Genomic DNA, 72,089 nt, shown 5'->3' on the forward strand with positions numbered 1-72,089 from the left:
GAGAGAGAGAGAGAGATAAATGGGGTCGGTAAAGGTTAGGCAGGTTAGCTAATGGTGTGTCCCACACTGTCTGCGTCTCTCCTCCCTTTGAAAAAGTCCCTTTGTCCCTTTTCATTCTAAGCTCCCATTGGTTAAGTCATTAGCTCCAAGAAAATTAGCCACATGCCCAAATTCTGCCAAAATATATTAAAAGAATTTAGCTTTTATAAGAAAATTACAAACAATAGAAGAAACATGCAGGGAATTAAAGGAGCAGGTTTTTTTTTTTTTGAACGAGGAACCCTAGAACTTGTCCGGTTTTACAGTTCAAGTCTAAGGGTAATCTCCGATTACACGCAGCCACACATGACATACATATAAAAGAAACATAAGTTAACTGGCAAACTATAACTAACCGGTATCTTTGTTGACAAAATAGAAAGTCGTGTCGAATCTAAAGTATCATCATACATGATTTCTAAACTCATTTGATCTATCAACCATCCTCTGGCTGGTTTGATAAACCCCTTGTCTTTAATCTTATAAGGAGTACAAACAGAGTACAAATTGGCCTACTTTAGCCACTCGCAAAAATTCCTCAAAAATTGATAGTCCCTTCATTGGCTTAAAAATAATATACTCCACTCCTTTCTCTTGGTGAAGTCAATTCCAGTGACCTTAAAACTCCAGCAATTGTGAAGTATATATATTCCATTTTCTAGTTACCATTCATGGTGGGTTTAATCACCAGTGACCATTTACGATTGGAAATATTCATTTTCTAGTTACCATCTAGCCGTGGTAATTTGGTTGGGGCTGAAATTTTGTAGACAAGTTATTCATATATCAAGTTTCATCCTTAATGAAATAGGTAAAGTGATATACACAAACCTGACTCACCAATAAGAAAAGGACACGTATATTGATCCTCGACTAACCTGGTTGTCTCTTTTTTAGCATCGACTAACTCTGGTCAACTGTACCACGCAGACTCCCAACTGAGGAGGGTCATCTTAACTGACCACATGTCCAAATTAAGAAGGGTTATCCTAGCCGACCACATGTCCTCCATACTTTCTCTCTAGAAAGCCCGCTGTAGAAATGACTGCTTAGTGACCTAAACATTGAACGGATCAGGTTCACATACGAGAACATTCTCATATGTCCCTCGTCCGTGGATTTAGAATCTATTAAATGAAGAGAGAGAAAATTAATTCTAAATCCACGGACCAGGTTGTTCTCGTACGTGAACCAGATCCGTTCTTACCTAAACATTGTACTCCACCATAATCATGGTTAGGTTAACAGTAATGGATACCTTTGTTTAACCTTTGTCTAGTTAATCGTTACAATATTGTCCATGTCAAAGGAGGGGGGACCAACCCCCAACAACGTCGAGACCAGCCACTATAAAAGTGGAAGGAGACCCAGATCTCAGGCATTAGTTAACTTAATTAAACAATCCTACTCTATCCATCAATTTCATTTCTTCTCAATTCACCTACTGACTTAGGCATCGGAGTGTCCTCCATTGGAGTCTGCTCCGGTCATCATTTACTATCGATTGTGTGTAGGGCCGTCTGAGCAGAAATCTATAGCACTAGTGGCAAAATAAGCTTCGTGAATTTAGTAGAGAATTCTTTTTAAAAATAATTAAATAGAAATAATTGGTGAAAATTACAAGATAAAGTGCCAATACATGAAATGATATATGATTGAATTTAGATATGTGATCAATTTATGCCATTTCTTAATTATCCGTTAGAATGACCTATCATTCTACTATGTGTTGGGATGTCAATTGGTACGGTTTTCAGTATTTGGTTTGGTTTCGGTACGATACCAAAACTTAATACTAGATACCGATACCGTACCATGCCATTAACATTTTCATGTTTGCAATACTAATACCAAACCAATTGGTAAGGTTTTGGTATGGCTCTGTTTCAATATACAAACGGTTTTAATTTAACTCACTCTAAATGGATTCCATCTCCCAAAAAAAAATTAAAAGAAAAAAAACTTTGGGTTTCTCCGTTTTTGAATTCTGGTTTTGAGTTTTTGAAATTTTGTACCTTCTGGCTTCTACCCAGAAAAAAATCGTTTTGACATTTTGGCAGTTTCTCAAGAAGTGCTGGTATTCGGTTCGATTTGGTATACCGAATGGTCAATACCGATATCAAATTGAACCGAAAAAGATTCTATTTTTCCATACCAAAATCATATCGAAATTCCTTCGGTTCGATTTGGTACGATTTTAAATGATCGATTTCGATATCAATTTTCAGTATCAGTATCAAGTTGACACCCTTAACCATGTGAGACAATTAGGTGAACCATCAAGTAGAATCTTTCTTAGTTAACTGTACGGTAGAGCTCTTTTCGGGAGTGCAATATGAACTCAGAATGGTTCCAACATACATTACATATGAAACTTTGAGGAGGAAACACTTCGTTTGTTGAATCTGGATTAATGAGTCCCACTACAAATATATAACATGTACAGCTTAGTCACATGTTTTAATAAGTTTATTGTGGGAGTGGGACCCTAGCTTTTTTTTTTTTTAGATAGAAAATAAAATTCATTAACTAAAATCGGCAAGAGAAAACCTCCTGTAGAGGAAGTACATATTTACAAGGAAAGGGGGGATTAATCCACCAAGTTTTTTAAAGCAAAAAATTTAAAGCCCTTCCAACAAGGAAATAAGCTTCCCTATTCATAGACCTAGGGATGAAACCAAAATTAACTGTGGAAAAGTTCGAAGAAAAAGCTATAGCTATTTACCAATTTTATAAACTTTCCCTAGCTTTTTACCAACTTTATACATTTTTTTTTTTTTTTTTTTGGGTAGAATATAAGCATGTGAATTTTTATTTTTTTTAGAATAATTATATTGAAAGATCAATCATGTTTGATAAAGTGAGATACTTCACGAAAACCATTTAGGACACTTTGGTTTGACAGATCTATATGGTACGTCAAGTAGACAGTCGATATCTTATTATAGTTTGTCATTAGAAGTCTGTGATTAATTTGTAATAATTTGTTAAGTTAACAATCGGCACTTATTATAATTTGTCATAATCTGTCAATCTTTTTGCATAGATCCTCGCACTTGTCCTTGCTTAAGATCTCCATGTAACCGACCCCATTAAATTGGGATAAGGTTTGAACGTTGTTTTTGTTGTACTTCACGAAACCATATAAGGGTCCAATCTAAAAACTTAATCGCCACATTTATCTCCCTCATCTTCCCTTCTCTCCCACCACCATCATCCACCTATCCTTTCTTTCTCAGCAATTGATGATTTGACACCGTCTCCTCTTTCCCTTTCCTCTGTTTTTATCTTCACCACTCTCATCTCTCTCATCTTCCAATGTTGACATTTCCATCCATCTTCATTGCATTACTCGTCTCAGTCAATATCCTTCTCACCTTCTAAGACTGTCATTGTAACATTTTCTTTTTCTTCTTCTTCCTTCTTCTCCATCTACGGCCTCTTACTTATCATCTCTCTTATTCTGTATTCTTTCTTCACATCGTGCTTGTTTGTCCAATATTTCTATTCATTCTCAATTATGTACCTTTGCTGAGGCCTCTTAAATCAGTGATGTGATGCTATGAATTCCAAAATCAAGGCCCTTCAACCTGGTCAAACTAACCACTTCCTCTTAGCGAGGAGGTTGTTTTAGTATTAGTGGGCATGCATAATTAAATTCAATGCGGGTGGAACAGATCAGGTTCACGTAGGAGAATATTGTTGTACGTCCCTAGTCCATGGATATGGAATTCATTTTCTCTCTCTTCATTTAATAGATGTCATATCCTCGGTCCAGGGACATATGAGAACATTCTCGTACGTAAACCTGATCCGTTTCCTTCCGTTGAATAATATGAAGCTTGGTTAGTTGCTAAAGCCTTCACTCAAGTTGAAGGTGTTACTTACAAAGAAACATTTTCCCCTATTGCCAAATTAGTTAGTGTGATGGCTCCTCGCAAATGCTTCCATAAAAGTTTTGACATCTTTTTCGAATGAATGTCCCTTGGTTCTTCGCTGTTGTTTCCCTCCTGGGCCTTGGGTTTGTCTAGCCCAGCTATTAGGGCCTGGTCCTGTCCTGGTGGGTTGGCTTTCTTTGGTTAGGGTGCTGTCTCTTATTTAGTTGAATGGGCTTTGTCTGTTGCATCTGTATTCCTCTTCTTTCTTTTTTTTTTTTTTTTTTTTTTTTTTTGTCTTTAATATTTTTTCCATTAGCCTAAAAAAACAATACTTTTTTAGGGTGGTCTTAATAAAAATAAATAAAAAATTACATGTCTTGACAACTTTGTTTTCCCTTCAGGGGCAGCAGAATCATGCTTTCCATCTTTGCAAATCTATATATAATTTCAAACAAGCTTCTTACAACTTGATTTTTCATATTTAAATCTACTTTACAACATGCTAGATTCAAACAATCCTCTCAGCCAATCACTTCTTGTTTGTATCTTCTAGCGGATCTAACATTACGATTTTTTTTTTTTTAATTTATGTTGATAATATATAGTCATTAATGGAAACAATCTAGTAACTATTAGCGCTCTAAAATGGCTTTTCTTTTGGTAAACATATGATAATGAGGAGAATGAGTGTGGGCTCTGAATACCACTTTCTGTAGTTTCCGGTATATATTGAGAGCTTCCTGCAAATCACCAGTATTTAAGATGCTCTAAAGAGATTGCCAGAACAGAACAACAAAATAGAACACAACTGTAATCTTGCTCTAATGCTATATCATATAAAGTGGTATACAAACCCTACTGAGTTGAGTAGGTTCAACACAATCCTTATCCCCAAACTTAAAAGAAAAAAGGTGAAAGCTTTTCATCACTTTGGGTTAAAAAGAGAGAATCTCTTCACCAACGTGATTAGAGGTTATGATTGGACTCCTAGAACAATGGGGTTTTATGATAAACTCTCATCTCATTTAATAGAGGTCCGAAATACCTTTTTGGGCTCAATCAAAGGATCAGATCCCATGGATTAAGAGATTCTCTCATCTCCATTGATGAAAAAAAACTGAATTAAAAAAAAAAAAATACATGAAGACAACTTAAAATGACATCTATAAACCATTGATTCTCTATCCAGCTTTTTGTCTTGGGAAATATGAATATCCTTAATCACTCCCAAAGTATCTAAGGAGTAAGCAAACAATGATATCATCTCGTCTATGGGAATTAGTTGCAAAGCAAATTGAGAGGTTTCAAATAATTACTATCCAAAACCGATGAAATATGGACCCATCCAAGTTTAGTATAACAACTGATAAAAATTTTATTTATCATAAAAGATGGGGGAGAGTATTATGTACTAGAGCGAAGAAGCTTATTGTTGATCTCGTTTTTGTTTTAAGATGGTTTAATACCTCAGGTTTCTTAATAGTTTAAACATAATTTTCCTTTATTCTTCGGAGTTTTGATAATTATTATTTTTTTTTTCTCAGGTGAGGGATGAGGGACCAGATTTTCTCTAATTCTCCTATCGTGCAATTCGATGCAAATCCACCCTTAGCATGTGACAGGTGTCGCTTATGATGTAAACAGCAAGATAGAGAGAGAAAAAGTGTAGCTTTTGACGGATTTGCAGCTGCCAAACCTGACCTAATTCAATGCATGAGTCTGGACTCTTCAAATTGTCCGCACTTAGAGGTGAGGTGCAATAATTAATGGTTATGAAGACTTGACAATGCACCCCGACTATTGGATGCCCAATACATCTCACCCCCTCGGCGATTTTGAATACCCATTTCAACATTGAAATCGCTGAGTTAGTAAATTCTGTTGTCCCTCTTTGGCAGTTCCTCCCTACTTTAGTTCTTATAAATATCCTAAAAGCTCCCCTCCTCTTCTTCAACTTCCTCTTTTCTATCTCAAAACTGTAACATAACTGCAGGTCTCCTACACCAAAGTCCCCCCACCACCCCCCATGAATCAGTTATTGATATGGCCAAATTGATTGCCCAGTAGGATGAGAACATGTGGTATCTAAGGAGAGGACACATGTCGCTCACCAGTTAGAGGCTACAAAGAGTCTGACCGCGTCAACCGCGTGAAGAGAATATTCTCCACGAAAGGAGGTAAGACGTATCCGAGTAAGACTCAAAGAGGAAAAGAGGCGGACCCGAGGAGGACTCTTCCAAGGGAAAGAGAAACCCTAAACCCTAAGGACTATAAGAGAGGGCCCGGGCGGAGGAAAAAAGGTATGCAGAAAAACCCTCACCATTACCCTTGTGCAAAGCTGTGTGGCCGATCTCTAACTTGGACATCGGAGGACTAACCCCGGATAAACATCCGGGCCTCTGCCTTCTGTATTTGTGCAGGATCAGCTCATACGGATTTTCGACAGCAACAGATTGGTGCCGTCTGTGGGAACGACAGTAATAGTGGAGAGAACCTACAATCATAGGAACACTAGAGCAGCGTCGAATATAAACATGGGGGAGGAGAAACCTTCAAGAGGGCTCCCTCCGTCGACGAAAATGGGAGGAGCAAGGGGAAACGATGATCGGGAAGGTTCCGTGAGGTACCGACATTCAGCCGTATATTCGGTGCGCGGAGATTGTAATCCTCCGCCCCCTCCTGGAGCGCAGGAATATGCGACAATGGAGCAGTTCGAAGCCCTCCAGGATAAATATGACCGAATGACTGAGGCAATGAAGGAGGTCTCCAAAACTATCTCCCAGAAGATCGGAGGAGCACCGCGAGGCCCCTATATCCAGCCCGAGAGAGCTCGAGAAGAGGACCGGAGCAGTACAAGATCGATAAGGTCCGGTCATTATCTTCAAAACTGAGCAATGAGGGAAAGTCCCGCACCCAGGGGAAGGACGCGGCTTATCGCCGGGGACCGACAGGGGGAACCGCGCCAAGGAGACTAACAGAGACACAAGGACTCGGGGTTGAAGCAGATGATCTTAGACCTGAAAGATGAGATCAAGAAGGTGACAGAAAATCAGATGGGAGCTCACGAGCCAGACCTCACTAATGACACGGCTCTAGCTGATGAGGTCATGAGGGACCCACTCCCGATTGGCTTTCGCCTACCAAAGTATGACACCTACGATGGGTCTGGGGACCCCTTCGTCATCTGGAAGGCTTCAAGGTCGCTATGCAGTTCCATCGAGTCTCGAAAAACATCATGTGTCACGCCCTTCCATTGACGTTCAGAGGAGCAGTAAGGCTATGGTACAACCATTTGCCGACAAAGTCTATCCACAGCTTTAGCGATCTAAGTTACTTTTTCGTGAAGGGATTCTCCAGTAGCCAAGCCCTTCAGAAGACCACGTTGAACTTGACCAACATCAAGCAACATGAAGGAGAATCACTACGAAACTACATGAAGCGCTTCCAATAAGAGAAGACCACGATCAGAGGTCTGGACCCGAAAGAAGAGTTCACAACCCTGTTGGGAGGAGTCAAGGATAAGGAGCTAAAAAGGTCTTTGGCGAAGCATACACCGAGGAACCTGGCCAAGTTGAGAGCTCGATGCGATAAGTACATCCAGATGGAAGAAACCCTTCAAGCCGATGAAGAAGCTAAAAGGAAGACGGGAAGGAAAAGGATCTCAAGAGGCGACGACAAACCTTCCAAAGAAAGCAAGAGACAAAAGCCCGAGTGTGGTCGGGCACTCAGTCCACCAAGGAAGTTCGAGAAGTACGCGCCCCTGAACAGGAGACGAATGGATGTACTGATGTAGATAAAGGATTCCCCGGATGCCAGAGCCATGAAGTGGCCAGAGAAGATGGGACGACACCCCGAGAGATGCAATATGGATAGATATTGCCACTTCCACAGGGACCATAGCCACGACACCGAAGATTGTTGGCACCTCAAGGGGGAAATAGAAGGAATGATCCAAAGAGGATATCTAGGCCGATTTATGGACTGCGAAAAGGAGGATGCCCAAGACGGTAATGACCGCAGGGACAATCGTCGTAAAGATGGCAGAGGCCGCTATGAAAGAAGGGGGCCAGTTTGCAGAGGCAATTAGGAGCGCAAAGGGACCGGACACCCAACGAAGCTGACCATCACCTCCGAGATGAGAATAAAAGCCCAACTAGGGTTATAGCGACAATCTGTGGAGGCCTAGCCGCTGCAGAAAGTTCAGTCTCGGCCAGGAAAGCAAAGCTTATGCGAGAAGCGTACATGTGGCTGAATGGTCGAACAAAAAGGCGAGGACGGGGATGGTAATTTCCTTCTCAGACGAAGATTTGGAGGGGGTACACACTCCACACGATGACACCCTAGTAGTCACTATGACCATAGCTGATTCCAGAGTGAAGAGGATCTTGGTGGATAACGGCAGTTCAGCTGATATCTTGTTCCTTGAGGCTTTCCAGAAGATGGGCCTGGACGAGGGAAAGCTGAAGAAAGTTGAACACCCATTGCAGGGATTCTCTGGTGTCCCAATAAAAGTGGAGGGATCAATTGAGTTGCCGGTACGAGCCAGCACCGGAGATCACCAAGTAACAGTCATGATCAACTTCCTGGTAGTAGGCATTACTTCGGCATACAATGCCATACTAGGGAGAGTTGGTTTAAACTTGCTAAAGGCTGTCGTCTCCACACCACATCTCATGATGAAATTCCCAACCAAGAACAGTGTCAATAAATGTCGAGGCGATCAGGAGGCATCCCAGAGATGCTACTCCACTACCTTATGGGGAAGAGAGAAGGCGGGCGAGGCACTCCTGCTAGAAGATCTGCGCAATGACACCAGTTATCAAAGGGGGGAACCGGATGAGGATCTGATACAAGTTGAGGTCGAAGAGGGGGATAACACTCATCAATTCCAGGTTGGGGCTATAATGCCAAGGTAACAACGAGAAAAACTCATCTCGTTCCTCCGAAACAACTCTGACGTCTTCGCCTGGTCGGCCTTAGACATGCCTGGAATAGACCGAGAGGTAATAGAGCATCATCTGAGTACCAACCCAGCAAAGAAGCCGGTGCAACAGAAGAAGAGGACCTTCGCCCCCGAAAGGTAGCAAAAAATAGATGAAGAAGTAGAGAAGTTGCTGAAGGCCCAGTTCATCTGCGAGATCCAATATCCGGAGTGGATATCCAACATGGTGATAGTCCTGAAGCCAAACAGAAAGTGGAGGATCTGCATCGACTTCACCGATCTAAACAAGGCCTACCCAAAGGACGGATACCCCCTGCCGAAAATAGACCTCCTCATCGATGCCACGGCAGGATATGAGACGCTGAGCTTCATGGATGCGTACTCGGGGTACAATCATATCAAGATGTCTAAGGGTGATGTCCCGAAGACATCCTTCGTGATCGAGGGGGCTTGTACTGCTATAAAGTCTGCCCTTCGGGCTAAAAAATGTAGGGGCCACCTATCAAAGGTTGGTGAATAAAATATTCAAGGGGATGATCGGTAAAACCATGGAGGTATACATGGACGATATGCTTGTAAAAATCCTAAAGGCGAAACAACACATTCAAGACTTAGAAAAGGCGTTCCAGGTGCTGAGGCAGTACGGTATGAAGCTGACTCGGTAAAGTGCGCATTCGGAGTAGCCTCGGGAAAGTTCCACGGCTTTATTGTCTCAGAGAGGGGAATTGAAGCCAATCCGGTGAAAATACAAGCCATTCAAGATATGAGGTCACCCCAGAATGTGAAGCAAGTCCAGGAGCTAACAGGCAGAGTTGCTGCCCTAGGGCTATTCCTATCTCGATCGGCTGACAGATGCCTCCCCTTCTTCAGAGCCTTGAAGGGATTCAAAAAATTCAAGTGGACGGAGGAATGCAAAAAGTCCTTTGAACAATTGAAGGAGTACCTGGCCGCACCCCCACTGCTGACAAATCCAAATGACGGGGATACCTTGCAATTGTACCTTGCTGTATCAGCAGTAGTTGTAAGTGCAGTACTGACGAAGGAAGAAGGAAGGCAACAACGGCCAATATACTACGTCAGCCAAACCCTGCTTGATGCCAAAACAAGATATAGAAAGACGGAGAAAGTGGCATATGCCTTGGTAACAGTGGCAAGAAATCTGAGGCCCTATTTTCAATCACATACAGTATGCGTGCTCACAGACCAGCCCCTGACGAAGATACTGCAGTTGCCGGATATGTCCGATCGCCTGGTAAACTGGGCCATAGAGTTAGGAGAATTCGACATCCAATATAAACTGAGAAATGCAATAAAAGCACAGGCCCTCACAGACTTCATAGTCGATACGACTCTCCCTGACGATCCCCAGGAATCTTTCGAGGACCGAGGAGAAAAGGCTTGGGCATTGTACGTGGATGGTGCTTCCAACAGAGCAAGAAGCGACGTAGGGATCATATTGGTCAACCCCGGAGGTTTCAAGATTGAGTACGCCCTACGGTTCGACTTCGATGCCTCAAACAACAAAGCAGAGTACGAAGCGTTAATAGCCAAAATTAATCTGGCACGGGCTTTGATGGTACAGGAGCTGGTGGAGCATAGTGATTTACAGCTTGTGGTACGATAGGTGAATGGATACTACGAAGCCAAAGAACAAAGGATGGCTGGGTACTTGAAGACAATGCGAGAAAGAATAACAGTCTTCAAGGAATTCGAGGTAAGGCAGGTGCCACGAGAAGAGAATGCTAGTGCAGACACTGTCGCAGTTGGCCACCTCCGACTTCGCAGACCTTGGATGATCGGTGTATTTTGAAGTGCTACCTGGGCACCAACGTTATAGTTCTCTGTCTTCAGCCTCTGCTTACGCGGTGTCAGCGGCAACTTCGATGTCTGGATTTTTTGGCTATACTGGTCGGAATTGGGAGACCAATCAGTGCTGGTAGACACTCTAATTCTAGTTCAAAACTGGCCAAAATAAACAGAGCATAACTCTTTGTAATAACCATTGTACATATGAATAGAGATGGATCTCTCTATTCTATTTCGTATTTTCTAAGATTGATAAAAAGAATTAAGAGTTCTTGTGTTATTCACTCATGCTAGACTCCAAGTCTTCTAATTTTTTATCGTATATTTACTACTACTACATTAGGAGCTGTGAAGAGCTAATTGTGCAAAGATGCAAAGCTTCGAAGAAGAGGTTGTTTTCAGATTTTGAACCCATTAGTGCGACTTAACCGTTGTGCCAAAGACTCAAATGCCTACAATACTTGAATACCTACAGACTAAAAGCTTCGCTAGAAGCAAGAAAGACGAGGTTTCATGCTTTGTAGACAAGGCTCGTTCTGCACATGACTTACGAGCTTGTGTAGTACTTGCCCTTAAAACCTTGGTGGTGTGGGATTATCACTCCTGTCATCATTACGATTTGATTGAATTTATTATTTATTGCTTTGTTAGAGCCGTTTCTTTTTTTTTTTTTATTGATGACCAAGCCGAAGGTGGAAATGTAACTCAAATTTGTTTTTTGTATTTCCATCTAGGTTTGCCTAAAACTGTATATTCTTTTTCTCGTCTAGTAAAATCTGCTAATCTTTATAGGGCTCAATGGGATCGTGTGTGGAAGCATCAATAAGGGAGAGCTTTCCACCTTCCATGAGGACGAGTCATTTTTCCCATGTATGGTGAGGAGCCATGTTGTCTTTTAGGCTTATTTCTCAAAAAATAAATTGATACAGCTATCTATAGGACCTTTCTGGCTTCTTTTTTCCCACAATGTAGATTGAAACAGATAGTATCAATCAATTTTTATAATCTTAATCTGAACCGATTAGAAGTTTGATTGATGAATTTCAGTGGATCTAATTTTTGACACCCACTAGCACTAGTGCAACAAATAGGGAGGGGGGATGTCGAATCAATTGGACTTCAGCTTTTGCCTAACATCTCTCTTGGGCTTTCATTATGACTTTTAGATCCAAAATTAAGCACAAAGAAATGGGTAATAATGTTCAGATAAATTCTAAAATATAATGTTTTAAGAACACATTTTGAAGTAAATCGTAATACCACATTTGACAATAAAGTTTTGATATTATAATTAGGAAAAGGGTTGGGTATGCTAGCAGAAGGAGTATGGTTAGAGGAATTAGGATTAGAGATTGCTATCTAGTCGCATGATCATTACATTAATGTAGGAGTATCAACATGAATGATATTTTTTTTTTCGCTGGGGATGGGATGGTAAATTGACATGCCCCTATGTGTAGGTGCAAATTTCACCCAAAAAAAGAGACTAAGTGCTAGGGCCTTGCAATTAGGTAGCTTTCTTTTTCCTTAAAAATTATATCTAAAAAGTATCATTACTAAATATAGTAAGAAATTTAAATATTTTATACAATCATGTTAGATAATGATTAAAAATAAATTCTATCTTAGGTTTAAAAATTCACTTCATTTCCTTTTCCTTCCCTTTAATTTTCTTTGCAAGCAAACTAAGCCTAAACGTTCTTACAATCCATTTGTATAGTTTATTAGAGAGATAATAAGATTCTGTCCACTCCACCCTCAATCCTTGTGTCCATGGCTATCAAAATTGATATGTTCAAAGCCTATGACAGGCTGGAATGGGGACTTATTAAGAGCCTTTTTGATTTCCTGGGGTTTGGGAGCAAGTGGTGTAACTTGATCAATCACCTCTTGTCTTTTGTCTCCTATTCTATTAAACTGGAAGGATCGTCCTTCGAACACTTTGTGCCGACTAGAGGCATTAGACAAGGTTGCCCTCTGAGCCCCTATTTGTTTATTTTCGCAATGGAAGTTTTCTCTCGACTTCTCTCTATTTATAGAGATCTTGACTTATTTAAGGGCATTAAGGTAAGCCGATGTGCTCTAGAGATTTCACATTTAATTTTTTCCGATGATGTTTTTATTTTTTTTTTTGAACTACCTCAGTGGACCTTCTAATGATTAAAGTGGTGTTGGATCTCTTTTGTGATATTTCTGGTCAAAATGTCAATTTCTCTAAGAGTGGAATGTTCCTTAGTGCGAATGTGCCGGATGCTGAGAAATCCAGGCTCTGTAATCTCCTTGATATCAAGAAAATTCTCAAGGATGCTCCTTACCTTGGGACGAAACTTCTTAATCCTCGATCTCGTGTGAGGAGCTTTCAGTTTATTATAGGTAGGATGAATAGAAAATTTTCACTTTGGAAGTCCAGTCTTCTTTCATTTGCTGGCAGAAAGGTGCTGGTTCAACCAGTTCTTTACTCAATTCCTTCATACTGGATGTCATGTTTTTCTCTTTCCCAACAGATTTGTCAACAAATTGATTATGTTTGTTCTTGCTTCTAGGCTGGATCCCGTAATCCTTCAAGGGAGCTTCGTCTCATTTCTTGAAAAAGGATATGCACCCCAATTTCGTTGGGTGGACTGAGTATGAGGAGAGACGCTTCCACTCACGATAAATCTCTTCTCTTGAAATTGGGTTGGCGGTTGCTTATTGAACATGATTCGGTTTGGGCTCAATCTCTTAAAGCAAAATACTTTCCAAATACTTCCATTTTTTTTTATCCCAAAACATTGAAAAAGAAAGGATCTTGGATTTGGAATAGTATCGTCACAACCCCATTCTATGGCGTATAGTTTGTGCTAAATTAGGGAATAGTGGTTCCATCTATTTTTGGTATGATCCTTAAGTCCTAACCTTGCTGGATTTCAGCATCTCTCCTATTTCTTCCCCCTCAATGGATAATTTCACTATTAATTCAATGTTAACTGATTTATGATGGAATGATCAAGCTTTGCACAATCTTATTCCTAATTTTGTGCTTACTAAGGTGGTTAAAATACAGGCCGGGTTCGTCCGATCCTGACTCCTGGAGGTGTACCATCACTTCTGATAACCAGTTTTCCACAAGAAGTGTTGCTAAATACTTGCTATCTAGAACGTTTTCCCAGCCGAATGGGGGCCATCGATCTTTAATCTCTGTCCTTCCTAGTGGGTGGTGGACTTTTCTATGAAAATTACGAATGCCTCCTAAATTTAAGATGTTTTTTTGGCGATTGCTCCTTCATGGTATTCCGGTTAGAGGTATGGTGTCTCGATGGCTTTTCATTGATACTAACTCCCCTAATCTTGTTGTCTCTCTTACAAATGATCCAGAAGACAACATATAGAGATACTTACCTCTTCACTTTTGGTATCATTAACTTTTTGGACACAGAAGCAGGTTGGATATTTGGTATTTTGTATCAAGGACACTTCAAGGTTATCAGATTGGATCGGGTTTCATTTAAGGCACCATTTGACAATGTTTCATTTCTACCGTTTCTGTGTTTCTTGTTCTCAGAAACGGAGAAACAGCCTAAAAAGCATTTGAAAAAGTTGTTCTGTTTCACCTGAACATAAATCAAAATTTATACCTATTTACAATTCTGGAAAATGACTTTGACAAAACAAGTTGTACTTGGTCGTTTCTAGAAATGAATTTGAGAGAAAAAAAAAGTTGTTGTGCTGGATAAATCTCTCAACTATTTAAACCTAAAAGGAGGCAACCAAATCCTCTCTGCCTTTTGGGCATCCGATGATACTATTGGGTTTTTTAGTGGCATTATGTCTGCAAAAAATGTTTTGAGAAACAGGTTTATCATACACCATAAAATCCATTTTTGTTTCCGAAAACATGAAAAGTCGTTTCTGATGTTTCTAGACACAAAAATAGCAGAAACATTGTAAAACAGTGCCTAAGACTACTGTGGAAGCGGAAGCATATGGGATTCTTCAGGGATTGCATTTTGCTACTACTAGGGGTTGGACTATCAGTGAAGTGTGGTTCTCATCAAAAACCTTACTTCAACTTATTCCAAAGCCTTCAAGTACCAGCAGGCCATTTCTTTCTTTTGTTGCTTTTTGGGAGTTAAATTCTAGGTTTGGGTCAATTACATATTTGTATAAATGCCTTTCAGAGACTCCTGTGCTTCAGTCTCTATGGGATAGCATGATGTGTGATAAATTAATGTAGGTCTATGGATCCTTAGGACTTCTATGATGTAATATCGGATAGTTCTTCTTAATATATTTTTTATTTCCATAAAAATAAAAAAAAATAAATAAATAAAAAGAATAATGATGTGGTCATGGTGGTGGATGAAGATGAACAATAGATGCAAAACCATAGTGGTGGGTGATGAGGATCAGTGGATTGAGAAAAAATTTCTCCTAAAAAAAATGTATTGAAAGGTTTTAGCTTATATTAGAATACAAACAATAGAAAAAACATGCAATGAAGGAGCAAATTGGAGATGTTCTTCTAGCTCAATGACAAGCGGTAGAATAATTGAGACTAACATAAATCTAGAGAAGGTCGAGAGTTCGACCCTCCTAACCCCCTCCTCCACCCTTCTTTATTCAGTAGTAGTATAATAGCATAGTAATAAATGGGCCCAAGTAAGCCCTCTTAGAGGTCCCTTTCTAGCCTCCATTGTGGGGCTTAAAACCCATATATATATATATACTCTAGCAAAATCAAATGTGCATTTGCACATGTGGCTATGTATAAGAGAGAGAGAGAGAGAGAGAGAGAGAGAGAGAGAGAGAGTCTCCAAATGGACCAAAGTAACATGTGTGGAGGAAATTTCAAGAGAGAGATTGAATTAGGAAGAATGAGGTAATTCAAATTAAAGATGAGGAGTTATATTTTATATGGAAGTTGTATTAGTGAGGGTTTAGGATAGATATCAAGTTACAATAAAGATAATGATGTGGTAAAAATTGACCGGACGATCTTCCCTGCAGTTCCTGGTGCTTTGGCCGACCTGCACAGAAGAGATAACAGGGGAGAGCCGAGCTAACCCAACGGGGGACTCTCCGATGCCTAAGTCAGATCTTTCCACAGTAGATGCTCAAGAGAGCTTTTTCAGTAAGAGAAGTGAGTGATCGATCCCCTTATGATGGAGGCTTACCCTGGTATTTATAGGCTGCTGATGGAGGGAGAGTGGGAGATGATTGTGAAGAGTCCTGTTTAGGCGTGGAGTCCTCAAGGGGAGTGGCTCTGTGATTCTGGGAATATTTTAGGTCTTAGGGGAATATTCTAAGGGAATATTCTCCTCTTATTTCGGAAAGGCCAACCGTGTGAGGGATAGACGTCTATGATGGTGTGTAGTGGATAGAGTCCTGTCCTTCTGAATAGGGATTACGTTCCTTGAATGTAGGGATGGATGAAAACACGTCTCTGAAAACCTTATTGTTGACGTCGGGCATAGGTGGCAACACAGCTGATGGAGGGCCAAGGTGGCAGCATGGCCTGATGGAGGGCCGAGGTGGCAGTATGGCCTGATGGAGGGCCGAGGTGGCAGCATGGCGTAATGGAGGCCGAGGAGGCAGCACGGCCTGATGGAGGCCGAGGTGGCAGCACGGCCTGATGGAGGCCGAGGTGGCAGCACGGCCTGATGGAGGCCGAGGAGGCAACACGGCCTGATGGAGGCCGAGGTGATAGCACAGTCTGATGGAGGCCGAGGTGGCAGCACAACGTGATGGAGGCCGAGGTGATTGCACGGCATGATGGAGACCTAGGAGGCAGCACGGCCTGATAGAGGGCTGAGGTGGCAGCATGACCTGATGGAGGGCCGAGGTAGTGGGTCAGTCCGTTCAGGTTTGCATACACACTTCAGCCATGCTGAGGAAGGGGATATATTTTTCCTCATCACCACCCCCCCGCTCTAGTAGTTCGAATCGAAGTGCTAGAGTATTTAATTCAATGTGAAACGCGCTGCTCCACTTTCTCAGCTGAGGCTACTCAACGGTTCGAGGACATGGCTGTCACTTATTCAAAGGAGGAGGCAAAACTCCTTCATGGGGAGCCACACAAGATCACAGGACAACTGGAGGTTCGAGAAGAAAATGGCCCGATCTGAGGAGGTCCGTGCCAATGATGTCCGGTTGATAACTGGAGAGCTGGAACAGGCGGTTGCTAAGCAGCTCAATGCCAACAGTAACTTGATGAAGGAGAATGATGCTTTCTAGGATGAGTTGTCTGAGACTCAGGGCGCTCGCAATAATGAGGAGTTTGCAGCTAGGGTTAGCGACTAGAAAGGCAACACCGGGCTGAGTTGGAGGCCAACGAGGTGGCTAAACCCCTAGGCCTGTCAGAAGTGGTTGGTTGACGTTAACATTTCTTCGTTTTAGGTCGGCTCGGACGATACCATCCGGTTCATCCTGAGTAAGGTGACAGGCTACAATTTGAAGGACTATGAGTAGCGTGTTCCCACCCCTATTACTTCGATGCAGCTCGACGGCTCGATCGACGCTGGTGAAGAGGTCACCCGACTCGAAGGATAGCCAAGTGAAGAGTTAGGCCCGTGGATTAGCCCCCCGAGATTATCGTTGTATATATGTAAATGTCTCCTTTGGGAGTGATGTACTTTGAGGGCTTTTTTCCCTTTTTTGATGAATGAAAAATTTGTTTTGATGTCTTCATCTCTCAGCATTCTTGTGCTTCTTTCTTTATTTTCTTGTACTTCCAACGCGACTCAAAATTAGTAACTTGTTGGAAGAATAAGGACTAGTACAGCTATCTGAGTGTGGCCCCGTTCTCTAGCTGAGCTCGGAATTGATCTTCCATGTCTAGTTTATGAGCTCTTGAGGCGCCAAGCCTGGGCCTAGCCATAGGGGTGCCGAGCTGGGGATCGATCTTAGAGAATGCCGAGCTTGGGCTCGGTCTTTAAGAATGTCGAGCTTGGGCTCGGTCTTTGAGAATGAAGAGCTTGGGCTCGATCTTTCGAGGTGCCAAACCTTGGTTTGGTCTTGGCAGTGCCGAGCTTGGGCTCAATCTTTTGAGGTGCCTTGTGTTAAGGTCTTGAAGTTGTCGAGGCATGCTCAGGCTTTCATGCCTTAATGTATAAGGGCTTGAGGTGTTGATCCGTGCTCTGGCTTGCGTGCCTTGATGCATAAGGGCTTGATGTGTTGAGCTAGGGCTCGGGCTTGCATGCCCTAATGCGTAAGGGGTTGATGTGTCGTGCCGGGGCTCGGGCTTGAATGCCTTAATGCATAAGGGCTTAATGTGCCGAGCTGGGGCTCGGGCTTGCATGCCTTAATGCGTAAGGGCTTGATGTGCCATGCTGGGGCTTGAATGCCATAATAAGGGCTTGATGTGCCGAGCCAGAGCTCGGGCTTAATGTGCCGAGCCAGAGCTCGGGCTTAATGTGTCAAGCCAGAGCTCGGGCTTGATGTGCCGAGCCAAAGCTCGGGCTTACGTGCCTTAGTACGTAAGGGCTTGAGGTGCCGAGCCGAGGCTCGGGCTTGAATGCCTTAATAAGGGCTTGATGTGCTGAGCCGAAGCTCGAGCTTGCGTGCCTTAATGCATAAGGGCTTAATGTGCCGAGTCGGAGCTCGGACTTGCATGTCTTAATGCGTAAGGGCTTGATGTGCCGAGTCAGAGCTCGGGCTTACGTGCCTTAATGCGTAAGGGCTTAAGTTACCAAACTAGGGTTTGGTCTTGATAGTGCCGACCTTGTACCTCGGTCTTAGATGATGCCGAGCTGAAGCTCGGTCTTAGATGCTACCAAGCTGTAGCCTGTCTTTATGCCTTAGTTTTTAAGGTCTTTTATTTCCTTAGAAGAGCCAGATATTTGGGAGAAGCTTCATAGTATATTGATGTGTGGTATACACTTGGGACAAATATATTGCTTTGAAATAGAATCTAATCTGCTCCGTGAATAAAATTGAATAATTGAGATATGGAAGCTAAGGTGCTGACAATATAAAATCTATAAGACTAACACCCAATCGATGGGATTTCAATGCAATCTACTGATAAAAATGTCTACTGGCCTCAGTGATTGGGACAGTAAGCAGATGTTCTACTAGATCGGCTCGGGTCAGGAGGCTTTCATCTCGACAATCAACAATTTCTACTATACATGCTAGGCCCGAGCATGGTTTCTTGACAGATTTTATAAAATTTGCATAGCATTCCTGGGATTCCTTCTGGTTGGACTTGTATTCCCCAAATCCATTACTGGCGGGGAATTTGACTTTCATGTGCTTAGTGGACACAATCACCCCAATGCCATTGAGACCAGGTCGGCCAAGGATTGCTTTGTAGGGTGAGGCGATCTTGGCAACCATAAAAGAAACCATGGTAGTGGCTGTCTAAGCTCCCTGTCCGATGGTTACGGGCAAGTCTACAACTCCTTCCAGCTCTGCTGGTGTGCCTGAAAATTCGTACAAGGGTCCTGGAGCTGGCTTTAGGGTCTCGGTGCCTAGTCCTAGTTTTGTGAAGGCTTCGTAGGACATGAGGTCAACGGAGGCTCCTGTGTCCACTAGGACCCTGTGGAAGGGGTGGTTTACCACCACTAATTGAACTACGACAGCATCATTGTGAGGCCAGTTCAACTCTTTCAGATCTCTATTAGAGAACATAATAAGTGAATCCGTTCTGAGGGCTTTGACAGCCTGTTCCGTAATGCATACGAACCGCGCATGGGCTTTAGATTTTCTGACTGATTCCATCGTGGGTCCACCCATGATTGTTAAAATAGCTGGATCCACAGGCTCATTATCATAAGCATCAGCTCGGTCCGTGGCCTGTTCCTTGGACAACTCAACCCTATCTCGACTCGGCCTAGAATCACCTCTCCTCGACTCGGGCCAGTTCCCACCATATTTCTACTTCCAATACTTATTGAGGTATCCAGCCTTGATGAGCTCATCAATTTCCCTTTTCAGGGACTTGCAGTCTTCAGTGTCATGTCCATGGTCTCGGTGGTATCGGTAATAACGGTTGAGGTTCCTCTCATCTGGTTTAGCTGTCATTGGCCTGGGCAGCGAAAATACTTCTAATCTTAGATCTCGAAGAGCAGGTTTGTTCGGGAACGACCAAGTTCATATCGTTCGGGTTCATCAGTGTCAAACGATCGGTCTATTCTATTCTTCTTCGGCTCACGGGAATCGTCCCTAGGCCTCAGAGTCTTTTTCTTCTCCTTCTCCGACTGATCACCTATCCCTTTGGCGGCCAGCTTTCCTCCATGTTGGCATATTGATTGCACCGTCTCAACAGTTTGGGCATCGTTTCTGGTAAGTCGAGGGCCAGAGACTGAACCAGATCAAGGTGTATTACCCCGTTGCACAACGTGCTATATGCCACTCCTTCCGGTAGGTTTTTTACCTCCAGTGTCGCCTTAGTGAATCGGGCAAGGAACTCCCTTATAGTCTTCCTCGCTCCCTGCCTCATGTTCATCACGTTTTGCGTAGTTTGCTTCTACTTCATACTTGCTTGGAAACGTGTGAGGAACGCTCTCGTCAGCTCTTCAGAGCTGCGGATGGACAGTGGCCATAAGTTCGACATCCACACCAGCGCAGCTCCTTTTAATGAGGCTATAAAAGCTCGACAGAGAATGGCGTCTGACCTACCATGAACCACCATGGCCGAGCTATAGTACAACGGATAATCATAAGGATCTGTGGTGCTGTTATATCCATTGAAGATAGGTATCATGAAGTTTGAGGGCAGCTCAGCGTCTATCAGTTCGTCGGATAGTGCATTATGGGCCGGAGTTACAGTTATGTCGGTTGGGTGCCCTTGCCTCTGCATTCCTTCTATTCGCTCAGTGAGTCGCTGGATGCGGCTCTCCAGGTCGTCTCTTCTCTCCTCGGCTCAATGATTTGGGGATCGACGTGCCCCTTTGCCTCTTCTGGGGCTTCTTCCTCTGCCTTGGTGACCACCAAGCTGATCCTGACCTTACCGTGGTGCGCCTTTGGCCGGCCTGATAGGTGAGCCCTGACGCGAGTGGGGTTGATCTTGCCGAGCTAGCCTCTGGTAGTTTTCATATTCTTCTCTATGCGGACGCACGCCTCTACTGAGTCTTTGAGGCAATAGTTGGAGTCTTCCTACCCGGGGTGGGGATCTATAAGTATCATGTGTCTCTGGGCTCCGGTGATGCACGGAACGACGAGCTCTCCTGTTCTGGGCAGGGACTGGACCTTGCATGTGCCACTCAGTAAGAGAGCGGGGTGGTATCGAATAAACAGTGCGTGAAGTTCTGGCCGACCCCCTTCTTGCTGTTGATTGAGGGGTGACACTGTTGTCAGGAGATTCGTCACTGAGATGTCTGCCCTGAACAGGCCTAGGTGGCTGAGCTAAACTAGTCAGTGGCACTGGAAGTGCCGAGCCGAACTGGCGTATAAAATCCCACACCAGTATGTTTGTAGCTAATACCTGCAGCTGCAAGCTCTGTGTCTGCTCTTCCATGTTCGGGTTAGTTACCCAGGATGACGGGATATGGTGAGATAGCTGAGGGTTTTGCTATGCTGATCCCCCTCTCCCTAGGCAACTTGCGCATCAGGCCTGGTTTGCTGGGGTTCTCGTGGAGGGGTCTCTGCTGGGACGTTTTTCTGCTCTGCTATTGGTGGTGAATGGGGACATCCAAGGGGCACTTCGCGAGTGGATCTTGCTCGTGTTATCGTTGAAGAAACGACATTCTCACTCCTTAATTGCATGGTCCAAGGTGACTTTTTGTAACAATTCCCACAGACGACGCCAATCTGATGCGGAAAAAATTGACTGGACGATCTTTCTTGCAGTTCTTGGTGCTTTGGCCGACCTGCATAGAAGAGATGACAGGGGAGAGTCGGGCTGGCCCGACGGGGGACTCTCCGATGCCTAAGTCAGATCTTTCCACAGCAGATGCTCAAGAGAGCTTTTTCAATAAGAGAAGTGAGTGATTGATCCCCCTTCTGATGGAGGCTTACCTTGGTATTTATAAGCTGCTGATGGAGTGAGAGTGGGAGACGATTGTGAAGAGTCCTGTTTAGGCATGGAGTCCTCAAGGGGAGTGGCTCTGTGATTCTGGGAATATTCCTAGTCTTAAAGGAATATTCTCCTCTTATCTCGGAAAGGCCAATCGTGTGAGGGATAGACGTCTATGATGACGTGTAGTGGATAGAGTCCTGTCCTTCTGAATAGGGATTATGTTCCTTGAATGTAGGGGTAGACGAAAACACGTCTTTGGATACCTTGTTGTTGACGTCGGGCCGTGGTGGCAGTACAACTGATAGAGGGCCGAGGTGGCAACACGGCATCATGGAGGCCGAGGAGGTAGCACGGCCCGATGGAGGCAGAGGTGGCAGCACGACCTAATGGAGGCCGAGGAGGCAGCACGGCTTGATGGAGGGTCAAGGTGGCAGCACGGCCTGATGGAGGGCCGAGGTAATGGGTCAATCCTGTTCAGGTTTGCATACACGCTTCAGTCGTGCTGAGGAAGAGGACATATTTTGCCTTATTAGGTAAGATTTTTATTTTTTTGGGTATAGATAGAAAAGTATAAGTGAGAGAGGGAGACAAATAAGGGAGAGGGAGAAATAAATAAGGAACTTTGGGTAGAGATAGGAACGTGTAAGAGAGAGAGAGAGAGAGAGAGAGAGAGAGAGAGAGAGAGAGAGAGAGAGAGAGAGAGGAGGGGAGATAACTAAGGGAAATGAAATATTAGAGATTTATATATATATGGTACCAATAAATAAATAAAATAAAAAGAAATTTATAAAAAATGAATAAAGAGAAAATGACAAAATAGTCAAGTGAAAGATTTGTCACTTTGTGTTTTTCTATAATAGTATGATATAAAAAGAAATCTAAGCTACTTTTGGATGGAAGGGGGAAATCACTAATTAGGAAACTATAACTAGCCCGTATCTTTGTTAATAAAACCAAAAGTCAATGTCAAATCTAAAGTATCATCATCTATGGTTTCTAAATTTTTTGATCTATCAACTATCTTTCTCTGTTTTAATTGATTCGAATCGAAGCATAATATAGGTGAAAGTGTGGAAAAATAAGCTTTGAAAATCCAAGAGAAAAATGAAACTTCAGGAAAAATAATTAACACAAAGAAAAATCTCAATACATGAAATGATAAATGGTTGAATTTAGGTATAAAATTAGATATATGATTATTTTATGCCATTTCCTAATTAGCCTGTAGAATTAAAAATTTTAAATCCACAAAACTAATATAACGGATCAAAGAACCATTATAGGATCTAAATTCAATCTACACATAATTTAAAACAGACTTCTCGCATTTGGTTTTTTTAATTTATTTCTGATTTACAACATATTAGATTCAAACAATCCTTAGAAGACTACTTATTTTGTGTTTCGTCTAGTGGATCTAGCATTTTAATTTTTTTTAAATTATATTGATGGTATAGTAATTAACGGAAACGATCAAGTTGTTATCAATGCTTTGAAATTTGTTTTTCTTTTAATAAACAAATGATAAAGATGAGAATGAGTGCTCAACCTACTCATGCAAAACCCCTACTAAATATAAAGTTGAACTCAATATAATTGAGCTAATCGAGTTATAATCAAGATTTTAAATGGACTGATTGACTAATTAGGACATAAAAAATTCATAACAATCCTTAAATGGGCTAATTAGACTATAAATGATTGATTATCGATCAACACCAGTTGGGAGGCTGTTGGGCCACAATCTTGCATTGGGACTGCCAGATTATTAATCAATTGGTGTTTGAACCCGACAACATTTAATAATTGGTCAAATAGGTCTTGGACTTCAATCGGTCCACTCGAAAATAGTATTGCCATCAGCTAATTGTTCAGTTAACTGTTGTGGAACACTAGTTATAGCACCAATTATCTATTGTCTAACATCTTCAGACAAATAAAAATCCCACCAACCACGAAGTTGGTCGGAAAATCTAGTTGCTATCATTTTAGCAACATCTGAATCGGATGAATGATTAAGTTTTACAGCAGTAGCATACATTAACATCCTTTTCAGAACATTGATGATTTGATATTCAGATAAACCACCAATATTCCACTCGAAAATAGTATTACCATCGACCGGAAAATTGGTATTGTCACCTTCGAGCTCGAATTGACAATCAGCAAGAGAAGGTCGAGGATAATAGTAATTTATCGGAGCGGTAGGCATAACTTTTCGAGTTCTTCCCATAACTTGATTGAGCTAAGGAAGAGACTCAGGAACTGCTGCCTGATTAGGAAGCATAGATTGGAATTCTTTCTCTGCAAATTCTATTTCAGAATCAGAGAGATCAGCAAGAGAAAGAGTTAGAGCCTGACTGTCTTCAAGTTTGTCCTTTGTGACCTGAAGGTTTTGGAGTCTTGTTACAATTTCATCAAGAATGGTAGACTCAATTTTCCTTTTAGGAAGAATGGTCAGGACAGGAGGAGGTTTAAACAAGAGAGACTGGTTACTTCTGAGTTGAGAAGAAGACTCTTTAGGAGGAGTGCTTCTAGGTTGAGAAGCAAAAGTTGGCCAATCAAACTTAGATGTCGTATGAGACGTGGATGGGGTATTTGGATGTAAAGAATCTACAATTGTCTCGATACGATCAGTTTGGTTGCCAATTGACTAAAGACAAAGGTTAGTATAGTTATTTTGTTCAACAACATGACTAAGCTGAGTTTCAGTCAAAGGTCTAGCAGTTTGGCTGGAAGTTTTAAGCGAAATTGCAAATTTTTGATCACCTACTTTTAAGGCTTGAAAGGGAGGACGAACAGCTTCAATTTCTGTTCCTTCCTGAGAGACATAGGTAGTGGTTATCTTCTTAATCTCACTAACCTGGGGAGTGTTAGAGGATCGATTTTCAAGAAGATACAGCTTTAACCATGAGAAAAAGGGAAGATTAATTTGGTGAGTTTCCATATGAGAAACCCATTTCTCATGAAGCATTTGTCGATCCGAATTAGAAGGATAATGTTCTTCAAAAAGTTTTCTTTTTCCTTCATTCTTCGAAGAACGATATTCCTGAATAAGAAATCGTTTATTAATCTGGAACTTGGGTTCGTCTGCTATATGAAGCATCATAATACCTGATCCTTGCATATCAGAGGGAGTTGGAGAAGAAGAACCAGTTTCCTGATTAATAGGAGCTTGGAAAGGCTGATATTGAGCCTGAGAGTGGTCTCTTGGAAGAGGACCATAAACAGGTTGATTAACCTGAGAAGGTGTACGATTTGTACCCTGTAGATTTATAATTCCATCAAAATTCTCATTCTGAATTCTAGAAGTAGAAGCACGAGAAGGTGCTTGAAACTGAGAAAAATCAGAAGGAGAAGAAATTACAAAAGAAGTAGATCATCTAGTTTCAGTAGAGCTACGATCAAAAGTAATTTCAACATCACCAGAAGGAAGTTGAGTGATGCATGATGGAGAAGTTCTCATTGGTGGCTGAGGTTGAGCCACAGAGGTTAAGGTCTAAGAGTCAGGGAGGTTTATTTCCGACCATCTGATACAGCGAGGTACAAAAACTTGAGATCTTTCAGAATTGGCCTAAAAACAGACGGTTTGACCTTTTGGATCTATAACCTTAGCATTAGGAGCACACGTTGTCATAACCTTTTAATAGACACGATATATAACTACAATGTTTTGTGTTCCTGGAAGAATATCGTATCCATACGTTCTTAGGGTAATAACAGCGCTTTTTAGAATATTCGGGTCTGTGAGGGATAGAGAAAGATTGGGTCTACTTTGAAAATAGACAAGTCCTTCACAAAGACTAGTTTCAATAATACCCATAAGAGATTGATTAAAATTATTCATTCTTGCATCTCTTACGGCAGCAAAGACAGCACTATTTATCCCTAGAAGAGTTAAGGGTTTGAGGACCACCTGAACTAGGCCTATGTGGATGAACTTAAATCCACGCTCTCTATGCCTCTGGATCTGAGAGCTAGTTAAGAGTTTAATTTGCTCTTGATCAGAAGCTAGAGTATGGGTGCTTTCTTATGTCTTAATAACATAGTCACTATGGAATGCGGAAGTGCCTTTATGGTATACCTCAGATTCAGGTATTCTAGGGATGGTATAATTGTTTATGGCAACTTCTAGGTTGCGAAAAACCACTTCTTCGACATTATGGATTGAATCTTGAGTCCTGCCGGATGTACTAGTTTCAGAAGAGGAAGATCTTTGGGAACTGGAGCGAAAGTATGAAGCCATGCTATAAAGGTTCGAGTCAATAAGGGTCTCAAGTCACAATATCCTACTATCAATCCCGCCTACTGTCAATACTAATTCGCCTTCAACGCCTATCTGCGGCAACACGGCTGAGTACGACTTGGGTGTAGGTCTATCAGACAAAGGTGAAACACTACCAACTTAAGGGTCCTTACGACTTTGGCACCTGTTCTAACTTGGCTCTGATACCAAAACTGCCAGGATTACTCCGATCAGAGTTTATGCGAGGGAAACTATAAGATCATATAATTTTCTTTTCTTTTCAGAAAGCCGTCGGATTTCAAGAACTTCTAACCGATGGAGGTTAGAGAAGTGGTCTGGATTTTCAACAAATAAAGTAGTATAAAAGTCTAAATAAGCATAAGAAAGATCAATTAAACTATCTATCAAAGCAATCTTTTCTTTTAATTTCTTAACTGCAAGCATAATACAGATGAAGAAAAAAGAGAACGTAGTGGTATACTTACATAGAGACGCTGATCTTACAGAAGAAGATAGAAGAAAACAACACTTGATTACAAACTTAGAACTTCAAAAACACACTCAAAATACTCACTAAATGTTTACAGGACACTCTGAACACTTCTAATCTTAGTAGTATATTTTTCTCGGTGTCTTCAAAAGAGGAGAGGCTTCTCCTTTTATAGATGGCGGACACCAAACTTTAACAAATTGTGGTTGAGAGATGCTGATGGGCCTTGATGGAGATGGCGTCGAATAGGCAATCAATCAACCGAAAGTGAAAGGTGAACAGCCTCAAGATAAGGTGTTACTTTCAAAAGTGGATACACCTAATAAGGTGTGGAGTCGTTGTCGGAAGCTGATAAGCTTCAGCCAAAAGATAATTTGTCGATAGTCCAAGTGTACGACTAAAATTAAGCCGTGAAAAGAGTCTCTGGCATTCTACATGGGAGGACCCACTGTTTTTCAAAAGAGTCTTAGTGAGGTGAATTATTAAAGTGTCCACCCGTGACACACTATAATGCGCTTATAGTGCTGCGTGACGCATGCCAAGACGTCAGTCTGACTCAGGTGGCACTAGGTGTGGATGTTTGACACCTGGCAAGTATCAGAAGTGCATGTCTGATAAACATAGCACTGGGTCAAGGTGCAAAGAGACCTTTTTTTTTTTTTTTTTTTTAGGACAGCGACGGGGAATCGGGGCGTTGTGCATATCCAACAAGATCGGAAGGAGGACGAGTGGAGGAAGAAGAAGACGAAGTAGATGAAGAGGCAGAGGCGGCTTGAGGATTAAAGCCGATAGCAGTAAGGATGTGTTCTTGAATATGGTCATCAGTCAAGAAAGGAAGGCGACGCCAACCAGTTTGGAAGATATAAAAAAAGGGCGTCTGAGTAGGTGATGAAGCAGAGGGGGTCATAGGAATGTCGGCACCAATACCGCGTTCAGGAACAAAACGAGAACCTGTTAAAGGGGAAATGTCAAATTTATCCCACCATTTAACAGACAGGTGTCTTTCCAGATGAGACATATAGTTCCATTCTTCCAATTCATCAGAAGACATCTGATACCGCCATTGAAGGATCCAAGGGACTTCATAAAGGATAAAAAACTGGATGAAGAGAACCCGGGAATTCAAAGTTGGATTGAATTCTTGAAAGTTGGTAACAGATATCTGAAGAGCTTGAGGAAGAAATTCCTTTGGCGGTCCCCAAGTGAAGAACCAATGCAAAAAACCAGTTTGGCACACCTAATAAGGTGTGTTGAAGTCGAAACTTCACAAACCAGGAATGGGTTTCATGATCGTTCTGATATAAGAATATCATGTCCCAAGCTTTAACATAGTCAGCATAATCATATGACCTGAGCTTAAGGCCGGTAACATCATGGAAGTCGCGTTTGAAGGAGGGAGAAGATCCCTATTCGCGATCTCGAATAATGTTCAATATATTGAGCTTTGAATAAGCCCGAACATGTGCAGATCTATAATGGTGCTGAATTTGAGCACTGTGAGTTTCTTCCAAAATTCTTTCATAGAAAAAACGAGTTTTATCACCAGGAGAGGGATGAAGGTGGTCACGAAGGTAGATGGTAGATATTTCAGAAGGGGAGTGACGAAGATGAATGGTTTCAATAGGGATTACTGGGATAAAATCATTTGCTATGAAAGGGGAATTATTAACTAGCCTGAGTATTGAGGCAGGTGAAGGAGACTGAGAAGATAGAGGAACGGGTTGGTCTTGTAGTTGTTGGGACGAGGATGAAACAACTTCTTTATTGGTGGTAACAGGAATTATAGCCTTCTGTTTAGGAGCCCTGCAAGAATTCTCGAGTTAAAAAATCAGGTAAACTGTTAGTACTACCTTTAATAAATTCAATATCAAAATCAAAAATAGAAAGAAGTGACTGCCAACGAGCAAAGATCTGTTTAGATGCAAGATTTTTGACATCTTTTTTAAGAACATCTTTTGCTACCTTACAGTCAACTCGGACTAAGAAATGTTGGTTTAATAAATCACTTTCAAATTTAGTTATACACAAAACTAATGAAAGAATTTCTTTTTTTATTGTTGAATATTTTTACTGAGTGGGATTCCAAGTACCTGAAGTAAAACGTACTAATTCTTCTTTTGGAAGAGTAGGACATTTTTGTTTTAGAATACCACCGTAGCCAAATTCAGAGGCATCGGTCTCAACAATTTTAAAACAATCCGGTCGAGCTAAGCTTAAGCACGGAAGGGATTTAGCTTTGAGCTTAATCTTTTGGACAGATTTAGTATGTACAGATGTCTATGGTTCAGGCTGAGTTTTAAGCCTATTGAACAAAGGTTTGGCATCCTTTGCTAAAGCCTTATAGAATTCAGCAATGTAATTAAGGCTACCAAGAAACCTTTGAAGTTGAATTTTATCTGTTATTTCATCAGGAAATTTGTCAGCAAACTGAATAGCTCGTTCTATGGGAATAATAGATCCAAAAGAAATATAATGTCCCAAGAAGCGAACATTAGTTTGAAACAATTTTATTTTCTTTGCAGAGACAACAAGTCCTGCACGACGAATAACAGAGAAGAACAGATTTAAATATTTCCAGTGTTGGGAAATGTCCTGAGAATAAATAAGGACATCATCAATATACACAATTATAAACTGCGAATACTGATTAAAAATTTGATTCATAATTTTGAAATTCAAAGGGAGTATTTTTTAGACCGAAAGGCATAACATTCCATTTGTATTGACCGAATGGGACAACAAAAGCTGTCTTATACCTATCGTTCTCTACTATCTGAATTTGCCAGTATCCGGACTTCATATCAAACTTAGAAAATATGCTGGAGGCGTAAAGTCTATTAAGAAGATCCCTCTTATTAGGGATAGGATACCAAATCCATTTAAGAACCTTATTTAAAGGTTTGTAATTTATAACCAATCTGGGTGCACCTCGTTCAATTTCAGCATTATTATTGACATAGAATGTAGTGCAACTCCAGGGAGATTTACTTGGTCGAATAAGACCTTTGGCAAGGAGTTCTGAGATTTCCTTTTGACATGTTTTCCGTAAAAGATCAGGCATTTGAGGTGCCCTAGCTTTTGTGAGAATCTGGCTTTCAGAAAAGTTATCTTCATATGGAAGAGTAACAAGATGTGTTTTTCTTGACCAGAAAGCCGTGGGAATATCAGAACAAACTTCCTTTTCAAGTTGAGTTTGAAAGGTTTTAACTCTAACTTGAAAACTAGGATCATTAATTGTCTGTTGTATGCTCTTTTGTTGGATTTCATAAGATAAAGAGCATATGAACTTTTCTTTGGACTGAATTTGAGCCCTGATTTCATTCACCGTGTGAACCTTGGGAGGCTCGATGAACTGAAAAGTAATAGGGTGATTTTGAATCACCGAGTGAAGACCAATAGTATCAATTTGCAGAGGATACAACTGAGATAGAAATGGAGTGCCTAGAAGTACAAATTGAGCAAGTCTTTTTACCATAATAAAAGGAGTCTTTAGGCAATATCCATTACAACAGATAGAAGCAGAAGGGAGTTTATACCCAATCTCCATTCTATATCCGTCAGCAGTAACCAGTTTTTGAGTGGTCTTCTCAAAGTATCGCGAAGGTACAAGTCCTTCGTTGATACAGTTAATATCAGCGCCTGAATCGATTAAGGCGATAGTCTTAAGGCTAAACTCATGATTAACAAGAATGTCAATCATAACATGCCATCGATGAGTTTGAACCTGCTGGATACTCATAACTTGAGCATCTTCAGAAGAAACTGCAGCAGGATATGCAGAGGTACTAGCGACTGGTTGAGCTGCTAGTAGATCCTTAAAGGAAGCTTCTTCTTCTACATGTGGCTCAAAGTTTTGAGTATTGTAAAGTTCAAGAATCTGAATTCTTTGCTTAAGATTCTGAACTTCAGTCTTAGTTTCGTTGAGGTCCTTTCTGAGCTCCTGTAAGGTAGGTTCACGAGACAGAGATGTAGCTTTTACTCGATTGATTATAGTTTTGAAACTATAATCTTAAACCTTGGACTGAACAGGAACAGGGCTAGGCTTAGAATTATCCTTTACTAAGGTTATATACTCTTGTAAGAGTTGAGCCTTAGTAGCAGGATCAGTTACTTGATCAATGGTTTTGAGAAGAAATGATTCTTCAGAAGAAAGAACCATAAAATCATTTTCCTTAAGCATAGCCTGAAAAGGATCACAACTACAGTGAGGAGTCTATGCTTTAGACTCAGAGGAATCACTATCGAACTCAAGTTGAGCAATATCTTGATCTGAGTTGGACTCAGAGTCTGGCTCAGGTTCAGAAGAGCTATATAATAAGACTCTTTCAAGATTTTGCTTCTGAGAATCTTCAATTTCTAAAGCATTTATTCGTGCTTTAATTCGACAGTTATTCTTATAGTGTCCTATTTTTCCACATTTCTAACAAACAAGGGGTTTGTTTGGAAAAACATTTTGAGGACGGGATTTAGAAAAGCATTTCTTAAGAAGCGCTTAGGCTTAGTCTTGTAGGGTTTTGCCTGGTATTTAGGCTGAGAAAACTTAGAGAGTTTCTGATGAGGTTTCTTTGGACCTGAGGGACGAACCTTTTCAAATCCAAATTGTTCACAGAAATCTCCGAGTTCACGGAAACCAGCTTGTCTCTCTTTAGACAATTGTTTCTTTAATTTAAGGTCTGTGCAGAGTTGAAGACCTTCATTGCATACTTCAGCAGTTAATTCCCCGTAAGTGTATTGCTCAAAGGGAATAGTGCCATTATGCTTTGCCTTAAGTCGATACCTGACCTTTTGAGCAAATAAGGGAGGTAATCCAGAGAGAAACTTTTCTTTCCATATGGAATTGTTACAATCTTCTCTGGAAAAGACTTTAGCAAAAAAGACATCTCTATACCATATGTAATGAGATAGTGTAGGACATCGCAGATTCATTAATTGTTCTCTTTTTTTATCAGCTAGAATTTCAGCTGGTCCAACAAAATGAAGAGTGATGGTGTAAACCAAAGTATTAACCGCGTCTTCTTGATTAACATAAACAGTTCGCTAGGCATAATTGCCATCAGCTAATTGTTTAGTTAACTGTTGCGGAACATTAGTTATAGCACCAATTATCTGTTGTCTAACATCTTTAGACAAATAAAAATCCCACCAACCACGAAGTTGGCCGGAAAATCCAGTTGCTATCATTTTAGCAACATCTGAATCGGATGAATGATTAAGTTTTATAGTAGTAGCATACATTAACATCCTTTTCAGAACATTGATGATTTGATATTCAGATAAACCACCAATATTCCACTCGAAAATAGTATTACCATCGACCGGGAAATTGGTATTGTCACCTTCGAGCTCGAATTGACAATCAGCAGGAGAAGGTCGAGGATAATAGTAATTTGTCGGAGCGGTAGGCATAACTTTTCGAGTTCTTCCCATAACTTGATTGAGCTGAGGAAGAGACTCAGGAATTGCTGCCTGATTAGGAAGCATAGATTGGAATTCTTTCTCTGCAAATTCTATTTCAGAATCAGAGAGATTAGCAAGAGAAAGAGTTAGAGCCTGACTGTCTTCAAGTTTGTCCTTTGTGACCTGAAGGTTTTAGAGTCTTGTTACAATTTCATCAAGATTGGTAGACTCAATTTTCCTTTTAGGAGGAATGGTCAGGACAGGAGGAGGTTTAAACAAGAGAGACTGGTTACTTCTGAGTTGAGAAGAAGACTCTTTAGGAGGAATGCTTCTAGGTTGAGAAGCAAAAGTTGGCCAATCAAACTTAGATGTCGTATGAGACGTGGATGGGGTATTTGGATGTAAAGAATCTACAATTGTCTCGATACGATCAGTTTGGTTGCCAATTGACTAAAGACAAAGGTTAGTATAGTTATTTTGTTCAACAACATGACTAAGCTGAGTTTCAGTCAAAGGTCTAGCAGTTTGGCTAGAAGTTTTAAGCGAAATTGCAAATTTTTGATCACCTACTTTTAAGGCTTGAAAGGGAGGATGAACAGCTTCAATTTCTGTTCCTTCCTGAGAGACATAGGTAGTGGTTATCTTCTTAATCTCACTAACCTGGGGAGTGTTAGAGGATCGATTTTCAAGAAGATACAGCTTTAACCATGAGAAAAAGGGAAGATTAATTTGGTGAGTTTCCATATGAGAAACCCATTTCTCATTAAGCATTTGTCGATCCGAATTAGGAGGATAATGTTCTTCAAAAAGTTTTCTTTTTCCTTCATTCTTCGAAGAACGATATTCCTGAATAAGGAATCGTTTATTAATCTGGAACTTGGGTTCGTCTGCTATATGAAGCATCATAATACCTGATCCTTGCATATCAGAGGGAGTTGGAGAAGAAGAACCAGTTTCCTGATTAATAGGAGCTTGGAAAGGCTGATATTGAGCCTGAGAGTGGTCTCTTGGAAGAGGACCATAAACAGGTTGATTAACCTGAGAAGGTGTACGATTTGTACCCTGTAGATTTATAATTCCATCAAAATTCTCATTCTGAATTCTAGAAGTAGAAGCACGAGAAGGTGCTTGAAACTGAGAAAAATCAGAAGGAGAAGAAATTACAAAAGAAGTAGATCATCTAGTTTCAGTAGAGCTACGATCAAAAGTAATTTCAACATCACCAGAAAGAAGTTGAGTGATGCATGATGGAGAAGTTCTCATTGGTGGCTGAGGTTGAGCCACAGAGGTTAAGGTCCAAGAGTCAGGGAGGTTTATTTCCGACCATCTGATACAGCGAGGTACAAAAACTTGAGATCTTTCAGAATTGGCCTAAAAACAAACGGTTTGACCTTTTGGATCTATAACCTTAGCATTAGGAGCACACGTTGTCATAACCTTTTAATAGACACGATATATAACTACAATGTTTTGTGTTCCTGGAAGAATATCGTATCCATACGTTGTTAGGGTAATAATAGCGCTTTTTAGAATATTCGGGTCTGTGAGGGATAGAGAAAGATTGGGTCTACTTTGAAAATAGACAAGTCCTTCACAGAGACTAGTTTTCAATAATACCCATAAGAGATTGATTAAAATTATTCATTCTTGCATCTCTTACGGCAGCAAAGACAGCACTATTTATCCCTAGAAGAATTAAGGGTTTGAGGGCCACCTGAACTAGGCCTATGTGGATGAACTTAAATCCACGCTCTCTATGCCTCTGGATCTGAGAGCTAGTTAAGAGTTGAATTTGCTCTTGATCAGAAGCTAGAGTATGGATGCTTTCGCATGTCTTAATAACATAATCACTATGGAATGCGAAAGTGTCTTTATGGTATACCTCAGATTCAGGTATTCTAGGGATGGTATAATTGTTTATGGCAACTTCTAGGTTGCAAAAAACCACTTCTTCGACATTATGGACTGAATCTTGAGTCATGCCGGATGTACTAGCTTCAGAAGAGGAAGATCTTCGGGAACTGGAGCGAAAGTATGAAGCCATGCTATAAAGGTTCGAGTCAATAAGGGTCTCAAGTCACAATATCCTACTGTCAATCCCGCCTATTGTCAATACTAATTCGCCTTCAACGCCTATCTGCGGCAACACGGCTGAGTACGACTTGGGTGTAGGTCGACACAACTTGGGTGTAGGTCTATCAGACAAAGGTGAAACACTACCAACTTAATGGTCCTTACGACTTTGGCACCTGTTCTAACTTGACTCTGATACCAAAACTTAATCATTCATCCGATTCAGATATTGCTAAAATGATAGCAACTGGATTTTCTGGCCAACTTCGTGGTTGGTGGGATTTTTATGTGTCTGAAAATGTTAGACAACAGATAATTGGTGCTATAACTAGTGTTCCGCAACAGTTAACTGAACAATTAGCTTATGGCAATTATGCCCACCGAACTATTTATGTTAATCAAGAAGACGTGGTTAATTGACAGATAAGCGAACTGTTTAGTATATTGATACCCCTAATATAGAAGACACAAAGCAACTTTACTTTAATACACGTCAAATAAAATGGTCAGATAGGTCTTGGACTTCAACCGGTCAATTCCTATTAGGACTACTGGTGTGGACCAACTTTTGACACCCTAAATATAGAAGACACAAAGCAACTTTACCCTAATACGACGTCAATAAAATACCATTTGGGGGTCTAACTCATAAACTAAAGCTATCAGGTGGAGATCGCCCAATTGTATGTGAAAACACTTCTAAGATCCTAGATAAGCGATGTGAGGTTATAACTCTCAATATCTCAACACTATCCCACGCTTATAACTTTGGGTATAGACTCATGTGGTTGAGTTTCTCTTGACTTATGTAGGTTGTGCCTTTTTCCTCTTACTCACATATTTTTATTATTTTCTTCTATTTTGAATTGTTATAGTCGACCCATTAAGTTGGGGCAAAACTGAGTTTATTGTTGCTGCTGTTATTGTTATTAGGATGGGCTGGGAAGGCCCAACACGAAGGCCTAGCCTGAATTTTAACTGATCTGGGTACGCTAGAACTTGGGCCACCTAAAACAATTAATTAGGCCCAATTACACCTCTAGTTTGGACCTAAAACTATCCAACCCATTCGTTTAGATCTTTTGTTTTCTTTTCTTTCTTCCCCTCACTGGTAGTCCATGAACGCAAGAGTTTAGTTTTACGATTTTTTTTTTTTTTTAATGGTAAAGGGTTTTAGAATTTAAATCATGGTATTAAAGACTGAATCATACACCGTCAATACCAATCTACATCGGCGGAGATCTTATAAACTGGACCAGGCCACTCTTTTGTGTAATTCAGGATGGATTTGGACAAGGTTTGACGTGTTAACCAATCTTGCACATCGCTAAAGCCGGTTCCCGACTAGCTAAATCCATCATTTGTTGACATCATTTATGTTTAAGATTGTTTAATTACTTAGGTTTATTAAAGTTGAAACATGATTTCCTTTTATTCTTAGGGTTCTTGGCAATGATCATTTTGACCTTTTTTTTTTTCTCCAAGGGCTAAAAGGAACCTGACCACATTTGCAGGCCCAAATAGGTCTTATTTTCAAGCCCGGGACTGACCCATTAACATTCTTAATGTCTAGAAATAGAGATTCAAAGGAAGCACTAATTTTGCTAGATATCTGTAAATTAACAATTTGTTCTTGGATCAATATTTTCTAGGTGGGATATAGGGGCAACGCTCAGACAAAGGGGTGTGTGTCCCCCAGAGGGGCATAGGACTCATTTCGATCGCAACCCTTGTTTTGCCGTAACAAGTTTTCCTTCACATGTGAAAAAGAAAGAATTCATTCACCAATCAATGAGTTGATCCTGCGATTGAATGACTATGCCATAATTAACTCCCAGCTATCACTGCTTAGTCCAAATTAAATATTTTTCTGTGTCAATCAAGGGAAGGTGAAAGATATCCATAAGGAGGAGATCCTCTCTTCACCAACCATATGTAGAGAGAAACTGGATCCTAGAAATTAAGAAACTAAAGGAGTATGACAAAAGCAACAAGTGGCTTTGAAGGGTCAATTATGAATTAAGTCCTCTTTTGCTTGCTTTTTGATATATAGCTGAATTTTTTTTTTTTCAGGGAAAATTTATGGCTGCATTTGTCTGTCTGTTCACAACATGAGGCTCAAATCTCTTCACCAAAAATGAAAAAAAAAAAAAAAAAAAACATGAGGTTCACGATCATCTATAGCTGAAGTACTCTTATTATCTGATCCCAGAATAATAAAATGTGTTTTGAACATTTTTACGGACTAAAAAAAAATTTTATGAGGTACTATGAATTTCATGAGAAAAACAAAAGAAGATCCTATCGACTGTTTCAATACACATGTCAATGGGGTACCATGAATTTCATGAGAAAAACAAAAGAAGATCCTATCCACTGTATCAATACGCATGTCAATTAGAAGTTCTTTGAAGGCATCTGAAGAGTGCACCGACTTATGTCTAAGAGTAGAGAAATGTAAAATGACAAGATTTTTTTTTGTCGTTGAAATATTCACTGAAATGATTAATGTCAGAGTGTACGAAGTGCTCTCAGCTTCCACTTACGCTAATGATTTAAATGAAGAACATTGATGGGATAACTCCAACCTCTCATGAGAATTATTTACCTTTATATTGATTGGTCCCACAATATAATCCACCTGTACAATCTCAAATCTCTTCACCAAAAAGAAAAAATGAGGCTCAAATTATTTCCCCCAAAAAAAAAATTGGCATCCAAGATTTGTTGCCTCAACCTGCAATACACAGGCCAAGTGTTAGAAGAGGTGAATAATTTGGACACGTATAGGTTCTCCACCTAAGGGGAACTTTTATTATTGGACAATAAAATAAGAAAAAGTATTTTAAACTTTTTTACGTGGACACTATAAAATTTCATGAAATAAAATAAAAGAATCTTCTCAATTAAAGAGTAAGAGAATGTCTATCTACTTGCATGGCCGTTGCATCAATGCCAAACCAATGAAAGGCGACCCATTTACTTATATATGGACATAGAGACATACAAACGGCAATATTCTTTTTCCCTTTATTTATTCAACGGAATTATTGGGGTCACCTTGTACAAAGTACTCTCTGCTTTCACTTATGCGAATGATTCAAAATGGAGAATATTAATGGGATACCTCCAACCTTTGGCATGAACCATTTATTTTTATATTGATGGCCCCATAATATAATTCACTTGTACAACCCTAACCCTCGTTTGGAATCACCAAGTTTTAGTTGATTTCCTCATGTCAAAGTGTTATGCTTCACCATCTACCATGTGATTCTACCAATGTATTGCATGTGGCAGGTTTATTATTCTTTTTAATAAGGAGCATGTGGCAAATATTAAAGTATAGCACTTCAGTAGGCATAGTGAAAGTAATTATTTTCCATAAGGTCTCTCTTAGTTTTCACCATGCATAGTGAAAGTTCACAATCAATCAAATATTGCCATGTGAAAGATAGTGAAATGTGACATGTCACTAGGAATAGTAGTGTTTATCTATATTGTACTCTCCCCCTAAAAAATGGTTTATTACATTTAAACTCAAAAAATAAACACCGTTAGACTACTGTTAGTTTTAGAATACAAAAGGACATAATTGCCCCTCTTCTTCTTCTTCTTTCATCAGTATCTACCTGAAACTTGTGACGGTGCTGAGCTCCTCACCACTCTCACAAACATCTTACCCGAACGTTCTCTCGACGGTCAAGATGGGCATCTTATTTCTGAAGATTGTCAACTAGAATCTAATCAGAACTTAATAGGCCAAACAACGAAAGTGGCTACAGAGACTGCATCAATCATCACAAAAATCAAGTTCAAGTTACCCAGATCGATGACTAATTAATACATATTTCAACAGAAAAAAAAAACACACACATTAACTATGACTTCCAAAGAAACAATGAGAGGCTGGTAGAAGATTTTGTTTCCATTAATAACATTTTTGCAACAGAAAGATGAAATAATATATCTACAGCTCAGAGGCCCAACTCATCATCAAATTCCCCCCCCCCCCACCCTCCTTTGCATGACAGGGGACTGGGGGAGAGATGCTATACTGTTTTTTATGAAAACCAAATCCCCAGTTTGTGGGTGCATGTTGTCAATGCATATATTCTAGGATTTCAAACTGAAAAGGTAAAAGACAAATAGCGGAAGAATTTCCTAAATAAGCATAAGCAGAAGCATGGCTTAATTCACGGGAGCGAAGATAGTATAGGAAACAAGTTGATAATATAGATGGTTCATTGGATTTGTCTGAGGAAGAGTCAGAGTCGATTAATGATGATAATGACTCTGGCCATGGTGTCTTCAAAAACCTGACCCATCTGGATTTGAGAAGCTCTGTGCAAAAGAGTCATCGCGTCAGAAGTGCTCCATACTATCTTCGCTCCTGTGATTGGGCTACTTAACTCTTCCATAATATTTCTTGTTGAGAGTAGAAATGTTCACTTCTAATTTTTCTATGTGATACAAGGTCTATTCTTCTTGTTTTTTTAGGGCTACTCTCCCATCCTTAGGCCTGTCTAATAGGGAAAATGATTGCCTTTTCTTATTTTTTCTTTTTCTTCGTAACATAACTTTTCTTACCTATTGAAGAAAGAAAAAAAAACTTAAGTCACGGTGCTCTGCGCCCCCAGGTCCAATAGATGACATAAATTAAGAATACGGTTTCCAGTCCTTAACCTCCAAGCAAGGAGAAGAGAACAGGAAGAGAGGAGAGACAATAGTGGAGTACAGTTGGGGCTGGACATTTCATGGCAGTGATGAGGATGTGCGGAAGACAGTTAAAAGAAGAGGTGGAGATGTGAAATGTCCTACAGAAATGCGCTGAGACGTGGAGTATATTTGAATAAAGAGATTGAGTTTTCTAAAGTCCAGATAAATAAACAGATTTCGCTAACCTACTATTAACTCCAGAAAAATCTGTTAGGCTGTGTTGGGTAAAGTTTTTGTTTCAGAAACGACGTTTTGTGTCAAAAAAGAAAATTTCAGTTTCTGTGTCAAAACGTCATTTTAAAATGAAAAAACTGTATTTGGTGAATCTTTTTTTGAAAGGGTTTCAAAATGCAAGTCTTCTCTACTCTCTATGCGCGAAATTGTGAAAAATGAATAGGTAGGGAAGAAGACAAGTTTATCGGGAACGATTTCCCTAAAATTCCCCAAATAGTTCCTTCTTTTTTTTTTTTCTAATTTGAAACAAAATTGAGAAGACAGAACAGCTATTTGTCGTTCCGTCAATTCCAATTTCTATTGTTCTTTTTTTCACATTTTGTTCCAAAAAAAGGGAAACTCATCATGATACATCAAACGCTTTATTCTGTTTTTTCATTCCAATAGAACGAAAAAAACTCCAGAAACATTCCAATAGAACATTACCAAATGCAGCCTTAATGAACAATATTTTCCTAAGGTCAATCCGATTGTAGTGTCATCAATACAGCATGGAAGTCCAGTAACTTGAAAAATAATTTCTCACAATCCCACGACGTCTATTGGGTTGTTGACATGCCAAAGGGGAACATGGGTTTGAACAAGGCGAAAGTTTCAATTCATTAACCTATCTTCTCAAATTTGTTGATTGGAAAATTGAGAGAGAACAAGAGAGAGCAAACCTTAGGTCGAGTTCCACAAAGGACCAAAGTGAAGTGAAGCCATAGTGTAGGAACAGGGTTGCAAATGTGAGGTTGCTTTGTGAGTTGCAACTATTTTCCCCCCAAAGCGAATTGAAACCGGGAATGGGGCTACGCCACTACGGGAGAGGCAGCACTTAATCAACGAAGCAGAGACGGTATTGATCTTCAATATTAAGCCAGAGATGGTTCAAATTCCATCCTAACCGCCCAGAGAATGTTTGGTAAGATGCCCGTGAGAGTGGTGAAGAGCTCGGCACCATTGCAAGTTTGAGGTAGGTACTGATGAAAGAAGAAGAATAAAAGGAAGGGTAATTATGTCTTTTTATATTTTAAAACTACCAGTAGTCTACCGTGTTTATTTTTTGGGTTTAAATATAATAATATAAACAAACCCCAGGGAGATCGATGTAAATCACCCTTTCTTTATCGATTTTTTTCTTTTCCTATTCTTTTTTCAGAAAAATTGGCCCATCATTTAGAGCCAAACTGTTCCTCTATTGGGCCAGTTCTGGGTTTAGGTTTTGAATTGATTACTAAATAAGACGATTTGGTTTTTATCCGAAAACCCTAAAAGTTTTGGATCTGAGTAACCAGTGAGAACTTATTTAGAATCGAAACCATCAAGATCAAGGACGATATATAAGGAATTTGTCAAATATTAACAAAAGGTGCCACCAAAAAACTTGAACTATGTATATACATACTTTCTAAAAAATAGATAAAACCAACAGACATAAAAAAATTGGTGCTATTGCAGCTACACCTCCCGATTTGCCAAGTATATTATGAAGATTGTATGGATCGATAGGAAATATCATTCCAGCACAATATAAAGAGGGTGGGCATCGGCTTAACAAGTATATAATTGTCGGGATGTCCAAAAAGATTAAGAGCATACAAAATCCTAATAGGAATAAAACATAACAGAAGCTACCCAACCTACTAGATTCTTTACATAAAGTAATCATCAATATGAGGGATCCCTCAAAATAGAGAAGGGCAAGCAGGGTTTCCACAAGAGCCTCCAGCTCCAAAAAGATAAGAAAATTTGATAGCCCTTGCATGGTTTTTGTAAGGAAAAGTAAGAGCCATGCATAGCTACTTTGGGGTGAAACACCGGATTCAATGGGTTCAATAGAGGCAGCCACTTAGGAAATTAGGTTTGTGTCTGTGTATGCTTACGAATAATATTTAACTATTTATGTACTTGCAAATGAATATTTGATTATTTCTTTGCTTATGGAGTTTCGGGTTAAAGGTTCAAGAACATGTAAACATCGACCACATCTTTGGTTTTGGGTATAGTCAAAATATGCTTATATGTGAATTAGTAGCCACCGTGATATTTGAAGTGGATATTTTTTTTTTTAAAGGTAGGGCTTGGGGGTTAAGTGAAAAAGGTTGGTGCTCCATGGTAGTGATCATAGCCTCGCTAAGGCTTCCATATGGCAAGCAACACTTCTACTAGATCAACGAGTGATAGTGGGCATGCCAATTCGAACCCACAACCAATTGACTTGAGCGGCGATGGGGCAAAGGCTTCCTTCCACTAGGCTATCAATCCCTCAGAAGTGGAAATCCATGTGTTGTTAACTATTGTAACACGGTTTGCTGTTTATGTTGACAGAAACCCAATCGTTCATCGGAAGGGATTGGATTAGGAACTATTGTGTTCAAAATCACTGTACAAAAATTAATAACTTATGAACAAAATGGTTTACCTTAAAATTATAATCGAAGTTCTTCCTTCAGATAATAATTCTTCCACACTTGAGTAACCGTATGGATCAACACTTTGAAACTATGATCCACGTTTAATTAAAGAAAAGCAAACCATCATAGTACCAGATTTCTATTTGATCAAGTACAGACATTCTCTCTCGTCGATATTCCCCAATTAAGGGCAGTGGATCCCATATTGACGATCTCTTTTATTAACAATGGATGACCACGTGTTTAGCGTGTCGATATATATTCCGTTGGATGTCAACCATTGATTTACCAAAACACGTGATATAACACTGCAACTGCAACAAATAGGATCTCTCAAGTCAAAGGTCAAGTTACGGGTACAAATCTTGTCCTCACACAACTGACAGTAATACATGTGAAATTCTTACCAGATTCTTTTCCCTGGCCCAGCAACATATAATGTTACGACAATATGAACAAAATGTCTAGTCTTATTCCTAACCGAGAATAATTTTGGATGAAAACACACATAACAACTTACAAGCCTAGTAAATAAATGTCATGTATAAATAAATTTAAATAATCTTATCAATAAATCAGGTTTGATGAATATACATATCAAATAATTTATACTTAATAGGGAGATAAAAACGCTCCCTAATTTCGTGACCCCTACTAATGAGGTGACATCGATGGGCATCAACAAGAGGTTGGGCTGTCATCACCCCCTCCCCCTCCCTTGTCTGGGTGGAGGGTGCTTTTACTCATGCATTAAAACCTTGATTAATTAAGGAATAAACTAAGTTTGCCATTCTTGTGTTAGGTCTCCGAATCTAGATCGTGAGCTGCACTTCAAAATTTCAACATGGCGACAACTAATGATGAAAGCTAATAAACTAAACAACTGTTCGTCTACCCAAAAAAGTAATACCTAACTGTTAGTGTCACGAACTCACGATCCTTCTAATGGTATATATACTTTTATTGTTTTTATTGCTATGGTCCGTTTCCTAATTACGTATAACCACCTTTTTAAATAAATAAATGGTTACCCAAAAAAAATAAATAAATAAATGGCACCATAACAACAACGCATAAATGAATAATGCTTGTAACACCCCACTTCTTCCCCTTCCCCAGAAACAAGCTTGAGAAGGGCTACTTGGCTTGAACTTTGGAGCTAATAAATGTGGTAACTGGAGACGGTTTCTTCGATGTTCGTGAAGGCCATTATCAGTTGTGCACCAGGTGTTTGATATTTGTTCTGACCGAACTTGAATGACTGAAATCTGCCATTCTGCATTGCATTTAGAACAAGACTCAGCTGTATAAAATTGTTATAGTGTGGTATGTTTCTTGTCATGAATAATTGAAGAATACATTATACGAGGATAAGACTTAGGCTGGCTTCCTGTTCATTCTTCACTTATCGACAATCAATAGAAAATAAAGGATGATCATGATCACCTAATAGAAGTTGGAGAGTGGTCGGTACTTAGTCCTGCCTCAGAAATTACCTCAACCTATGTTCAGTCCTTTCCAAGGAAAATTAATGGAAGGAAAAATGTACTGCAGTAAGTGAAACAAAGGATCAAAGTGAAAGGAAATGTCTACCATGGGGTGTGAAAATCGATTGCAGCAGCTGCACCATAGTATTAGATGGCTAAGAGTCCCTTGGGACATGTGCCCAGATGTTCTCAGCCGTCCGATGCTCACCATAACTCACCGATCTCCACAGAGGATGTGGACCCGAAAGTTCTAAAATTCCTGATATTTCAAGCATATATGGAGATCATCATCGAAGACTATATCAGAAGTTCCTCTGCGGAGATTATCTTTGAATTCAATGTGATAGTAACCATTTTATTGCTAGTATTATTCTTCATTTCACAGTTTCTGTGAATATGACATATTGGAATGAAGAAGAAGAAGAAGAGAAGGAACCGGCAAGCTGGATTATAAATTGAACCTTGTAGAACCAGTGGAAAAAGGGTTGGTGATGATTCAAATGACTTGATAAGTAACTGAAAGGTTGAACACTGGTGAATAAAACCAACCCCTCAGGCTCTCACAGATTCGATTTCAATGTCAAGTCTCTGGGTTTTTTCAAGGAGTGTATGGGTACGAAATATTACAGGTAGGAGATAACTACTAGTACAGTTGACGAGGCCCCACAATATGATGGGTCTACCAGATCCTCTACGGCACAACGCACATCTGACTGCCCGGGGGCACTTGGGGTGCACACCCGTGTGTTCGAGTGCATGCCTGAGTGTGCATTGCACAGTGCATTGCGCTGTAGAGGAAGGACATGGATCCTCTGTGGTGCAACAGGGCGTCTGACAAGTATCTAATACACATAAATGCCTTGGGCTGTGTGTGACTTTAGATTCCGTACCTAAGCGTTTGTAGTCATTAGATGCGCACTAGATGTCCTGTTGCATCACAAAGGATCCAAATGCAAAAACCTGCTTAAATCTTATTATTTATTTATTAATTATGTTATTATTAGAGCATTAAGGAAGGATTGGGGTGTTTCAGATATCAGAATGCAGACCATTATGGAGGATTATGGGATTAAAAAAAGGGTTGGGTTAGGGGGAGGTTGGGGGGGGGGGGTGGTTTGAACAGGTGAAGTGGGCCTGAAACTTGGACCAGGGCATTGCGAGGTGAGTAGTTGGGAGTTAAAAGGCTTAAGGAGCAAAGGGCAAAGAGCAAAGAGTAAAGACTACAGACTAAAGAGTAAGGACCAAGCTGCGGCCTGGCCTGGGGGTTATAAAACAAGAGAAGAGGGAAGAGGAGAACTCGTTTGACCTCGTCGACTCACAGGCACCTATCATAGACCCAATCCACACCTCTCCTGCCCTCTCAGGTTCAGGCAGCACCAAACCCCTCACCACAACCGCCGCCGCCACCACCACCTTCTTGACCCTGGAAACTGGAAAGACAAATCAAATTCCGGTCTTTTATGGAGACCGCTCTACTGCTTTTTCTCAATCTTTAAGCAAAATTCATCAATTCTCCTATTTCTCCCGTCTCTCAGGCAACAAGAAGAAGAGGAAGAAGAAGTAGCAGCAGCAGCTATATATAGATACCACAATCCCTCAGCCAGAGAGGGAGAGAGAGACACCCATCTTTCCTCTCTTCCTCGTCCCCCTCTGTTCTCCTTTAAACAGTTCTGGTTTATTTTTTCTTCCATTTTTTTTTTCTTTTTTTTTGTGAATTCTCTTTCTTTCTTTTTGTCGCTGGGGAGGGGTGCACAACCTTTTTGGATTGATCTGTTATTGATTTGATCTTCGATCACCTTGGGAGTTTGTGTCCGCTGCGGCCATGACTGACCTCGTAAAGCAGATCCTGGTAAAGCCGATCCAATTGGCGGACCAGGTGACCAAGGCCGCCGATGACGCCCACTCCTTCAAGCAGGAGTGCGCGGAACTTAAATCCAAAACCGAGAAGCTCGCGGCCCTCCTCCGCCAGGCCGCCCGTGCCAGCAACGACCTCTATGAGCGCCCAACTCGCCGCATCATCGATGATACAGAGCAAGTCCTGGACAAGGCCCTCGCCCTCGTCTTCAAGTGCCGCGCTAATGGAATCATGAAGCGCGTCTTCACCATCATTCCCGCTGCCGCCTTCAAGAAGATGTCAGCCCATCTCGGAAATTCCATTGGTGATGTCTCCTGGCTCCTCCGTGTCTCTGCGTCCGCAGGCGACCGTGACGACGAATATCTCGGCCTTCCCCCTATCGCTGCAAACGAGCCCATCCTCGGCCTCATCTGGGAACAGATCGCTACCCTCCACACTGGATCCCTAGAGAACAGGTCCGACGCTGCCGCTTCACTCGTCTCCCTCGCTCGTGACAACGACAGATACGGTAAGCTCATAATCGAGGAAGGTGGGGTGGTGCCCCTCTTGAAGTTGGTAAAAGAAGGCAAATTGGAAGGCCAGGAGAACGCTGCCCGTGCCATTGGACTCCTCAGCCGCGACCCGGAGAGCGTTGAGCATATGATGCACGCTGGTGTCTGCTCAGTGTTTGCGAAAATCCTCAAAGAAGGTCACATGAAGGTTCAGGCCATGGTGGCCTGGGCAGTGTCTGAACTTGTTGCCCATCACCCCAAATGCCAGGATCTTTTCGCCCAGAACAATATAATTCGACTGCTCGTTAGCCATCTCGCCTTCGAGACCATTCAAGAACACAGTAAATATGCTGTGACCAGTAACAAACCTGTGTCCATGTCCATCCATTCGGTCCTAATGGCTAGTAATCATCCCAATCACCACGATAACAGCAGACCCCCCGCCTTGAACAATCACCAACCCAATGAAGACGAGAGTCAGATCCCTCACCCATTGAGTCGCCAACAGCCGAACCAGATGCATAATGTAATCACAAACACCATGGCTGCAAGAAAAGTATCGAAGCCACACCAACCGCAAGCTAACAATGCCAACAACAGTCACCAAACAAACCAAGTCAAAAGCTCAAAACAAGATCACCATCAGCAGCAGCAGCCTCATCATCACCCTCAACACATCTCTCTGGCCGGGGGTAGCATTAAAGGAAGGGAATTTGAAGACCCAGCCACCAAGGACAATATGAAGGCCATGGCAGCCAAAGCCCTTTGGCACCTCGCCAAGGGAAATTCTGCCATTTGCCGGAGCATCACCGAGTCCAGAGCGCTCCTTTGCTTTGCGGTCCTCTTGGAGAAAGGCCCAGATGAGGTCCGATACAATTCAGCTATGGCGTTGATGGAGATTGCCGCTGTCGCCGAGCAAGACGCTGAACTTAGACGGTCTGCGTTCAAGCCCAATTCTCCTGCTGCCAAGGCCGTCTTCGACCAGTTACTGAGCATCGTAGAGAAGGCTGATTCGGACCTCCTTGTACCCTGCGTCCAGGCCATGGGCAACTTGGCAAGAACTTTCCGAGCAACCGAGACGAGGATCATTGGGCCACTCGTGCGATTGCTTGATGAAAAAGAAGGGGATATTTCCAGGGAGGCTGCCATTGCGCTCACTAAGTTTGCCTGCGATGAGAATTACCTAAATGTTGACCACTCTAAGGCCATAATCGACGAAGGAGGAGCGAAGCATCTAGTTCAGCTTGTGTATTTCAGCGAACAGATTGTGCAGATACCGGCATTGGTTCTGTTATCCTACATTGCGTTGAATGTACCAGACAGCGAGGCACTTGCGCAAGCGGAAGTCCTTACAGTGCTCGAATGGGCGTCGAAGCAGGGGTACATGATGCAAGATCCCATTGTTGACACGTTATTGCCAGAGGCCAAAGGTAGGTTGGAGCTCTACCAATCCAGAGGTTCAAGGGGATTCCATTGATTCAATGTGCAGAAAGTACAAGACTGCAATTTTTGTCTTTTTTGTCACTTTGTCACTTCTCATGGAATGTAAATCCATTTAGGTTTTCTGGGTCGTCAGAAAAAACCCCATGAGATCAAAGTTTCATATTCATCTTTTAGGTTTCTGGTGTGTTATACATTTAGATTTCTGGAACGTCTGCTTGGGTGTTTGTGGATGAGGCATGGTGATGGTTTGACTTGATCTATACTAGAACCGATGAGGAAGTGGAGGTGGAAGGGGTCTCCATCTCTGTGGTTTGATAGTATACGCAATGATTTTTACTTCCTTGCTCATGTCATGGTTGAACGAGTCTGGAAAGCTTCGAGCAAGGAAAGAATAAAGTCTGTAGAAGGGTCCCTGTAAGAGGGGAGATCTTTATTTTTTTTGGTAGAATGTAAGAGGGGTTTTTTTGGTAGAATGTAAGAGGGGAGATCTTTATTTTTTTTGGTAGAATGTAAGAGGGGTTTTTTTGGTAGAATGTAAGAGGGGAGATCACATGAAGGGGAAGGGTGCCATAGCTTTCTAGAACGAGAATGGAATGGAATAGCATTTTGATCGATATTTAGATCCTGGTTAGATAAAAAATGAAGGGCAAAGATGAGGCTTGGTTTTGACTCATAGCTTATATAGTTTGACCTCCTACGCACTTGTGAACCTTGTTCTGGTCATGACTCATAAGTGCAATAATCTTAGTTGTAGATTCGTCAGATTCGCCCAGATTGTGTGGAACAAGTATTTATACGAGGGAATCAATTGTGCAATGTTTGATTCATGACTCCACTGAAAATAAAAACCAATTAAAAGAAGCGAGAGATTAAATGGAGTCCAAGTGTGGATCAAACACCAAAATTCTACCTGATCCAGACTTGATTGGATTGACATTGGTAGATGACAATATTGATAATCGAACAATCCCAAATCACTGGAGCGGAACAGGCCAAGGGTAAAAAAGGAAAAAAAATCAAATTTCTAAGAGGAAAACAAGGGTAAATCTGTCTGATCTAGCCTGATTCAATGCGATCTAAACCGATACAGCTGAGATCAATCCCAATCCTGATACCATTTACTAATACCATGGTAATCCGTGGCCATTTCATCCCTTGAAGACAATGATGGTTTTTGCCATACGGTTCAATCCAGGGTATGTGACGAAAACAAAAAAATTTCAACACCCAAGGGTTACAAGAAAAGTGTAGCCATCAATGGTGATAATCATGCAATGTTCTGCGACACCCTCCTAATGCCTTCTGAAAGCCTAAAGCTCTGTATGTTTGACAAAGAAAAGTGAAAAAAAGGTCAAAAAGAATGAAAATTTTATACTTATTATTCACAATCTATCACAAATATGAGTTAAATATGGCACTTAATTTTTTCTATTCCACTCACTTCTAAGTTGTTTTGTGTCTCCCTATCCCTCTTCCTATTTCTTCTAATAAAATTTCATCCCTCCAATTTCATTTTCCCATTGAATTCCATCCCACCTTCATTTCTTCTCTTTCCCATAAAACTTCATCCCACTAAAAACAACATATTCCATTATTACATTTCCTTTCACTTCCTTGTCAATCTAACCCACATGTGAGACCCACCCTTACAAATTTCCTACCCCTTTTTATCCTTCAAGCCAACGGGGCCTAAGTTAAAATGATCAAAATCAACAAGAACTTTAATTCACTATTAAAAGGAAAATTATTATTATTATTGTGTATCATCATTTGCACCTTCAGGGGACAGATAACCCGCCAAAAAGTGCCCGAATCATCATGAATAACAACTGCAATTGAACGTCTTCCAAGATTTGGATTAAAGGTTGCATATCTACAGAGCTTGAAGATGCCGCTTAAAGGTTTTTCCAATGTTGTTGGGCTTCTCACAGATTGGTTATGCTGTTGGCAAGTCTCAGAACCAGTAAACAAGTTAGCATCTTCATACTCATGAAGGTGGATGAGAGCTCATTCCATCATTAGTTGAGGAGAATCCTTTGCACCTTTGAATATGAATGCATCAAACAGACAATCAACAAACATACTCCATTACTTCAAGGTAAGTAAAGTGAAATTGATTTAATAGAGCTGTTTGGTTGGATGTAAAATTTGAAAAATTTGTAATCTATCCCACTTTTTACCAACTTGTAAACAACTAGCCCATCCCCATTTTCTGTAGCATAGTTAACCTATCAATATCAACGCGGGAATCTCTGAAACAGTCGACGACTTACATGGATATTGCTAGCTTCCTCAAATGCAGTAGAAATAGTTTATTCAGATGCGATAGATGAAGGTTGAAACGATGTCTACACAGGAGGGGGGAAAAAAAGGAAATAAGGATCCATCTTGTACTGACATTTTATAGCCTCGAACCCAACAGCTTCAACAAACATAGCTCCTAACGGCGAAAAGCCTTCTACTTAGTGCATCAGCAACAAAGAAGCTGGTCTGGAAAAACCTTTTGTATAAGGTTCAAAATGGTGAATGAGGTAGAGTAGACCAATGATCCTGTAGTCATTTGGCCGGCAATTGACAGGAACCTAATAGAGAGGAATTTGGATGTGGTGTACCCAATTGGCTCTATCTATATTCCATACAAGATTGAATCAGTTTGCAAAGTGGTCTGGCATTTGTCCTTGTCCATAATAAGCTAGCCAAAATTAACATTCTTTCAGATTATCAAGTGAAATACCAAACAGCACCCAACAATTAGTCACTTGCGTGATCAGAATCACATTAATGACTTGATTTTGGGCACATGAATCAGTGGATTTGTGACCTCCATCAGGTGATGCTTCAATATACACAACATAGATCATAAGGCACAGTTACTAGTCAAGCTATAGGTTCTGGCATATCTAGCTTAGAAATTGATACAAGTGCAATTGTCTTCACTTGTAAGTTTAAAGCCTTGGAATCTTGGGAAGTTTCAACTATTCTGAAAATGTAAGCAACACTGTCCTGTAAACTACCATTAGGAAACTTAGACCTAATTTTATTCCCCTCCACACTCCCTCCCCAACCCCCACCGCCAAAAACAGAAGAGAAAAGAATGTGGTGATATATTAAATATGCACAAGAAAGTGGGAAAGATGAAAGAAACAGGGGAACATATTCAAAACAGATTGAATATACTCATACATAATACCCGAGGAAATATCCAAAGCGAATCAAAAGATGAAATGACAATGGAAATAATTCTAGGCAATCATGGATCAAGTAGCCTTGAACTCAGGATTCAATAAAGGTGTGGAAGGTTCTGCATGTAAAACTTCAAATGGTAAATTTTCTTAGAGCTAGCAAGCAATACTAGTAAACTTCTCTCACCGTTGTCAAGTAATATCTAATAAACAAACAAACCGCACATAACACAAAAAGAGAAAAAAAATCTATTTACCAAACAAGTTTATTACTCTTTCAATTTTCTTCCATTAAAAGCTTTTGGTATTCATCAATTTGCTCTGCCTTAAAATATCTGAAATCAAATAAGATGTTTCATAATTCCACTATTTTCAGAAAATTAAACTCAATTAATGCATAAGCTCATGAGCTCATATAATAATACATGCCTAATTGAAGCCACTTGCTTTTTCAAGTCAATTCATGTGCAGAGTCTTATCATTTTCATTTCTCAAGTGCTCTATCAGCTCATCAAATACCAAGCATTGGAGCTATAAGAAAGCTAGATTATCTACCTCAGCAGTCTACAGACACACAGAGCCTTCAAATCCCCAACATGAGAATCCACATTGACTTAACATAATAGGTATATCAGAACATCAGACTTGCATAATTTATATTAAAACTTTTGCCCTCCTGGGGGCTGAAGTTCCCAACAATTAACCCACAATAACAACATACTCTCAGAATTACATACAAGCAATATGGTTTGTAAGTTTTATTCATATCATGACTGAACTACTACATTTCAGATTTCCTGTCTAAACATGGAAAGTAATGAAAGTAAATCATTATTTATTGTTTTTGCATAAAGTGTTTCACCCAAGTCGGGCAAAAAAATAATTCCTTTTCTGAGTGATTAAACATATAAAAGCCTGAAAAACCTTCAGTTTGGTGTAATTAGCAAAAGCACCTCCATCTGCATCAGTGTAACCATCAAAGCCAATGATTGTTCCTCCTGAAAATTTGCTTAAATAGAGAAAACATAATAATAATGATAAAAGAAAGGGAGCGAGGGAGCGAGGAAGCGCGGAAGAGAGGGCGCAACCTTGATTCAATTCGAAGTGAAGAAAATAGGTAAAATATAATTAATAATAATTTCCTTCAGTAGGGGCAAGAACAAAGTTATAATAATTCACTTATAGTCACAGAATGAATTTTGGAAAACATTCCAAACTTCTGTCTAGTTTGAGTATTAATTATTGGGGAAAAGAACGCTCCCTGGTCGCACACCCCTACGCCAGTGCGGGGGCCAATGAGGGGCACACATGGGCAGCAACAAGGGTCTGTTTTTTAGGTTTCACAGGGGTAGGGGCATCATTTCTCCACCCTCTGTGTCTGGGCACAGGGACTGCACGACCGGGGAGCATTCATTTCCCCTAATGTATTATAATTTATTTACCAACTACTCAGAAGATTGAAGTTCCTTTATAATTTAAATGGGGGGAAAACAAGCATCAAGTAAATTCCCTAAATATAATGAACTACAAAGACCTACAATGAAGCGAATCATGTGTGAATCCCAGGTTGACACTGAGAGGACGGTGAACAATGTCTATAAATTCTTTTCGAGAAATAATTGTTTGCAATGGCTCTATAATTGGTTCAACACACACAATCGCATGCTTGTCCACCATGCAACCACTCAGTGCCAGGTCTATCAAACAAACTTACCCATCTTGCAAGCATTCACAACCCATGCACTCAAATATACATTCACATATACAATACACAAGATATACGTGGTTCGGCCAACTGCCTACATCTGTAGAGCTATACCCTTCTTGGGTTTCCTATTTTGCTCAATACTCATCCAACTTTGGTCAGATTTATACGCGACACCGTCAGGTTCATGAGACCGCTCAGAAGTATCCGTCTATTTCTACATATTATGCGACTATCAAAAATTTATGGCAGCAGTTGGATTTCTATCACCCTGTCCCTATCACCTGCACTTCTGATGCTACTACATTCCAAAAGGAACATGAAATGGAACAGATATATGACTTCCTCATTGGCTTAAATTTGGAATATGATTAGATCCTTGTACATATTCTTGGCAGAGATACATTTTCTATACTCCTCCAAGCATATAATAAGATTCAACACAAGGATTGTTGCCGCGCTGTTATGATGCCTTCTGTTGTTCCCACTCAATCAGCTCTTGTTACTACTCCTTAGGCTTCTCCGACCTTGGACTCCTCTGGTTCTGCCACTGATCCTTGTCATCCTAAAGACCCGGTTATATGTGATTATTGTGGACATCCTCTCCACATACCAGAGAGACTTGTTGGAAGCTACATGGCCGCCCTAAATAAGGAGGGCACGTTGGGAAATAGGGATATCCCCGTCAGGCTCATCTCTCTAAGACCACCGACGACTCATCCCCTATGGCTGCATCTCCTTTTTCTTCAAAACAAAAGGTTTCTCTCCAATGTATGATGACATAGGTTGGTACTGTGCCTTCAACCATGACACCTATTCCACCGGCTTCCCATCTAGCCAATCAAGTATCTTCCTAGCTTCTTTTACTTCTAGTCCATCTTGGGCCTCTTGGCTTCTTGACTCTTGAGCATTTGACCGTATGACTAGCAACTCAAACATGTTCCGAACTTATCTCCTTTGTTTGGATAAAAATTAAGGTAAGAGTTGAAGATGGCTCCCTATTTGCAATATCCAGAAAAGGTTTTGTTTCTTGCTCCCCTAACATTTCTTGTCGTCTATCCTCATGTTCCCAATCTATGTGCCAATTTACTTTCAATTTATCGTCTCATCGTTGACCCTAAATGTCATGTTCATTTCTATTCCACTCATTGTTTTTCAGGATTTGGTGACGAGGGCAACGATTTGATATGGTAGTACAAAATGGTTGTACTACTTGGATCTAGATCTCACTTCTACACCTCCTCTAATTTTATCTCACTCTCTTCAGGAAGATCATGCCTTAACCCAGCTGTATCAATGGCACCACCGTTTAGGTCACCCTTCATTTCGTGTTTTGGGTTATTTATTACCTTAAGTCTCGGTCTTTTCCTAGTATGACCTTGGATAGATCCTATTGGGGGGGGGGGGGGGGAAGGATCAATGTTGCCAACCTATGTACCTGAGATTCTCGTGACTTCTTGGGTTGTGCCTCTTTCCTCTTACTGTCACATTTCTTTTCTCATATTTTCTTTTCTCATCTTCTCATCTCTCCCTTCCCCCAATCTATGTGGAATTTTTATTTTTACTTTTACTTTTATGGATCCATGTAGCCGACCCGTTAAGTTGGGATAAGGCCGAGTTTGTTGTTGTTGTTGTTGTTGTAATAAAACATTGTATTGTGGACAAATTTACTTGCGACATTTGTCAGCTCCCAAAGCATTTTCGAGTCCTCTATCCTATTAGCAATAATAAAAGAACAATGCCATTTTCTATTATTCATTGACTTATGGGGTCCATATTCACCAGTTTGACTTGGGCTATCTGCTATGAACTAAGTCAGAAGTTTTATCTTTTTTCCAGCCCTTTCATTCAATGATTCGAACACAGTTCAATGCCAAGGTCCGGGTCTTTTGGAGCGATAATAGGGCAAAGTATATTGATGGTCAATTCCTTCAATTTCTTGACCAGCATGGCATCTTGTTCCAAAACTCTTGTGCTCGAACTCCTAAGGAAAATGGTATTCCAGAGAAAAAGAACTATCATCTTCTTAAGGTCACCAATCATTGATGTTTACCACTCACGTTCCAAAACTCTATTAGGGATGTAATTCTGAATGTTGCTTTCCTGATAAACCGGGTACTCTATAGTGTCCTTGACTTTAAATCACCAGTCAATCAACTTCTAGACCCTACCCTTGCCTCTCATCTACCTCCCCGTGTCTTTGGCTGCATTTGCTTTGCTCACAATTCCTCCCCCACTCGATCCATATTGGATCCCCGGGCTTTTAGATGTCTCTTCCTTGGTTACTCTACTTCTCAAAATGGATACAAGTGCTATCATCCCCCTACTTGTAGACTCTTCGTTATCATGGATGTGAACTTTCATGAACATGAGTCCTACTATCAATCATCTCTTCAGGGTATAGTGTAGAGGAAAAGATTATGTTTAGTGAGATTCCTCTGAGTCCATTATTCGGATTTAGGAAGAGACAACAAAAACGTTTCCAGATGAACCCTCTACTGTGTTAGAGAAAAAGGATATGCTTACATATTCCAGAAGAAAGGAAAAGCCTATCTCCAATCTACCATGTCCATCTACGCCTCCTGAGCCAGCTCCGCCTTCTGAGATAAATCCATTAGGTAACTCCCCTCCATTTGATGATGATCTTCCTATTTCTATTAGAAAGGAAGTTAGATTATAAATCCAACAACCTATTTCTAACTTTGTTTCCTATAAGTCATTATCTCCATCGTATCATTCCTTTGTTTCCTCGTTATCCTCTGTGTCTATCCCACAGGGCTGGAAAGAAGCTATCACAGACCCTAAGTGGAAGGATGCTATGGTAGAAGAAATGCAAGACTTAAAGAAAAATGATACTTGGGAGCTTGTTCCCCGTCCTAAAGGGAAGAAACCAATAGGGTGTAAATGGGTATTCACTGTGAAGCAGAAGGCAGATGGAACCATTGAGAGATACAAGTCAAGACTGGTTGCCAATGGATTTACATAGACCTACGGCGTTGATTACTAGGACACTATTCCCATGTAACAAAGATGAATTATGTTCAAGCATTGCTATCTTGTGCTGCAAACCTCGGATGGAATCTTTAACAACTAGATGTCAAAAATTCCTTAATAGTGATCTTGAGGAAGAAGTATACATGGAAATTCCTCCAGGCTTTGCATCGTCATCCATAGTTGGAAAGGTGTGTTGGTTTCAAAAATCTCCCTATGGCCTTAACCAGTAACCTCGGGCCTAGTTCGGCCAGTTCAAGAAGGTTATGCAAAAGTTTGACTACATGCAAAGTCATGCTGATCTCACCCTATTTGTCAAACACAAGGCTGACAAAGTTACTATACTTATCGTCTATGTTGACGATATAGTAATCATAGGAAATAATGACACGAAAATCTCCTCGTTAAAAGTTCAGTTGGCTTCAGAGTTCGAAACTACAAATCTAGGACTGCTCAGATACTTCCTAGGGATTGAAGTAGTCCGATCTAGTAAGGGAATCTTCATTTCCCAAAGAAAGTATGTCCTAGAGCTCCTCAGAGAGACAAGTATGCTTGGATGTAAGACTTCAAATTATCCTATAGAGGTCAACCACCAACTCAACTACACAGGGAGATTCAATGGATAAGGAGAGATATAAGAGCCTTGTAGGAATATTGATATACCTTTCACATACTCGGCTAGATATTGCGTATGTTGTAGGTGTTGTAAGTTGATTCCTCCATGACCAAAGACATCTTGAGGTCTTCTATAGGATTCTGCAATACTTGAAATCAGCACCAGGAAAAAGTATTCTATTTCCAATAACAATTTGAAACTTGAGTCCTTTATTGATGCTAATCGGGCTGGTTCTAATGATGATCGCCGCTCCACTTCCAGGTATTTCACATTTCTTAGAGACCACTTGGTTACATGGCGAAGGAAGAGGCAACTAATAGTATCCCAATCCAATGCAGAAGCAAAATATTGTGCAATGTGTAGACACCGAATTTTGTCACCCCCCGGCAATGATGACAATATGAAGAATTAAATGTTGGACATTTTAGACTTGGAGAGTTTTCAAGCTTAGAGTAGAAAATGACCATTTTTCCCCTATAAACTTTCAAGAGCAAATGTTTTCAAAAATTGGAATTTGATGTGGATTATTGTCGTTTGTCCACTCAAGTTGGACATTACACTTTGATGCGAGAACTATGCGAATCGACGCCAGATTCTCTCTTTCATTATATAATTCGGGTCCCTACATTATACATATTTTCGTAAAGGTTTCCGGTCGAGACCACAATCGTGTCTCACATCATTGGATAGTGCTCGGATTGAGCTTTCTAAAGACATATTACACATCGAATTCTGACTAATGGTTTGAAAGATATGACCCCTGAAAGTTGACTCCAAAGTTCGGTATCAGATTCTATTCCGAGCAACCAAGGAGTGCCACATGGCGCCCAAACCCCTTTGTCCAAAAGCAAGCCTTTTTGAACAATTTTCTCTAGTTTTTTAGTCCCACATCGGAAATAAAAGAGAATTGTCTCAAGTCCCAAGGCTATAAGTATAGCCCTTCCTCTCTTCCAAAACGGGGGAGAAAAATTGGGAATTTGGGAGAAAGGATGGCCCCATCAAGGTTTTGGCTAACTTCTTCCCTCTAAAATCAAATATTCTCTAAGTCTAAAAGTTTAACACATTAATCCTTCCTTGAGCAGGAGATCTAGTCCAGTCCGGTTCGGTTCGGTTCGATTTGGGGCTTAAAGCACAAGGGTTATCTCCCCTTGTTTCTTGATTAAAGCAGGGTTTAAGGTATTTTTCTTCTCCTAATTGCAATTTAGAACTAGTTTATCTAATTTAATAGATTAGGTTCTAATTTATTAATAATTGTTTCATTTAGATTAATTAGGTTTAATTAGTTTCAATTTGGTTTAATGTGGTTTATTAGATATAAATTGGTTTATTTCGATTCAATTAGGTGTATTTAGGTTTAATTGGTTCATTTAGATTAATTAGGTTTAATTAGCTTTAATTTGGTTTAGTATGATTTATTAAATGTGAATTGGTTGATTCCGGTTCAATTGGGTTTATTTTGTTTTAATTAGGTTCAACATAGTTTGATTTGGGTCATTGGGTCTAATCCATTGGTTTTGCTAATTCGGTTTTTCTCATTTTAATTTGTTTTGTTTTCTCTTATTATTATATTTTGATTCAATTAATCGGTTTTATTTGTGGTTTAATATACTCACTTAATAAGTAGGTTTGATTTGATTTATTTTTGGTTTTTTGTTCTTTAGACATGAACCCCTTAGATTAGGATCTCAAGCCCTTATCTCCTCCCATCTCTTCTTCCTTTCTTTCTTCTTTTCCTTGTAGCAGAAAATCAGCCGCCTCCCTCCTCTTCTTCTCCTTCTCTTCTCCATGGCTGAAACCTGCAACTTCTTCTTCTTCTTCTTCTTTTTTTTCTTCTTCTCCTTTCTCCTTTCTCATTTCTTCTTTCTGATGCAGTTGCATGATGGACTTAGGAAAGAAATATCTTTCGATTTGATTTTCTATTGTTTTAGAAATAATTTCTTTTTAAATTAGGTAACTTCTAATTTTAGAATAGTTTCCATTTTCAAGTAGTTTCCATTAATTGTTTGATTTTTCCTTTATATTAGTCATGTAATAGAGAAGAACTCAGTTTTAGATTTGAAATTTTGATTTGAAATTGGATGTTTACTTGGCTGAAGCTTTGGCTGCCGTGACTCTCTCTTTTCTTATTTTTTTCTTCTTCTTCTCCTCTTCCCTGCGATCACCTTTTTCTCCTTTCTTCTCTTTCTATTTTCTTCTTCTACTTTTCTCTTCCTTTTCTGGTTCGTATTCCTTTCTCTGTTTCTGGGCGGTAGTTGCAGTCCCAAACAAAGGGATCGATCTCCCTCATTCTTGATCTGCTTGGACTGAGATTTTAGTGGAGGGTTCTCCTTCCCTAGGCGACCCTAGTCCTAGAATCTCGTCTCCAAAGGGTCGTTCTATCAAGAGGTTTGAGACCTGGTTCAGATCTGGTTTTGTGCCTTGCGTTGGATTCAGTTGCAGGTGAAGTTAGTTGCTGTTGATGGAGGTCACCCCTACCACTGACTTGGGCATCTGATAGGTTGGGAAGCTTCGACCTTATTCTTGAATTCACAGGACCAGTAGAAGAGCCCTCGAAGGGGTTAGCAGACTCGAACCAGAATTACCTCTCGCCTCCATTATTGAGTGCAAGGGTGCAAGGTTGAAGACAACCTAAAACCAGGATTTCTGGTCGTGGGTTTGTTCTTACAAGTCTTTTCCAAAGTTGCCCTTACCTTTGTTTACTTTAACCCCAACATCCTTTACTTCTGTTGCTGCCTAGTTTATTACCACTCGATATTTGTTGATTCCCTCTAAGTCCCATCTCCCAAGTAGCTCATAAATAATATGTTTATTTACAACTCTGCCATTCATATTGTTTATTTACAATTCTGCCACCCCTTTATAACTTCAGCTTAATTACAATTCTGCCATTTGGTTGAAGCTTTTTTTCAATACAATTGTTATTGGGTGTTGCCTTTGTTTTATTGAGTGTTAAGTGAACCCTAAGTGATCCGATTCCTGTTCTTGGAACCCGGATCCGCATCAAGTGGTATCAGAGCAAATTTTCCTGCAATTTTCTAACCATGACAGGTCACATCACCAATGCTGAGTTACACAAATTGTATCGTGAGTTATCCGAGAACCAACAGAATACTGATGCTAGGCTTGAGAGGGCTGAAGCCAAGTTTGACAAGTTTATGGAAGAGATGATTGCCTTTATGAAGAGGTCCGACAAGCGAGCTAAAGAAGGATCCTCTACATTACCTCCTCAGCTCAACACTTTACGGATCGAAGATACACCTCAGAGGCAGCAACTTGATCCAGTTGTTCCCCAGGATGTTACCCGGAAATTTTCTGACAGAGATTATGGCATCAAAGTTGAGGTTCTTGAGTTCAATGGTGAAAAGGGACTTGAGGAATTTTTTGACTGGCTTACCAAAGTGGAGAGAATTTTTGCGTATAAGTCTCTTCCAGACGTGAAGAAGTGTGAACTCATCATCACCAAGTTTATTGGGTATGCAAGTTCATGGTGGGATGATGTACTACATGCAAGGTTTGTCAGAAGACTTGGACCCATTACCAATTGAGAGGTCATGAAGCAAATCCTGACTGAAAAATTTGTTCCTCTTAATTATGAAAAGGTAATGTTCCATAAATTACTTAACTTGCAACAAGAGAACAAAGATGTGGATTCCTAAACCCTCGAATTCCACAAACTGTCTTCAAGGTGTCGACTTCAAGAAACAGACCAGCAACGAGTGATGCGATATATCAGTGGGTTAAGTACTGAGATTCGACTTGAGTTGGCTAACACTGATTTCAGGTCTGTTGATGTGGCAGCGGCTCATGCCAAGACAGCTGAAGAGAAGTCCATTTATTGGAAGGGTATGCTCAAGACTTCTTCAGTTTATAGACCTCCACCACGTATGGAGGAAAAGAGGCCTGAAGCTCGCAGAGTTGAAGAAAAAAGGTCAGAGTTTAACAAGGATAGTGTTGGGGTGAAGAATATCATATGCCATAGTTGTGGCGAGAAGGGTCACTATTCCAACAAGTGTCCCAACAGGACTCGTTCTGTGAATGTAGCAGAGAAGCAGCCAACAGAGAAGAGTGAAGATGAATCTCATTTATATCCTTATCCCCTCGAGGACAATGATATTATTGATGAGAGTCACGGCAGCCAAAGCTTCAGCCAAGTAAACATCCAATTTCAAATCAAAATTTCAAATTTAAAACTGAGTTTATCTCTATTACATGACTAATATAAAGGAAAAATCAAACAATTAATGGAAACTACTTGAAAATGGAAACTATTCTAAAATTAGAAGCTACCTAATTTAAAAAGAAATTATTTATAAAACAATAGAAAATCAAATCAAAAGATATTTCTTTCCTAAGTCCATCGTGCAACTGCATCACTTTCTCATTTCCAAACCAGCAGCCATCGTGGTAGCAAATCCTTCACTTCTCAGGTAACTGAACCTCCCTCCTCTTCTTCTCCTTCTCTTCTCCATGGTTGAAACCTACCACGATGGCTGAAGAAAGGAGAAATGAGAAGAGGAAGAAGTTGCAGGTTTCAGCCATGGAGAAGGTCGGCTGGAGAAAAATGATGGAAGGTAAGGATTCAGTTGTAGGCAAAAAGAAAGAGAACAAAAAATGGGGAAAGGAAACAAGGATTGGTTGGTTTCAAGTTTTGAAAGAAAAAGAAAGGAAGTAGAAGGTATGGAGTAAGGAGAGGGAAGAAGAAGGAGAAGAAGAAGAAGAGAAGGTAGATGGTTGCAGATTTTGGAGGCTGTAGGTTTCAACCATGGAGAAGAGAAGGAGAAGAAGAGGAGGGAGGTTCGGTTACCTGAGAAGTGAAGGATTTGCTACCACGATGGCTGCTGGTTTTGAAATGAGAAAGAAGAAAGGAGAAAGGAGAAGAAGAAAAAAAAAAAGAAGAAGAAGAAGAAGTTGCAGGTTTCAGCCATGGAGAAGAGAAGGAGAAGAAAAGGAGGGAGGCGGCTGATTTTCTGCTACAAGGAAAAGAAGAAAGAAAGGAAGAAGAGATGGGAGAAGAGATTAGGGCTTGAGATCCTAATCTAAGGGTTCATGTCTAAAGAACAAAAAACCAAAAATAAATCAAATCAAACCTACTTATTAAGTGAGTATATTAAGCCACAAATAAAACCGATTAATTGAATCAAAATATAATAATAAGAGAAAACAAAACAAATTAAAATGAGAAAAATCGAATTAGCAAAACCAATGGATTAGACCCAATGACCCAAATCAAACTATGTTGAACCTAATTAAAACAAAATAAACCCAATTGAACCGGAATCAACCAATTCACATTTAACAAACCATACTCAACCAAATTAAAGCTAATTAAACCTAATTAATCTAAATGAACCAATTAAACCTAAATACACCTAATTGAATCGAAATAAACCAATTTATATCTAATAAACCACATTAAACCAAATTAAAATTAATTAAACCTAATTAATCTAAATGAAACAATTATTAATAAATTAGAACCTAATCTATTAAATTAGATAAACTAGTTCTAAATTGAAATTAGGAGAAGAAAAATACCTTAAACCAGGCTTTAATCAAGAAACAAGGGGAGATAACCCTTGTGTTTCAAACCCCAAATCGAACCGAACCGGACTAGATCTCCCAGCTCAAGGAATGATTAATGTGTCAAACTTTTAGACTTGGAGAATATTTGATTTTAAAGGGAATAAGTTAGTCAAAACCTTGATGGGGCCATCCTTTCTCCCAAATCCCCAATTTTCCTCCCCCGTTTTGGAAGAGAAGAAAGGTTATACTTATAGCCTTGCGACTTGAGACAATTCTCTCTCATTTCCGATGTGAGACTAAAAAACTAGAGAGAATTGTCCAAAAAGGCTTGGTTTTGGACAAAGGGGTTTGGGCGCCATGTGGCACTCCTTGGTTGCTCGAAATGGAATCTGATACCAAACTTTGGAGTCAACTTTCGGGGGTCATATCTTTCAAACCGTTAGTCAGAATTTGACGTGTAATATGTCTTTAGAAAGCTCAATCCGAGCATTATCCAATGATGTGAGACACGATTGTGGTCTTGACCAGGAACCTTTACGAAAATATGCATAAAGTAGGGGCCCGGATCATATAATGAAAAAGAGAATCGGGCGTCGATTCGTATAGTTCTCGCATCAAAGTGTAATGTCCGACTTGAGGGGACAAACGACAATAATCCACAACATCAAATTCCAATTTTTGAAAACATTTTCTCTTGAAAGTTTATAGGGGGAAAATGGTCATTTTCTACTCTAAGCTTGAAAATTCTCCAAATCTAAAATGTCCAACATATAATTTTTCATATTGTCATCATTACCGGGGGTGACAAAATTCGGTGTCTACAGATTGCCCCTCTTTGACCGAGACCTGTGTAACAATCGAAAGGCAAAGAAAAGAACACACCATTTTGTCACCAGGAGGAATATACTACCGACATCCGGCCCAAGGATCGCAGAGGTGCAAATGCAATTGCAAAACGAGAGATAAGACCAAAGATAGGAAATGTCGATCGATAACACATACGAAATCAAGTAGTGTGTGGGTGCTACCGTGATATAAAACCTACCGTAATCGGTCAATATGCAAGTAAAACCTAGACTAAGGACGCAGATGCAATAAGCCATTCTTAGTGTAAAGAACCAAGTAGACAATAAATGCAGGTATGAAAGAGTACAAATGCAATTAGCTGTCAGGTATAAATAACCAAACACACCATGAATGTAAAAACGAGAAGATGGTGTAGATGCAATCAGTCGTCATTGGTCTAAAGAACCAAGAAGACCATAAATGCAAATATGAGATAATGGTGTAAATGAATGGTCAAACACAAGAGAAACTAGGTTTGACCTCGGTGTAAGTAACCACCAGATGCAACTTTCAGTCTCAATAGCCGGACTTAAGATAGAAATGGCATTGGAATAAATAACTGCCAGACCCGATCTTCAGTTCGAAAATAATCAGACTTAAATGGATGTGACATTGGTGTAAATAACCGTTAGATCCAATCTGCGGCTTAAATAACCGGACTATGAGGTGAGACTGACATTAGTGTAAATAACCGTCAGACCCAATCTTCGGTGTAAATAACCGGACTTGAAATGGAGCTGACATTGGTGTAAATAACTGCCAGGCCCAATCTTCAGTGTAAATAACTGGACTTGAAATGGAATTGGCAATGGTGTAAAGAACCATTTGAACCAATCTTCGGTTTAAACAACCGGACTTGAACTGAAGCTGACATTGGTGTAAATAACCGTCAGGCCCAATCTTCAGTGTAAATAATTAAACTTGAAATGGAATTGGCAATGGTGTAAAGAACCATCTGAACTAATCTTCGGTTTTATCAACCGGACTTGAATGGAGGTAACATTGGTGTAAATAACCGTCAGATCCAATCTTCAGTGTAAATAACTGGACTTAAAATAGATTTGGCCACGATGTAAAGAACCATTGAAACCAATCTTCATGAGCTGATGCATTTGAGGTTAAATACCTAAAAATCTTAAATGTTCAACATTTTAATCATGAGATGTAATGATATTGCAATTAAATTAACAAACATCAACCCGATTGGTTAGACAAAGGATTAGTCATGCAAATCCTAACACTTAAATGACCACTACTATAAAAATGAGTGAAGTGTTTACATTGGAAAATGACAAAGAAGGATTTTTCCAAAACAAATTTCACCATGAGAACAAAGCTAAAACAAGGGAGGTAACCCATCAATAAGCGTTGCCCCAGACTATGACATCTCCAGTTTGCTCGGCCTAAACTCAAATAAATCTGGCCTGAATATGCATTACTGGCATGTATCTGCAACTTATGGCAATATAGTCTAATGTCTTCAATTGTAATGGCTTTCGGTTGCTCCGACCAAATCTTTATCTCATGGTAAACATCCACAACATGTTGATCCCTTCTTTTTCCTGTGAGTGCACCTTTCTGATGTTGCCCGCATTTTATGAGCGGGGATAGTAGTAACTTCCTTAACTGCTTCGCAAGACTTGAGGGGTGGCTCTTTAAAATAGCCAAAATGTCATGTATGTGGCACAAGCTCTAAGAAACAAGTAGTACGACAATCAAACAACATGAAAAGAATGCAGACCCAATGGTTCTACCAAGTGTAGAGTGGGGAGCTATTACATGGAATGACGAGCTCACTAGAGAAATCATGCCAACCAAGGAGGCTTAGAAGAAAGGACTAAGTGGTGAAACTCTTAGGAATCCGTCAGAATAAGAGACGGGAGAAAGAACTCGAGTCTACGCAGGCCATCTCCTGATGATAAAAGTAGCGACGATCAAATCACCTTCAAAATAGGAAGCCAAGAAAGGACATTCATGTGAAGCCCAAACAAAACAAGGTAGTATGGTGATTAAGGTGATGGACCGAGCTTGAAATTGATTTCTCAAGCTGCCTACGTATCCTGAGTAAATCAGGAATCAAGTCAGACGTAGTTCCTGCTACGGATGTATTGGTTGTAAAGCCTTGATAATTAAGTTCCATCATAACTGGGTGAGCTCGAAGTTATTAGAGAAAATCTAACCACATTTAGCCTAGGAGGACTTGTTGGGTTATAATGGGGCTAAGGACTTGGTTCCAAATGAGGGTAAAAGCTCAAATATGCCCCCAGGGTCTAACTAGAATCTTGCAATTTTTGCCTTTATTGCCTTCTTTCTTTTTCTTCAATTTTTGTGAGCAATTTTCTCTCTTGCCCCTGCCTAGGGTATTGGATTGCTTTTGGATTAGAGCTTTGCTCCTTTCTTTTCCTCTTTTTTTTTTAAACCGGCGCTTTGCTTTTCTTTTTCTTCTTCTTCTTCTTNTAAGTTGGAGCTTTGCTATCTTTTTGTTATTGAATTTTGAAATGGAAAAGTGCTTTTCCCCAACATTGGCAATATGAGGCTCTGGTACAAAAAATGTCTTCTAATCAGACCCCAGAGGCTAGTAGGATTAAATATGTGAAGGGTACCTTGGTAATGGGCTATGGGTAGGCCGTAATGGGCTTTCCAAAGGGTAGGCTTAGGCCCAAAAAGGGTAACTAGTGGATTTAAACTTCTCAGGATTTTTCCTGGATAACTAGCGGCCAAGGATGGCCTCCCTTAATAGGCTTAATGATGTGAAAAATTCTCTTTAAACTCCTTACTCGTTGGAAGGGGATTAAATGTGTGGAGAGCTCAAGACCTCTTATTACCAAGGCTCTGGCACCAAAATGAATGACGAATGACTTTTTTTTTTTTTTTTTTTGTTGCTCTTTCCTTTTTTCTATATTTGATTTTTTTTCTTTGATTCCTTTTTGTTGATTTGAAGAAAATAGGTGATAGATCACTGCAAGATTCATCATCAAGAGATGGAAATGGGGAGGAGAACAAACAAAATACTCAAAATAAACTATTTCATTAAAAACTGAAACGATTACACCATGTGGAAACTTGATTGGATTGACACAACATCAAAATTAAAAAGAAAAAACTTCTCACACGAAACCGAAAGGGAAAAAAGCTGGAAATACCTAACAACATGACTGACTACCTATAACACCGAAGGACTTGAACCCAGACATGACCAACCCCTCTTCGTCTTCTATAATCATCAGAACTTCTGTACCAAAGAGCTTACTAACATCCATAAATCCTCCTTGATGCCCCAGATGGGCCTACCAAGCTGCTTAAGACTCTGCCCGATCACCCACGCAGTTAAAGAAGATCTCAAAACCTGGTAACTCCTTTCCTGATATTTCATCGAGCCACAGTTCTGAAAACCCAGAGTATGAAGAGTCATGCACTTCCTTAATGAATTGACCATTCAAGTTCTTGAAATAGGGTATCATCTTAAGAGTCTCAGATGCTTCTGATTGATACTTCATAAACTCTCCTTCAACTGTCTTAATCTGTTTGTGCTTCGCGTCCGATTCCACCACATGAACATGCCCCTCACTCTGGATAGACAGACGCCTAATAAAGGTGGTGGGGTCAAATTCTTTCAAATCCTCACTAAGAGCATTGAGTGATTGGTGATTTGGAAGAGGATTTGTGGTTACATTAGGCTGTTTAGGTCGGAGCTCAAACTTTTTAGCATCATAAAGGTCCTGTATAGCATGTTTCAAATTGAAACAGTTATCTGTGGTATGTCCTTCTTGGCAATGATAGTGGCAGAATAGGTCTGGATTATACCAACGTGGCTTTGGCTCGGGAATAGGCCTTGGTTGGATCGTGGAAATCAATCCGGCCTTCGCTAATCTGCTAAAAACTGAACTCAGGGATGCACCCAAATTAGCAGACTGCCTCTTAGGTCGACTGGGAGGAGCTGTCCCTTGCTCTAGTGTGAACGGAGCTACCATTGTGGACGATGTTGGTGCCGCAAAAGGGAGAGTAGGCATTATGGCATTGACCCCTGAGCTTTTCTGTTGTGGAGGTCTTCTGCTACTACTGGACTCAGTTGCATACCGATCCACTTTGGGGAGTTCCTCTTGAAAGATGGCATCCTCGACCTGTTGTGCCGCGACTATCAAACCATCGAAGTTGAGGATGGGGAGAGCAAACAAAAACTTTCGGTATGGGTCTCGCAGTCCTCTCACTATCATTCCCACTTGCTCTCTCTCATTGGGCCTATCCCACATCTGAGCCGCTTTGTCCCGAAACCTTTTCAAATAGCTAGTGAACCCTTCACCTGCTGCTTGCTTTGTTGTTTCCAACTCTCTCCTGGTCAATTCTATCTCTGTATTATAGGAGTATTGGCGAGTAAACGCCTTCATCATGTCATCCCAAGTGCGGGTTAAAGAAGAATCTAGTGCCATTAGCCAATGGTGAGCAGCACCAGTCAGTGAAAATTGGAAGGCCTGCCCCAGTTGCTCATCCGTGAAGCCTCGGCCTCCCCTCAACTGGCCAATAAAAGATCTTAAGTGAGTACGGGGATCACCCCTACCATCAAACTTTTCAGAGGTCCATTTAAATTTTTCTGGCAACCTAACATGAGGAAAGAAACACAACCCTTCTGTATCAATGATTTGATCTTCAACACCTTTGAGGTTCCTGATCAAGTGTTCAAGGCGACTGACTTTATCCTTCAACTCTTGGTTCTCAAGACTTTCAGACTTTCCCATAGCAGGGCTATTGTCAATCACAACATCATCCTCAACACCTAACACATTGAGGTGAGGAACAACCCTAGGACTATGGAGACGGCTCCGTTGGTCCTGAACTTCTGCCGGTCGAGCACCACCAACCTGAGCTTGCATCATCGCAGTTAAGTTTGCTAACATCTCCTCAATCTTAGTGACACGGGCCTCCATGGAGTCGGGATTTGCTGGTGAAATGTTATCTTGACTCATGGTATCTGTACCCTCTGGGGAAACGGGAAACACTTCTAATGAGGGTTCTGGCGAAAGCCTCACTAGTCTACTTGAATTGGGACCTCTGACCCACAAGGGTAGGGAATGGCTTTCCTGACGAGAAATGGTGCCTCAACTGGGTAGAATATGATGAGAAAGTGAAACTTCGGATTACACTACTTCTTGGTACTGGAAAATGGACAAAAGAAAGGATGAGATGGTAACAAGTACATTCTCCTACGTGAGCATAACTAGGGTCAAAGCATACGCAAACAAGGACAACTAGACCAAACAAGAGTCAGCTCAAATGAGAGTGGCATCAACTTAGCGATAAACCAAAAGGAAGTGCCCCTAAGTTGAAGAGACTCTCAATTGATAGATCAAACAAGGTGGTTCATGTAAGAACTTCCATGTAGGCGGATCTACATCGAATCAATCACCGAAAACCGTGGTGGACGAATTTGGGTCCATCATTAACATCGAGGTAGCATGTGTGAAACCTTTACCAGGTTGAGACCTATACCACATCGGACTGGTGGTGTTAGCATATAGCCACGGTACCAATCATACGGTGCAGTTGTAAGAATCAACAACTGGTGTAGTTATAAACACTAGCACCTTTAATGTTAATGATAAATCCAATCCTTCTGTTGGTGAATGGTAGATTGAGACGGGTAAAAATGACTACAAGGGGTTCCAACATGAACCACAAACAATATTACATTAGTTGTGTTGATCCTAGCCATTGGTTCTATGTCCGAGTACATGATGCATGTTGGCTAGGTTTAGGACCGGAAAGGCTACCTTGACAGGACCGATATACCTATCACCCGTATATACGGAATGAATCAGAGGTACGTGGTCCCTTTGATATACCAATAGGGGAATGGCTCGAGCATATCGAACTCAGAGTGTTAACCGATTGCGTCTCTTTGGGCACACCTAAATGTGTGTGATCTCCCTCAAGCACGCAAGGTAACACCCTCGCCGATAAGTTCAGTATTCCAAACCTAAATGGTACGGTATCAAGGGGTGTGATGTAACTGGGGGCGGCCCAAACATATGTAAGGGACCCTGACAGCTACACCACAGGGGTGAACAAGGGTAAGGCATGCTGTGCTCAATGCAAGAAGTGTATGCAAGTGATGAAAAGTGAAAAATAACATGTCAATATACAACAATAAGGTACAAACAAACTATACAAACAATGGTCAATCAAGAGTCTGACATCCCCAGTGGAGTCGCCACTGTAGGAACCATGGGCCTCCGCCCCCGTCGCGGGATCGCGATTCTGCACCTAGCGCATGTACACACGCTCTTGGGTTCAACCCTAATGAGATGAGATAGTATCCCCTGGTCGTCAAATGCCAAGGGAGGGATACACGCTATGGGTAAAAGGGAGTCGCCACCTAGAAAAGGGTCTAGGACCATAAATGTCTCCCCCAATCAAGGGAGAGAGACTAATGACTCTGATGGATAAGGCTAGTTTGCACCAAGATTCTGGGCAAGTGTCAAGTGACAGACTGGGAAGGTGTTAGGCACCCAGTCTGCCCGACCCGAAGGCCGGTCTCTTTTTGTTTGACCGAAGTTTGTTTGTACCCTACTAACTAGTCCTAAATCTAGGTCACTGAAAACCCTAAACTAGGTATCTAAGCATGACATGTGAAAACCCTAAACCAAATGTCTAAATTATGCTAGCTAGGTTATGATGCAAATAATGAAATGATTACACTAATTAAATAAGCCTAAATGATTTAATTAATGTATTATGAGTCTTAGATTAAGCTAATGAAATAAGCCTAAACCTAGGATTAGTTTAGCAACTTATGAAACCCTAAATTAAACTAATTCGATTAATTGAGTCTAACCTAGATGGATGATTAATGAATTTATGAAATCCTAAATTGAATCAGTTAAAATGGTTAATCCTAATCCTTAGTAATTTGTGAAATAAATTATTGCAATCCTACTTAATCTAATTGGTAAAAATATTTTTAAATTAAATGGGGCCTAATTAAATTATAAAAGTTAAATGGGCTAATTACATTAAATGAATGCAATTTTTCTAATCTACCTAATCTAGTATAGGAGGATTAAAATAAACCGAAGATTTAATTAAATTAATTATGAAACCTAATTGGACTAATTATGTCTACTTTAAGCTAATCCTAAGATGAGTTAAACATTTTTCAAAACCCTAGTTAATCTAATGAGAAGAGAATCTTTTAACTAATTAATCTAGTTAATTATCCTACATTAAATAACTAATTAGTTGATTGATTAAAATAAACAAACCCCTAGAGGGAAAAAGATTGGTAATTACACAAGTTTAATAAATTGAATTGAATGAAGAAATCAAATGCAATGATTTAAAAAGCTAAATTAACAAACCACAATTAAATAAACAACAGTTGAAATGACTAATTACATTAACTAAGTTACTTTAATTAATCTAAATTAATACTACACTAATGCAAGTGAATGTTGGAGTACAAAAGATAGGAGATAGTAGGAAAACCCAAATCCCCAATACGCACCTAATGCTACGAGCCGGTTTGAGGGGCCAGCCACGCCCGTCCTAAACTAAACACGCCCTAAACTACGTCCCATATATTCATTTGCTGATTCAAAACCCTAACTTAATAGAAATTAGTGAAACCCCATGGTTATCATATGATTCAAAAATAATGAGCAAAACCCAATCGGTTTCAGCCCTCGATCCTAAGGGGCTAGATTAGAGTGACCCTAGGACTCCATATGGAATCCCCTAAAAATATTAATTGAAACACGGAGAATTAATTAAAACGTAGCGAAGGCAAAAGTGAAATGGGAGAAATGTCACACAATGATAGGGGTTGGGAGCATATTACAATTTGAATTACAAAGATAAATAAATAAATAAAAAAAATGAAATGAATAAACAAAAGAAAATGAACACAAGAAAAAGAAAATAAAATAAAAAAGAGATAGAGAAGGAGATGGGGTTTCGGCCATAGTAAAAGAGAAAAGAAGAGGGGAAGAAGAAGAAGAAAAAGAAGAAGAAGAAGGAGAAGAGGGGACTGGTTTTCTACTACAGGGAAGAAGAAGAAGAAAGGAAGAAGGATGCTGCTGGATTTAGCTACAGTGAAGAGAAGAAAAAGAAGAAGAGAGAAAAGGGAAGAGAATAGATGGAGATGGAAATGTGCGGTTCAGGTTTCAAAGGAACAAAAGAAGGGAGAGAGCAAGGGTTCGGTGGCTGCTGTTTAAGGGTTCCAACGGTGGCAGGGAAAGAAGAGGAGGAAAAGAAGAAGAAGGAGAAGGGAGTGAGTGCATTAGTCCTCCACTTCAACACTGATAGTAGGAGAAGCTCCATTTTTCGAATCGTTTTTGGTTGGAAGATCAGCTTTCCTTCTATCACCTGTAAATCTCCAGACATTGGAACATTGGTTTCTTCCATTTTTGCCGCCACAGACAAGAAAGATACAGACAACAGCTGGTACTTCTATGACTCCTTATTGTTAAGATCGTTACTCCCACGCAGAAGCTCATACTCAGATAAGAACCGATCCAGGTAATTAACGGCTAAACAAGCAGTCAATGGCTCGAAGCTATAATGGCGATAAACCTTGTAAATCCAATCAACTGAGTCATTACGAGCTGAGACATCGAGGTCCCCGGATTGAAGCCTCGCCAAATAATCATCTCTGGGCAGGGGATTCGATTGGTGCTGGTTCAGCAGTGAAGAAGAAGGGAAAAAGAAGAAGAATAAGAAAGGAGGAGAAAGGTGCGGCTGGTTCGGTTGCTGCCAGTTACAGCAGCAGGGAAGGAAAAGAGAAAGAAAAAGAAGAAGAAGAAGAAGAAGAAGAAGAAGAAGAAGAGAGGGGTTCGGTTGCTGCCAGTTGGGTGTTGCAGCAGGGAAGGAAAAGAGAAAGAAAAAAGAAGAAGAAGAAGAAGAAGAAGAAAAAGAAAAGAGGGGCTCGGTTGCTGCTGCAGGAGAAAAAAGAAAAGAAAAGAAGAGAAGAAGAAGAAGAAGAAAGGAAAAGAAAAGAAGAAGAAAAGGAAGATTAGGTTACATGAAAAATTCTGATCCGAGGGTCCAAATTAAAAGAACAAAAGTAACTTAAAAACTAAACCAAATGAAGGTAAACATGTAAAAAAAAACAATTAAACTTAACTAAGCTAAAAGAATCAATTAAACCTGAATATTTTTAATCGGACCGGAATAAATCAATTTACATCTGATAAACCGCATTAAACCAAATTGAGACTAATTAAACATAATTAATCTAAACAAATCAAATATTAATAAATTAGAAATTAATCTATTAAATTAGATAAACTAGTTCTAATAGAAAAGAAAAATACCTTAAACCGGCTTTAATCAAGAAACAAGGGGAGATAACCCTTGTGCTTCAAGACCAAAATCGAACCGAATCGGGTTAAGTCTCTCGGCTCAAGGAAGGATTAATGTATTAAACTTTTAAACTTGGAGAATGTTTGATTTTAGAGGGAATTAGCAAAAACCATATTCCTTCTCCCAAATCATTTTTTTCAATTTTTCTCCTCCCCTTTTTTGGAAGAGGGGAAGGGCTATTCTTATAGCCTTGGGACTTGGGACAATTCTCTCATATTTCCGATGTGGGACTAAAAACTAGAGAGAATTGTCCCAAAAGGCTTGCTTTTGGACAAAGGGGTTTGGGCGCCACGTGGCACCCTTTGATTGCTCGGAATGGAATCTGATACCGAACTTTGGAGTCAACTTTCGGGGGTCATATCTTTCAAACCGTTTGTCGGAATTCGACGTGTAATATGTCGTTAGAAAGCTCAGTCCGAGCACTATCCAATGATGTGAGACATGATTGTAGTCTCGATCGGGAACCTTTAAAAAAATATGCATAAAATAGGGACCCCGATCATATAATGAAAGAGAGAATCGGGCGTCGATTCGCATAGTTCTCGCATCAAAGTGTAATGTCCGACTTGAGGAGACAAACAACAATAATCCACAACATCAAATTCTAATTTTTGAAAACATTTTCTCTTGAAATTTTATAGGAAAAATTTGTCATTTTCTACTCTAAGTTTGAAAATTCTCCAAGTATAAATTGTCCAACATGTAATCCTTCATATTATCATCATTGCCGGGGGGTGACAAAATTCGGTGTCTACACCATTATAGATGGTGTTGTAGGCATTTGTATCAGAACTTCAAATCACTTCACTCAGGTGTTACTGAGAAGGTATTTCTAGATGGCAGCAAAAGCATTTTTTTTTTTTTTTTTTTTTTTTTTTGAGAAGGCAATGAACGAAATGAAAGGCATTGACCAAAAAGCTTATGAGTGGCTAAATAAGCATCTTCCAAAGATGTGGGCTAGGCATGCTTTCGACTTTAGGGGCAAGAGTGATCATATCACTAACAATATAACCGAGTCATTTAACCAGTTGATTACACGGTAAGCCCATTATGATTCTTGTTGATGAGATTAGGAAGCAACTCATGGAAAAAATGTACAAAAGATATCAACATGATTGCAACTGCAAGGGAATAGTCACCTCATACATAAAGAAGAAGTTGGATGTCATAGCCACCGGAGCTAGGGAGTGTATGGTACTTAGTTCAGGTGTTGATGAGTTTGAAGTGACTGAAAAACAAGGTAGGTATGTGGTTGATTTAAAGAATCAATCTTGTGGTTGCATGGTCTGGGATGGCTCAAGAATACCATGTAAGCATGTTGTAACTTGTATCAAATTAAAGAGAAAGAGTTTAGAGAAGTACTGTGATGAGTATTACAGTGTTGAAAAATATTTGGCAACATACAAGGACATAATACATGCTTTACCTGGACTGAAT

General features: G+C 40.2%; 1 protein-coding gene and 1 long non-coding RNA gene across 2 annotated transcripts; one reads left to right on the plus strand and one right to left on the minus strand.

The window, feature by feature from the left end:
- Positions 1–43,857: 43,857 nt before the first annotated feature.
- On the plus strand, positions 43,858–46,608 carry LOC122072064. Its single transcript, XM_042636605.1, has one exon. It carries the CDS (start codon positions 44,469–44,471, stop codon positions 46,467–46,469), a length of 2,001 nt encoding a protein of 666 aa, XP_042492539.1. The 5' UTR covers positions 43,858–44,468; the 3' UTR covers positions 46,470–46,608.
- Positions 46,609–47,789: 1,181 nt separating this feature from the next.
- LOC122091046 lies at positions 47,790–56,029 on the minus strand. The gene is made up of 2 exons (XR_006143797.1): positions 48,709–56,029; positions 47,790–48,477 (listed from the first exon to the last, which is right to left on the minus strand). It is a non-coding gene; the product is annotated as an uncharacterized LOC122091046 (long non-coding RNA).
- Positions 56,030–72,089: the final 16,060 nt, after the last annotated feature.

Source organism: Macadamia integrifolia, chromosome 2, assembly GCF_013358625.1.
Source record: "Macadamia integrifolia cultivar HAES 741 chromosome 2, SCU_Mint_v3, whole genome shotgun sequence".
Lineage (NCBI taxonomy): Eukaryota > Viridiplantae > Streptophyta > Magnoliopsida > Proteales > Proteaceae > Macadamia > Macadamia integrifolia.

Bases quoted from the DNA above. Each gene is read 5' to 3' on its own strand.
- LOC122072064 (XM_042636605.1), top strand. From the start codon at position 44,469: ATGACTGACCTCGTAAAGCAGATCCTGGTAAAGCCGATCCAATTGGCG.